We start from the raw sequence: 67,578 nt of genomic DNA, 5'->3' as shown, positions 1-67,578 counted from the left end.
GTCTTGGCTGCTTCCATCCCCAGGGATGCTGAGCACAGGAGTCATCTGTGTGAAGCCTGGACGGGTTGGGGGCTGGGCTGATGTGTGACCGAAGGCTGTGCGCTCTAAACCCTCCTGGATCCGTATGCGGCCAGTCCGACTGCCTGCCCTGCGCAGAGGGAGGAGGCCACACCCCCAGGTAGTGTGGGGACAGCTGGAGGAGCCCGGGCTGGAATCCAAGCCTGGTGGCCCTTGTCATCATCACCGGTCCCTGATGGGCCCTGGACGTGCAACGGGTGCCTGGCTTGGGGCTCAGCACCTGCTAGCCTGGAATTTCACTGGCTCTCCTGTTATCTGAAAACTCGGCCTGTGTTTGGGCACCCAAACAACGGTAATAACACTAGCGGGTAGTGACAGCGCCCACGTCCCATGCATATCTGCTGCTTCCCAAACACGTGGCCCACTCCACCTCCATGGCACCTGACAGAGCAGGCGTGGTGACCACCTCTCCATCCCCGGGGTCGAAGGCCTGTGAGCTGCCAAGTGTCCACAAGCGGAGGCCGGCCTTTCACCTGCAGAGGTGGTGGCAGGGCCCACTGTGGCCACTTCTAGAGGAAGGGGTGGGCAGTGCTGCAGCGGAGGCGGCTCCTCACTGATTAAGCACGTGCTGTGTACCAGGCCCTCTGTGGGCCTCACTTAATTGACTGCTATGGCTGTGGGCGGTGTGTGTGTGTGTGGTTAGCGCTATATTTCGGTGAGGAAACCAAGGCCAGATGAAGATGATTGTCCAGCCCGATGGCTGGAAGATGGGGAGAGGCTTTGAAGGTCGCCTGGTGGCTACAGCCCTGTCAGCAGCAGCTCTTCTGAAGGAGAGACGAAGAGTGAGTCTACCCTCGGGCCAGGCGCCAGGTGGGGCTCCTCCAGGTCCTGTTGGAGCAGATACTGTTCCTCTCCCTGCGAGGGGGCCTGAGGATTTGACAAAGCCCGGGCGCGGATCCAGAGGGCCCGGCCAGGCCCCCTGCCCTCAGCCCTGCCCCCCCGCCATCTGTAGCCTCCCTGCCCGGGACCCCTGCCTTCGTGAAGGCTGTCGTCCCCTCAGGCCCAGCTCCGGCCCTCTGCCTGGGGAGTGGAGGGGGCTGTGTCCCCAGGGACAGCCCATCCTGCGCTCCCTGTCTCCATCAGCTCTCGGCTGTCACCGGCTCTAATTACCCAGGCTCCATCTGCCTGGGCCTCTGCACAGCTGGGGAAGCTCTCAGAAGCTGCACCCCACGCCCGGGCATGTCACATTCCTGTATACCTCCCCACCGCCCCGCTGTCCTGCCCAACTGCAGGGCAGCCACGGGTGCAGGGAGCCTGGGGCGGGGGGTGGGGGCTGCCGCTGCTGGATGGGGGAGCCTGAATGCGGCCCAACTGTGCCCCAGGTCTCCCAGCTGTGTCTCCCTCACCCCCCACCCCACCATCCTAGTCCTGTCCCCCGACCTAGCAAAGAGAAGTCAGAAATTTATCACTCTGGGTCTGTTGGGGCCACCTGGCGGAGCTCAGTGTTCTAATGGCGAGGGCGAGGGCAGGACTTCCCCACATGAAGGGGACCGTCTGACCTTCCAGGTTTGCCTCCCACCCTGTGGGTCACAGCCTTCCCTGGAGCCGAGCAGGGCCCATGGACCCTGTGGTGCCTGGGCAAGCCGTGTTTGGGGCACACCTTTTAGGAGAGATAAGTGACACCTTTGATCCCAGGGACGCTGCCCTGGAAGGGGGTCCATCCTGGGGAGATCTCCCCGCTTCTGTGGCCTGGGAGGACCAGATGCAGAAGGGGCTGAAGAAGGCGGGCATTTGCCGGGCTCCGGCCATCATTGCTGGCTCCTCCCTTCTGGAGCATGAAATGACAGTTTCCTGCCGGCTCACAAAACCTTCGAGGCATCTCACCCTGGCAAGCCTGGGGCGCGCACATCTGTAGCCAGAACACCCCACCCTTGTCCCCACTCCTCAGATGTAGCCTGGGGAGCAGGCGTGAGGCCTCATGCCTCTTGCTGGCCTGCTCCACAGAGGGTCCATGGGGCAGGGAGGAGGGTGAGCTGAGTGCATGCTGGGGTCTCAGCCCGGCTCTGCCCCAATCTGCCAGGCTGAGGCTGAGCGGAAGGTGGCCATGGTACAGCCTGGCATCCTGGCTTAAGGAGGATGGAATCCCAGAGCAGGCGGGGTGAGCACATGGCCTGCTGGTTAGGGGTTGGCCGCTGCTGGGGTCAAGTACCAGCTCTTAATCTGCTTGGTGCGCCAGGAGAATGAGCTCAGACATGGCCCTGACTTTCCCGCACCCCCAGATCTGCCTCCAGCCCCAACAGGAAGGGAAACACCTTGTGAATTTCCCAGGGACCTAGGTAGGGAACCCACCCGCCCATGCAGGGCCTGCAGGGATGGTGCCTGGGGGTCCCTGTGTCCAGACATGCGACTCTGCACCTTATATGCCCAGGCAGCTCTCGCCTCGTGTCTGGAATTTTTTTAAAAAGAGGGGGAAAAATAAAGTAGATGAAAGCAGTTTTTCCATCTTGTCAAATTCTCAACCACCCCCTCTAATTACAAGATGATAATGAGATTCAGGGGAAGTTTTCTCTTGGTGGCCAAGATTACAATCTGAAGCTTTTGTCTGAGCCCAGGGACATCATAAAGGTCACACTGTCTCTCCAGCTCAGCCTGGCTGCACAGAAGGCTCTCCCTGATGGGCCTGGGGACACACTTCCCATTCCCCGCTGCTGGATAGGACCTGGCCAAGGGCTCCCCCCTCAGACCAGGGAAAGGGGAGGCCCCAGGGTGGACCAGGTCTACAGAGGCCACATGAGGCCCCAAAGCTTAAATGAAGGCGAGCTTGGAGACGGGTCTGGAGTGGTGCAGTAGTGTTCTCTGTGTCCCCTTTCCCCTAACGTGGCCTAAAGCATCCCCAGGAGCCAGTCCCACAGGCACGGTGCTGGACTCCACCACCCGCTAGAAGATGCTGCCTCCCTTGTCTCAGCTCAGGGGGCAGAGGCTAGCAGCCCCTCGTGCAGGGAGCTTGGAGCCACAATGACCTGTGCCCAGGCACTTGGCCTCCTGTTATGTGGCCTTAAGCAAATCGCCTTGCCTCTCTGAGCCTCAGTTTCCCCATCTGTAAAATGGAGAGGGTAACAGTTAGGGACTACCATTGGCTGCCTCTAGTAGGAAGTCGAGAAGTTTGCCCTGGCCAGGCTGCTACCAGGACCTGGGCTCTACTCTGAGTGAGAAGAGTTGGAGCTCTGACTTTCTGCCTGCCATGTGATGAACAGACTGCGAGGAGGCCAGGAAGTGCCAAGTGAGGAGAGCATTGCAGTGGTCCAGGAAAGAGATGATGATGACCGGGACCATGGTGGAAACAGAGGAAGTGGTAAGATTCATGGGTATCTGAACATGGACTCAACAAGATTTCCTGACAGATTGGATTAGGGTTCTGACTGAAAAGGAGAAGTCAAGGATGGGTCCAGGGCAGCTGCAGGAGTTCTAGCCATCACATCTGCATTCCAGGCAACAGGAATGAGGCAGGGAGAGATAAAAAGGACCATTGAAAAGGCTTTCCTGAAGTTCACCCAACACTTCTGCTAACATTGGTCAGGTCTTAGTCACATGACTGTCCTGACTGCAAAGGGGGGATGGGAAGAGTAATCTCTTTGCTGGGTACAATGCCATTGACAAGGACAGAGAGATGTTGTTAATAGGGAGAAGGACAGCATGGACACTGGTCAGGAAGCCACTTGGAGATGTTGATCACTATACACTTAGCCCAGGGTCAGTTCCCAGTGGGCACAGGCGATGCCCTGAGCGCTGACAACCTGGGCCAGGTGGCATGTCCCACGGACCCTCTCCACCTGCAGGAATTAGGCGGGAGTTTCTGTGGTTCTCCAGATGAGCACTGCAAATTAGGTGGTGTTGTGAACTTGGCCCCATAGGAGGACATGGTTGGCTTGGGCAGCGAGGGGTGGCCAGGAAAAAGGAAGAGACAGGGCCAAGGCAGGGTTGCGGGGTGGCTGAGAAGGGCACCAGGGAACCATTGGCCAAGGAGGGGAAGGATGAACCTGTCAGACGGAGCAGGTGAGGCCGTGGCAGGGGCTATGTCTGCGGGAGGCCTGCTGTGTGGACACCGAGGGGCCTGAAACCCGGGAGTGTCCAGAATGGGCAGCATGGTAATGTTCGTGTCCTAGGGCTGCTGTAACAAAGTTCCAGAAACTGGGGTACTTAACAAATTTATTCTCTCCCAGTTCTGGGACCAGAAGTCTGATATCAGGGTGTCAGCACAGTCAGTTCTTTCTGAGGGAGAATCTGTTCCACGTCTCTCTTCCAGCTCCTGCTACTGCCGGCCATCCTTGGCATTCCTTGGCTGGCAGGTGAATCACGCCAATCTCTGCCTCTGTGTTCACAGGTGTTCTCTCTGTGTGGGTGCCTGTGTCCAAATTCCCCCTTTTTGTAAGGACACCGGTCATATTGGATTAGCCCCCTCCCCCCATATGCTGAGGGACTGGGGTTAGGAATGCACACATGAATTTGGGTGGGTGGGGTCACATCCACCTTAAACCTGCAGGGTAGGAAGGTGAGGGTGGAGATTGCAGCAATGGCCCCAGGCTTGGGAGGTCACAGGCCCTCATTAGCGGATGTGTGGGGTCCTGGGACATTGGGAGGCAGCTCTGCTGATGGCAGCTTTCTCAATTTCTTGTAGAAAACACCCCTTGGCCCTCTCCCTCCCCCACCAGGCATCCTGGGATGGGTCTGTCCAGTGAGGTCCCTGGGGAGGGCTGTGGGAGGGCATCTGGGCCAGGCTGTTGGCTGGGAGAAAATGTAGGTGCCTCTCCCCCGTACCCCATTCTGGCTTCCTGCCTTCCAGGAAAGGGAAGAGGGGGGCCTCCCTGGGTGCCCCCTTGGGTCCCAGAGCCACCTGAGGAGGGGAGACCTGGTCTACCCTTGGCCCAGCTGGCTAATGGTCTCCCTCAGGTCTGGGTCAGCTGGCCTGGCCCCTGGTGTGGACAGGGTCTGCTTGCCTCCTGGGCTTCTGGCCTTCCCAGTCTCCAGAGATTTGGGACCTGCATGGGGGGCCCTGGAGGACTGGATGGTTAGTCTGTGGTTTTTCCAACAGAGGGTCTCATGGCTGCCCCTGCTCCAGACAGAGGCCCCTGGAGGCAGAGGGAACCAGTGTCAAGACCCCTGGAAGACCCTGCCGGCCCCCAAGGCTCTCCCAGGCCCACTCAGCCCAGGTGCCCATGAGCAGCTCCTCTCCTGTCTTCCTCTCCCGGGCTGCTGGCCCCTAGCCCTCCTCCCAGAGCCCGAGCCAGCACTGGTCACCAACAGCTTGAGATCTGGGAAAAACCCTTGGTCCATGGCTTTAGGGGCTGGGGCCAAGGATGGACTCTCAAAACTGGGCCCACTCAGTGGGGGGCTAAGGGTGGCCCACCCAGCTCCCCCTTGTCAGCCCCAGCGAAGCTCCCTTGCACCTGGGCAGCTCCCCAGGCATCTCCAACTTGGGCAGCCCCTGACAGAGGAGGAGGGGACATAATCATTATCCTCTAGGCCACAGTGGAGCCAGCCCCTGCCTCCCCACCTCACATGCTCCCCTCTCCCAACACAAAGGGGCCTATGAAATGAACTGAGCAAACGTACTTTGGAAAACACCAGGGCCTCCCCTCTCCTCTCACACCTCATTAAGACCTGACCACCCCCACCCAGAAAACCAAGGTCACGGCCAAGTGTGTGTGGGGGGCCAGGGGGCGGGGCGGGGGGGGCGGCAGTCACGAGGTTCCCTGTGAATACAGTCACTCCACGTGGTTCCAGCACTGCCCCTTCCTCTGAGGAGGAGGCCTGGCGGTAGGACGGGGTTGGTGGATTCCCCCAAGCATGTGATCTAATTGCACCCCGCCCAGCGGATGCTAAATGAAATCCATTCCTGTCTGCTGGACCTGTTGTCAGTTTTATGGCTCTGGGGTTATATAAACAGCGGGAGGAGAGTACAGGGAGTCAGGGCCAGGGGCCTAACAGGCCTGGGCTCCCTCTTCTTTCCCTCGGCCACCTCCCTGGGCTCAGGGCAGCCTCCAGGCTCTGCTCGGACACAGCCTGAAAGAGGGAGAACCCAACCAGAGAGGGGGATGGGAACTTGGATATCTGGATAGTTCAGCCACTGGGCTGGCATGAACATTTAACTCCTGCTTGCTGGGGTGATGAAAGCCCAGACCCCATGCCAGGGTCCCTGATGCTCAAGCCCCCCCAGGGCCCCTAGTATTCATTTCCAAGGGACCTTCCTGGCCCCCCATCATGCCTCTGGTTTAGAAGCTAGAGACACAGATGAAAAAGCAGAGGATTGCCGAAAAACAATGATGCTCTCCGGGAGAGAAGGGACCAGCCCTCACTGGGGCTGATACCTGTGACCTCACAGAGAATCGCAGAGCAGGGTCATCAGCCCCATTTCACACCTGAAAACACTGAGGATTGATCCAGTGTTCTGGTAGCCAGGGCACAGCCAGCTCCATGGCCCTGGCTCTGCTTACCACCAGCTCCTGGGGCCCAGGCCACCTTCTCCAAGAGCCCTTCTCTGAAGCAGCCACAACTCTCATGTGGATTTAACCCAGGCTGGGTCCCTGCATTTCTCTGGTGAGGACTGAGGTGGGGGAGAGGGAGGGGAAGGGGAAGGAGGCGGTAGAGGGGCTCACCCTTGGTAAAGCAGGCACCACCTCCAGCCCCCCACCCCAGCGTGGGAGAAACTACAGACGTGCCAGGTGGGGTCAGCATGCCCCTCTGTTTGACGACCTAAGTCGCCAGCCTCCAGAGATGGGACCCTCATCCAGCCCCCTTCCCCTCCTTCCCCCGCTGGTGCCCATGGCTGTCACCTCCAGCGACCAAATGGAAAGTTGCTGCCACTTCAGTGATGGGTGCCCCAGGTGCCCCAGAACAGGCTCAGAGCGGTTCATTAACATGCCAGGTCACAAAGCCTTGGTGCTCCAGAAAGCTCCCATGGAACAGTGGTGTCCTGTCAGCTCTGCTGATTGAACTCATGTGTCGCTATCGAGAATGGAGGGGGTGTAGGTGCAGAAATAGCTACAGCCCTGCCCTTTCCTGCTTTACCCTTCAGTCCCTAAACCTTTAGGTGGTGCAGGGTGAGGTGAGTGACTGTGTCAGTGGGAATTGCAGGTGGGAGGCCACTCAGAACCAGAGTGGGAAAGAGAGGGAGTCCGGGATGGGGGTGGGGCAGCCCAGGGGAGGGTATTGGAGCCCAAGTGAGGTGGGGGAGCATCAACTCGGGCGTTACAAGTATGGAAAGGGAGAATACCAAGATGAACGCTGTGGACCTGGACCCTCAGGGTTATTTGGCGATGTTGCTGTGAAAGTGTGGCTTTCAATACACTTAGATGGACGTTGGAAGAAACCTGTATGTGAGTGTGGTACACACATGTGTCTTCTAATTCTGTCCATCGAGGGACCAGGAGCAGTGGCATCCCAATGGCTGAGCACACACCCAGGGCCCAGATCTTGGTCTCTATGACTAGTCTCCCACTGGAAGGACCCAGGGCTCCTTGGAGAAATGATTGATTCTGGAAAAGTACAGGATGAGCTAGGAACATCTAATTGTGCAGGAAAGCAAGGAAGTGCTCAGAGAATGATGGGGACGCAGCACAGGACACAGGAGCCAGCTGAAGGGGCTCTCACCGTCCAAGTCTGGGAAATTTGAGCATCAGAATAACTAGTGATAGTAATGGATGATAACCCATTGAATACAATACGAAACCACAGTGATATCGATACATTAGTACGTTGCAAGTTTGACAAGGAGAAGGACAGTTAGTTTCAAAGTACCTCCCCACAAACCACTCATTTTTTATAAAGGAGAAAGATGTAACTTTAATGTAACTATCTAATCAAGCAATCAGAGAGAACATCACCAGTAATGGGACAAATCAAAATCATCCGGCACCTGATAGGATTCAGTGGAAACGCAGCAGCACATCCATGATATTCCTGCCAAAGAAACGTAACTTGAATTTCATCATGGGTGTGGGTAGGCAGAATACTGGCTCCCCACAAAGATGTGCACCCCTTAATCCAGGGAACCTGTGAATATGTTACCTTACATGGCAAAAGGGACTTTGCAGCTGTGATTAAGGTTACAGACCTTGCGATGGGGAGATTATCCTGGATTATCCGGATGGACTCAATCTAATCACTTGAATACTTAAAATTGGAAAACTTTTCCTGGCTGGGTCAGAGATGTGAAGCGAGAGGGAGCTGACCCCCTCACCCTGTTGCCAGATTTGAGGTTGGAGGAAGGGGGCCATGAGCCAGGGAATGCAGCCTCTAGAAACTGGGAACGGGCCTCAGTTTTCAGCTGGCAAGAAAACGGGGGCCGTGCTCCTACCACCCGAAGGAACTGAATACTGCCAGCCACCCAATGAGTAGGAAATGGAGTCTGAACGAGAGTTTCCAGAAAGGGGGCGACCTGCTCGCATCTTGATTTCAGTCCGGTGAGATCCATTCTGGACTTCTGACCCCCAGAACGGTAAGAGCAGATTTGTGTTGGTTAAGCTGCTAAATTTGTGGTGATTTGTTACGACAGCAATGAAAAACTAGTATAATGAGGAGAAATCAGACAAACTCCAATTGAGGGACACAGGGCTACTTACTAAGCACATTGAAAGAACGCAAAATTCGTAAGATCAACAGCTAATTAGAAAAATGGGCAAAAATGAATAAGCATTTCAAGAAGAAATGTGAATGGACACTAAAAATATGAGTAGATGATTAACCTCATTTGTAATTAGGCAGAACAAATTAAAAACCACAGTGAGATTCCATTTTATTCACCATATTGGCCAAACTGATGATACCATATGTATGTGACAATGGAACTCTCAGGGTCGAGTTCCTTGTGCTCCAGGCCCGGAAAGACACGGCTCAGGATCCCAGGTCCACAGGAGGATTAGCGGGGCGCTGGGACAGGTGAGCGGCCGCCCGGCCCCGCCCCGCATGCCCTACCCTGCAGACCCAGCCCCCACCTCTCATTGGTTTGCGCCTCGTCAAGCCCCGCCCCCAGGCCTCTCCCTCCCGCCTTCCCCAGGCCCCGCCTCCGCAGGCTCCACCCAGGCCCGCCTCTCGTCTTGAGCGCCTTGCCCGAGCCCCGCCTCCTTGTCGTCACTTCCGGGAAGAGGAGCCCGCGGAAGGCGGAAGTGTGTGTGCCAGGGGGGCTGCGAAGCCGGGCTGAGGTGTTCCTGGCTGGCACCCCGCGGCTGCTCTGGGTCTGGGCGTGGGGACACGCGGGTGGTCAGCGAGAGCCAGCGGGGAACGAAGCCATGAGGCGGCCGCGGGGTCTGGCGGGGTCTGGAGGTTGACTGCTCCCGCCGCCTTCCCGCGAGGCCGCCTCCTCCAGGCAGCCACCCGTTCCCCTCAGGATCTCGCGCCCCGCCGTCGTCCCGGCGCCTTGGACTGGGGCTCCCGGGCCCCCAGCCCCCACGCTATGACTGCGGCCGCCGCCTCCAACTGGGGGCTGATCACGAACATAGTGAACAGCATAGTAGGTGTCAGTGTCCTCACCATGCCCTTCTGCTTCAAACAGGTGAGTCCAGTGGGCAGTGGTCGCCGCCCTCGCCGCCCCGGGCTCATCCCCTCACGGGAACTAGGGCTGGGGGAGGCGGCCCTGCAGCTCTTCCGCCTCGGGACTGCAAGAGAAACCGAAGGAATTTCCTCAGTGAAAAACTTAAGCACAATTAATAACAGACCGAAGTGCAAGTGTAGCAAAAGAAAATGATCCTTCAAAAATGGAAAGTGACCACAGGATTCAGTGTTCTTTTTCTTTACTATTATTTTTTAAAACTGTGACCTGACTGCACTTGTATTCAGAAGCACACAAGTCAAACCCCCAGGCCCTGGAACTAGATTGGGGTGTTGGTTACAAGGTGATTACTAAATTCTCCAGAGTGTACGCTTAATATCTCTGCGTTTCACTGTATGCCAATGTTACCTTGATTGAAAAAATCTGAAATGTTAAAAAATTGGTGTCATCCCAACATTAAATACTGCATGAAAGAAAGTCACCGTTTTTTTTTTTTTGAAACTCACCATTTTTGAGGTGTGAATTCATTTGGCTTCTGTTTAATTCACAAATAGACAGGCATTTGGTACGTTAGAAAAGGGAGATTGATGGAATTATCAAATTGGGTAACCTCTTTCCTAAAAATGAACTTCTTAGCTTCCTCTGTGCCACGGTGGAGGTGCCGCTCCACCTGCCTCCTAGGACAGGAGCTGTCCACTACCTGGGTTGCTTAAGACTGGGGGAGGAGGAGTGGGACACCAGAGAAGAACAGGTGGCCAGCAAGGCTTCAAAGACCAGTCTTATATGATGAAACCAAATAGGTGGAAAAAAGTGAAAATAAGATGGACATTTTGGAACTGAAAATGGGCACCAGTCGTTTAATTTTAGATTAAGACTTTGCATTTTTCATATTTAGCATCTTTTGGATAAAACTAGCAAAAAGAAAGAAAATGAGTTTATGGTTCCCATGTGAGTGGTTGATCTGACTTGGTTGGTGAGCATGTTGGCAGGAGGACAGAGACTGCAGGCCTATGTGGAAGGCCATGCTGGCGGCTTCTAGAAGCCCTGGGGCAACATCTGTGTCTCGGTATGTGAATCCCAGTGTGAGCCGGACACCTCTGTTTCTGGAAGGACTACATGTCCCAGCGTGCGTTGCGACTTGCCTGGCGCAGAACTGCATCCTGGGATGTGTAGTTGGCTGGTCCTGCGTCTGTAAATGCAGTGCTGTCATCCTTGATGCCTGTCTGCCAAGTGCCACCATGGTAGGGCTCTGGTGATTCAGATTTGAGTATCTGCCATGTGCTGGGCACGAGGCCCCTGCCAGAGCATTTAAACATGGGCCAGGCTGACTTGCCTGGGGTAGAGCTTAGAGGTGGGGGTCTGCATGCAAGCCAAGACCTGGAAGTGGTTTGCCCTGCCCCGAGGGCCTGGCTGAGTTAGGACACTCTCACCCATCTCTCAGCATCTTCTCCGCAAGAAGCCGTCAGCCAGAATACAATGTGAGGCCAATGGGCAATTTGGAGATGTGTGTTTTGATCTGGCAGCCAGGTCATTTAAAAAAAGTTTTGGTTTGCATTTTTTGTTTGTTTGGTTTTAGTAATTTGGGTACTTTTCCAAAAGAATTAACATTTTATTGAAGTGTAACATGCATAGAGAAAAGTGGACACATTTTAGGTGTACTCTTGATGGATTTTCCTAACGTTAACAAACACATGTAGCCAGTTCCCAGCTTAAGGAGCACAGCATTGCCAGCACCCTCCAGCCCTGCCTTCTTACTGAGGGTCCCCCTCCTACCCCCAGTACCACAGGTCAGTGTTGCCAGATTTTAACTTTACGTGAATGGGTCATGTTGGTACATTTCGATGTCTGGCTACCATTCCTCAATTTATCTGTTTTTTAACCTTTACTAGGCAGGCGTGGTGTTTCCTATTTGGAGTGCTTTGGAACTTGTGCACAGGCTTTGACCCCGTGGACGCATTCTGTGGGGTGGTGACCTGCGTGCAGGAGAACTGGGTCGTGGGCTGTGTGTGCGTTCTGCTCTGCTAGATGCTACTAGGACAGTTGGTTGTTTCTTCAGTTTTTGGATTACAGATAAACCTGCTGTAAACATTGGCATGCAGGTTTGTGCATGAACACATGTTTTCATTTCTTTTGGGTAAATACCTAGGAGTGCAATTGCTGGTCAGATGGTGAGTGTCTGTTTAACTTATAAGAAAGGCGTAAATGTCATTTTTAATCTCTTCCTTCCAGAATGTGTTTATCACTCGTAGCTGTTGATCCAAGTGGCTGGAAGGTGGTTTGCTGTAGGGTGTCTGCAGGGAACTGGGGAGACTGGCAACCCCTTGCTGTTCCTTGAGACTCTGGGAGGGGCTGGGAAGGAACCAGTGTCCCTGGTGCTCTTTTGGGGTCATGCACAGGCTTTATGTCTTTGGACAGAGCCTGTGGCCACCACATCCAGGAAATTGTCCTTTTAATGCTAGGAACCGCTGCCCATAGGCACGGGAACTAAATAGAGCTGGGGCCTCGTGTCTAGGGGGCGGGGGCCGTGGGGAGGGCTGTTGGTCGTAGCACATGCTGTTCAGTGTGAGAGGTAAAGATGCTGGGTAGCTTTATTTTGTTAACATCTCTTTCTCTCCCAACCCTACAGTGTGGCATCGTCCTGGGGGCCCTGCTCTTGGTCTTCTGTTCTTGGATGACGCACCAGTCGTGCATGTTCCTGGTGAAAGCTGCCAGCTTGAGCAAGCGGAGGACCTACGCTGGCCTGGGTGAGTGCATCGCCTCCCCAGGGAGCGCTGGACCTTTCTCAGTACCTTCTTAAGAAGTGCAGTGGTTTGGGCCTTATTCTTTTTTTGTTGTTGTTCGTACATGCGGCACGTGGGATCTTAGTTCCCCGACCAAGGATTGAACCTGTGACCCTTGCATTGGAAGCATGGAGTCTTAAACACTGGACCGCCAGGGAAGTCCCTGGGCCTTATTCTTTTAATTACTTTTCTTCCACTTTATTCTTTATTCCTTTGAACAGCAGTTTCTTATTTTAAAATTTAATGCAATTTAAAAAAAACTGTTAACATCAACACACATTTTAAAATTGAGGTGATACTCATTCTCCTGTCTCCCCTTTATGCAAATCCACACAGAGAGCCCTCTCTCAGTTCAGGCAGCCTCAGCAGCCTCCGCTCCTGTGCCCAAGAGTCCCCAGAACCTTCCTTCCAAGCTGCCTGACTGGGATCTTGCTGCACATCCCCACTTTGAATGCCATGGGCACACTGTCCTTGGGCTCGGGTTTGTAGCTGGGAGCAAGTCACCATCTCCTCAGTGCTGTCCTCTGTTTCCTGTTGTTGTTGGTTGCAATTTCGTTTCCTCTAGATCTTTCTTGCTTTGATTTCAGCTGAGGCAGAGAAGGCTGTGCTTTCCACCTCCTTTCAGTTTGACTATTTCCTGGGAAACTTGGCTCTGAGGGCAGGGTCCCTCACTCTCCTGCCCACCTCAGGGTGATGTGTGCAGGCTGCATTCTCTCCACTGCCTCGGAACTTTCAGCTCTGCACTCCATTCTGGGGATACGTGGTGTGGGTGTTGAAATACCAATGCACGTGGTCTCAGGAGCCGGCCCTGAGCACTTCTAGGGAAAATTCCTGTCCTCTGGCTGGAAGTCCCTGACCCTCCAGCTAGTGTGTGGCCAGGATGCTGCGTCCGCTCGTGGAGGGCCTGGTTGGGCCCTCAGCTCACAGCTCTCACGGCAGAGAGGAGGCAGCAAGAGGAAATGGTGTGCAGAGTTCCAGGGGCCAAACAAAATAAAAACATCTGCAGGCCCCACATGTGGGCTTTTGGCAGCGTGACCTCTGGTTTCCTTCCAGTCTGCCTACTTTGCATTGGCATGGAGGTACTTACATTTGTTCTGACCTCAAAACTGAAGGGCTGCTTCCTTCTCTCTCCGTTCTGATGAGAATGGTGATGTCAGACCTTTTTTATTCTTTAAGTTTTTTTTTTTTAAGTAATCAATTTATTCATTTATTTTTGGCCGTATTGGGTCTTTGTTGTTGTGTGCAGGCTTTTCTCTAGTTGCAGCGAACAGGGGCTACTCTTCATTGCAGTGCGTGGGCTTCTCACCGCGGTGGCTTCTCTTGTTGCAGAGCACAGGCTCTAGGCGCGCGGGCTTCAGTAGTTGTGGCATGTGGGCTCAGTAGTTGTGGCTCATGGACCCTAGAGCGCAGGCTCAGTAGTTGTGGCGCATGGGCTTAGTTGTTCCGTGGCATGTGGAATCTTCCCGGACCAGGGCTCGAACCCGTATCCCCTGCATTGGCAGGCACATTCTTAACCACTGCGCCACCAGGGAAGTCCCTGTCAGACTCTTATATTGCTATTGGAGTCATTTGGGGAAGTGAAATTTATCAGCTAAATTTGCGCCCCGCCCCACCCCACACATGAGACCAAATTCTACTTGGGATTAAATGTGCTCCTGGGCAGGTTCCTTCCTCCGTCTGTGGGGCCATGGCCTTTAGGGTGACTCTTTCTCCCCACTGAGGGTTCCTGTAGCAGACATCCCACGAAGTGGTTGGCTGTGCCCTGAAAGAGGATGGGTGACCCTGGCCTGGGGAGGCCGTGGTTTTTGACAGCTGCCTGTCTGAGTATTCTTAGAAAGTCCCTGAGAAGGCAAACTGGTTTGGCTAGTTGTGAAAGATTGAAGAAAACTACCCATGGACACCCTTCTGCATGGCTGGCTGGGGCTCCTACCTTTAACTGCTTGTGGTGACTGCAGCCCAATTCTAACTGCTAGAAGCAAAAAGGATCAGAAACCACCAGTGGTCTCTGGTTATGTCTTTGGTACCAAACAAGATGGCTCAGTTGTGTGAACTCCCACAGTCCCCCAGGCCCAGCCTGCAGCATGAGCTGCCCTTCATCTTGGCTCTGTCTTGGCATAGTCTCAGAAATGGACAGGCCCCACCGCTTGGAAAGGAGCCCTAGACAGGAAGAGATGGGAATCTCTCGGACCCTGTGGGCCAGCAACCCTCCCACACTTCCTGAGCCACCTCCTACTACCTGCAGGCCTTTCTCTTGGCCTCTGCCTTCTCCTGGCCCAGAGCTTGCGCTGCAGCCAGAGAAGGTGGCCCAGGAGGAGAGTGCTCACTGCATCCTCGTGCCGCAGGTCCGGGGAAATACAGTCTCTGTCAACAGAGCCCGCAACACATGTTGTCTGCTGGGCCCATGGGCATCAGGCAGGTGGGGGTCAAGGAGATGGACAGACCTGGAGACAGTGCAGGACATGGTGCGGAAATTCCTAGAAAGGCTGTCGCAGCTTGAACAAATAACCTTTTTAAACTGTCCGCGCTCCGAGGAACGGGTCGGTGGTTTTCTAGCGTTTGAGTTTGCGATATTTCTGTTTGGACCCTCCCTGGAAATAACCATAGCTCTGCTCACTCCGCTCTGGCCAGTGCGTAGGCATCGCTGGAGAATAAACTTTGCCAGTTTGGGGAAATAAACACTGGTGGATTTTTTATTGGTGTTTTGTGTGTGTTTTTGTGGTGTCTTGTTTGCTGCTTATGGGCTGGTCCACTTCTTACCTGCTCCTCCTTTGCACTGCATGGCCTACTTTTGAGTGGACTTTTCAAACCCCATTTTCAGAAGATATACAGCTATGTCAGATAGTCAACTGCCCCTAGAAGTCATGGCCCCCTCAAGGCCACTCTGACCCGGGCCCTGCCCGAGGAGGGTGGCCGGGCCTCGCCGCCACCTCGGAGTGCTCAGTTGTGCGCAGCAGATGCTCTGGCACCATGTCTGTGGTTCTGTCAACCGCCCGCCTGGGTTTCTGTGGCCCTGGTCAGCCTGCTGCCCGCTCATGGGTTGGGTGGGGCCTGCAGAGGACCTGTCCCTCCCTGCCTGTCTGCGGTTGCGTGACCTGTACCTGTGGATACTTGGCTTGGGAAATGAGGGTCGTAAAACCAACCTTTCTAACACCCAGGATTCTCTGCACCCCCTACCCCTCATTTATCCAGCAAATGCTCATCACCCCCTGGCGGATGGCCTGGCTCTGGGGAGGGCTGGGTTGAGGTCATCACCCTCAGCTTGAACAGCACGATTTGCTGCGTGCTTCCCCGCTCTGCCTGCCGGGCAGGAGGCTTTGGACTGTGGGTGGTGAGTATGGGAGTGAGGCTGGGGTCCCACACTCAACGAGGCGGGCTAAGAGTCAGTTCTGTGTGCACAGCGGCCATGGAGCCGTGAGCGAGGCCATGGCCCCAGGAGGACGAGCTGAGCCAGCGTCTCCGGGGAGACTGGAGAGCCCCTCCTGACACCAGTCCTGGCTGCGCACCTGGTGGGAGTGCCGGCTCCTGGCCCCCGTGAGGCCTGGCCCGTGAGCCGCAGCGAGCCTATCACAGATGGAGAGGGAAGGCCCGTCCCAGGAGCGTGGGGAAGGGACGCACCTTCTCAGTGACCACCCCACACACTCCTCCCAGCCTCTCGGGGCAGGTCTGGTTCCGGCCCAGAGGGGCAGGAGGGCAGTCCCCGGCTTGCCAGGCAAGAGGCTGAGGGCCGGGGGGCTGCCAGGTATTTGTATCTGTGACTCGGGATTAGAGGTTACTGAGGGATGGACACTTGAAATGGTGGGTGGAATGTGTGTGGGGCTGGCCCAGGTGAGGAAAGGGTGAGAACGGGGCTGGAACCACAGGCCGTCTCAGCACAAGCAGCAACTTGGGGGCAGCCCTGTGAGGGTGTCGTTCTAGGAACCAGTCGAGTCTTTCTGGGTGACGAGGTGCCACCTCCCGACTTGACCTCTGGCTTCCTGGAGCAACATTAGCTTCCTCTGTCCAGAATGCAGGTGTGTTCTGGAACTTTCTGTGGCAGGGTGCTCTGAGCATTTGGAATACGCTGAGATGCTCAGCTTCTTTTTGGAGAAGGAACAGGAATGGGATGGCTGGGCCCCAGGCACCTTCACGTTTGGGGCACCGGGCTCTGTGTCTTAGATGACCCTGAGGTGCGAGTGTCTGTGCAGTAGTCAGACAAGCTGGGAGGCTGGAGTGACCTCCCCAGCAGAGTGACCCCCTTTGCTTCTCAAGGCCACCTGCCCTGTGGCTGTGTAGCCCGGGTCAGGTGCCACGCTCACTTGCTTTTGGCAGTGTCATGCCTTTTCCTAAGTAATTTGAAAGTAACAAGCATCTTTGGACTCATTCATATCAGTTGGCCTTCATGTTCCCTACTTTCCCAGTCTCCTGGGCGGCCCTGGCGCTGTGTGAGGGAGGGACAGGGGCAGGAAGCTGGGGCTGTGCTGTCACACGCACCCCCTTCTGCTTGCTCCTGGGAGACCAGAGCTTCTCTCTGCCCTCGTCCTGCTGGACTGTGGGGATGGGACACAGGGGTTCCCGGCCACTGTTAGGTCCTGGCAGGGACCTGCTGAGTCAGCTCTTAATCTCGCCTCTGCTAGAAGCAGCTCCACTGTCAGGAAGGAAGGGCAGAGGGGCTCCTCTCCGCTGTAGGATGCACTGTTCACCAGCAGGGCAAGTGGGGGCAGGCCCGAATGCACTTGTCCCGTCCTGTCCCAAAGTACCACATCTGAGATTTTCTTCTGAAATCACAGAGGAGACATAGCGGCCCTTAGCCAGGTCCCCTTGGTGTGGCTGTGAAAACCAGATGTACTGGGGCTAGGCTGAAAGCCCTCCTGGGCACCCCCTACCCCTGTGCAGCTTCTGCCCCAGGCAGGCCTCTTTCAGCTTCCTTCACAGCTGCCCGGCTTGCCCAGAGATAAACTGTTACTTCGCTGGGATGGTTTTTCTTGTCTTTTTTTCTTTCCTTTTCTTTTCTCTCCTTTTTTTTTGTGTGTGAGAAAACCAACCCACACTGGCTTTGTTCTTATTTGCTGTGATTCTTGTTTGTTGAAGGTAGATCTGAAAAAGAGCATGGGACCAAGATTTTAAAATACCCCTTTTAGGGCTTCCCTGGTGGCGCAGTGGTTGAGAGTCTGCCTGCCGATGCAGGGGACACGGGTTTGTGCCCCGGTCTGGGAAGATCCCACATGCCGTGGAGCGGCTGGGCCCGTGAGCCATGGCCGCTGAGCCTGCGCGTCCGGAGCCTGTGCTCCGCAATGGGAGAGGCCACAACAGTGAGAGGCCCGCGTACCGCAAAAAAAAAAAAAAAAAAAATAAATAAAATAAAATATCCCCTTTACATCCATGGAACTCCAGACCTGCAGGTTTTTGTCAAATTGCCTTTCACAGCTTTTATTAGTAACATTTTTACTGATGTGCTTCTCCCACTGTTGGACTGAGCTGTTCATTTTCTCCCCCACCCTCCGCCCACTAGCGTTGCATGCCTACGGAAAAGCAGGGAAGATGCTTGTGGAGACCAGGTAGGTGGTGCCATTCTGTTGGGGTAATTCTCTCTGTTCTTCACCTGTGGCCAAAGAGAAACTGGAGGATTGTTGCACAATGAGCCGTATGTTTTAGATGCGGATTGGTTCATAGCTTAAAATATTTCTCTGAAGTGTTACTTACTAAACAGCTGAAAGTTCAGTTTATTGTACTCTTAAAATGATTAGTGTCAAGGCTGAAAGCCTTATTTAAGTCTAAGAAAAATATAAAAATGGAAAACCCAGGGAACATAGCGAGGGGGCGCTCCCACGGCTGCACTTCATCTCTTGGTTCTGTTCCTGAAGCTCGTACGCACCCCCCACCCCGCCCCCTGCCCCGGACACTGTTGCATAAAGGTGGCATTAAACTCATATTCTCCCTTTGGAGTAAAATTTTATGAGATGAAAAAATGGCTGGGAAATTGCACTTTTAGGCTTCTAAATTAGGGAATTGCAAACTGAAAAGGATAACCTTTTCTAAAGCAATCGATTGTTCTTTTAACTTGTCTAACATCACAGTGCATTTTTGTAGCACCTGAAAGAACTTTTAGAACCTCCTGTGGAGAGAAAAATGTAATGCCACATAAAGAAGAGTTCAGTGTTACTCAATATTCATTCTGAGTAAAATAGCAAACTCCACAGCCAAACCCTGTAAACCGCTGAATGTTGATACCACGTCTCCCACTCAGCCCCTCCCTTGGGTTGTTGCGTGTCAGCGGCCACCCAGCAGGGATGGGGGCACGTCTGGGGCTCCCTGGGACCCTGGTGCTCAGCTCTCAAGCCCGTGCCTGCCTTCCTTGCAGCATGATTGGGCTGATGCTGGGAACCTGCATCGCCTTCTACGTTGTGATTGGCGACTTGGGGTCCAACTTCTTTGCTCGGCTGTTTGGGTTTCAGGTAAGGACATCTGCAGGTGCGTTGGAAGGCTTGTGGCTGCTTGTGTGGCAGCCCAGGGACACTGTTTAAGTCCACATCTCAGACGGGTAGTGGGAGGGGGGCCGAGGCCAGCATGCTGTGTGGTGAAGGGCCTTGGGTCAGTTCCGGGGCTCTGGGTGGGAAACCCAGGGATTAACTGGGGCAACGCCTGGTGCTCCCTGCAGGTCACGGGCACCTTCCGCATGCTCCTGCTCTTCGCAGTGTCCCTGTGCATCGTGCTGCCACTCAGCCTGCAGAGGAACATGATGGCCTCCATCCAGTCCTTCAGCGCCATGGCCCTCATCTTCTACACCGTGTTCATGTTCGTGGTGAGTGTTGGGCTGCCAGCTGCCTTCCAAGGATGACAGGAAGGTGATGCAGAATCGTCCACAGGGGCGCGGTGGATAGACAGGGCCGGCAGGGGAGGGGAGGCCTCCAGGGCAGGGAGTGAAAGTGCGATGCTCCTCAGTTCACGAAAGACCTTTCATATGGGGTTTGTGGCCAGGAGTCAGGAGGCCAGCCTTTTGTCACAAGGGGGCGAGCAGCTGTTTTCCAGTGAGTGTTTATCACAGGCTGGGGGTGGGATACAGCGTGGAGTTGACACTCAGGGTGCCCCTTTCCTCCCAAGCCTGGGAGGCCCTCAGTGGGAGCCCCTGGGCCTGAGCCCCTGATCAGTCCTGCGGGAGCAGAACGTGAGATCTGTGCAGTGGGCTTTCCTTAGAAGACCAAGCACCCGGCGGTGTTCCCAGCGTCCCTTGGCTGTGAGGGCCAGCCCAGTGACCATTCCCCTCCTTTCCAGACAGCCCTGTCCTTGATGGGTTTGTCTTTTTTTTTTTTTTTTTTTTGATGGGTTTGTCTTTTAAATCATGTCCGTGCAGGACTGTCAAGGACCTGCCAGGTTGGGGGACTGTCCTGTCCCGGAGGCGACTGGGGCCCATCAAGTGGGCCTCGTTGCTTACCGTCTGCGCTAAGCAGCCCTGGACAGGCAGCTGCCCCCGATGTCAGGAGGCCCTGCAGCATGCGCTTCTCTGGGCAGCACCCGGCCAGCTTGCAGCACAGCAGAGGGCAGCGGCCCCGGGACCGTGCACCACCCCCGGCCCCTCCAGCTGGTGGCACCAGGCGGCACTGTGCCAGAGGCTGCAGGCTGTCTCTTTCCCACTGTGGTGCAGGCAGCATCCATTCTTTGCCTGGCTCTGGCCCGAGTCCCACCTGTGTCTGCTGTCTGGTGCCAAGCTCCGCTTTCTTCTCCTCACAGATCATGCTCTCCTCCCTCAAGCACGGCCTCTTTGGTGGGCAGTGGCTGCGGCGAGTCAGCTACATCCGCTGGGAGGGTGTCTTCCGCTGCATCCCCATCTTTGGCATGTCCTTTGCCTGCCAGTCGTAAGTACTGCCTGCTCCCAGGGCCCCGGGTGTGAGTGTGTTATGAGGTGGGGCTATGATCCTGGGAGAGGGAAGCACTGTTTTGTTCAGTGGTTGATCCAGGCCACGAGGAGTAATGTGTTCTTCACCGTGGCCTTCCTGCTTTGGGTTCAGGGTGGGAGTTAGATGTTTAGTGAGGGAGAAATCGACTTTATTCCCAAGATGTGTTGCCGGCACGTTGGTGAGAGCGCCGAGTTTGCCAAATCCCCCACAAGTAGAGTTGGCTGTGGGGAACACAGAACAGCCCCAAACCATCTGACTCACAGAGTCCCGAGCATTTTGCCAGAATTTAGCTGTTCGTGTGAGAATATTTAAGAGAAAATTGCACAAACATTGACTTCAGACTGCCGCTGGGATGCTTTCGGAGGCCTGTGTGTGTATGTGCGCGTGCACGTGAGCAGGCGTGCGCTCTCTGGCACGCAGGGCTTTGTAAATGCAGAGCAGCTATTTCCTTAATTCCAGCAGCCTTATCTTCTCTACCAAATGACAGGAGCCTGTGATTCATGCCCAGTCAGGTGGTAACCCGCTCAAAAGAGAGGCATAAATCCGGCGGGGATAGGAAGGGACCATCGGTGGCGGGGGGCTGGCAGAGCAGCCCCCCACAACTCTACGGGCATCAACTGTGCCAGTCGTAAACTAATGTGACAGATGAGACTGTTCAGACTGCTGTGTTTACACCCACACGCGAGATCCAAATCGTGGTTTCCCACTTCTCGTCTCTCTTGGCAGCTTGGTTTCCACCAGAACACTCTCCACTCTTGCTGTTTAATGTCCCCGTTACAATCAGTGACAGAAGTTACATCCTTTTGCCATGTACCTAGTTACCGGTTGTCCTTTTTGTCTGAGTTTGCTTCTTTGAAAATAAACCCTGGTCGGGCTTTTGGTGGTGGCTGCTCTGTAGTCAGGCACGTCTGCTGGGTTTGGTTCTCAGGTGGAATTATGGGTTCCGGAGGGGTTGTGAGCACATGTCCCGTCTGCTGCTCATGGAGGGCACGGGGCCTGCAGAGGCACTCACGTTCCCTAGGGAGCGGTGCTGAGGGGTCCAGAGCTGGGGGCATCCAAGGGCAGAGACGGCTCTTCCCTCCCCTGCAAGTCTGCCCCAGAGCACGTGTGGGGCGGGGACCTTGCTGCTCTTGCCGAGTGACCACGGGCCCGGCTGTGTGGCTGGTCTCCCCGTCCTGGACAGGCCGTGCCTCCACTGTGCCATCACTGTGTGGCCCTTTCTGGTCTGACTTCGCAGTAAATGAGTACGTGTTGGTGCAGGACCACTTGGCCCTGCGGCCCAGAGAAGCTCGGAGAGAGCACTGAGCACATGGAGGCCCAGGCTGTGCAGGGAGACAGGCGGACTCCTCTGACTCAGGTAAACTGAGTCACAGGGCTGCTCAGCGAGGTGGGCAAGTGCTCTGTGGGTGCTGGGTTGGCCCACCACGGGGGTCTGGCTGCCCCCAGGGGTCCTTGGGGCCCAGGCAGGTTGGGAGCAAGGCGGGGACCGTGGTCGTTCCACACGCATCCATCCCCACTTTCAGGGCACAGCCGCCTCCCCTCAGTGTCAGCGGCTCTTGGGCAGGGACTTCTCCCTGTGTGCTGGGGGCTGGGGCTCCCTGGCATGGACCCCACTCTGGTGCAAGGAGCTGGTCAGCACCCAGATGATGGTGCCAGTTCCCCTGCAGGTCCTCTGCCGCCTCCCTGGGCTGCATGGGCGTGTGGCCACCCGCTGCCCTCTGCCGGGCTGAGGTGAGGACAGCTGTCTGCTGTGACCCCTGCCCACTGGGGGTAGCTGATGGGATGGTGTGCAGGGCCGGGGGATGGTGCCAGCTTCTGCCGGCCAGGCCTCCCCCATCCTCATCCTTGTCGTTTGCTGTTAATAACGTTAGCGGGTCCTCTTTGTTCTCCTTTCACTTTTTTAAAGGCGGTTTTGGGATTTGGCTCCACTGACTATTGTGGTTTCATTTATGTTCTGACGCGCCCCCTCCCGGCCTCCCGCGTGGCGTGACCGCTGGCCCCGTCTCCCTTGGTGCTGAGCCTGAGCCTTCAGCATAGCGTCACCCTGCTTTCTCCTCTCAGGGCTGCACAGGAGACCCCCGTCCCCCCCTCCGCCCCTTCCTGTTTGCCTCCGTGGGGCCCACGTCTCGCAGGTGCAGGGTCCCTGCCTGCTGTTTGCAGAGAGCCTGCATGGACGCATCCCTCCCAGGCCTGGCGGCACTGCCCTGCTGGCTGTGGGCCGTGGGACTGAAGCCACTCTTCCCGTCACAGAGCTGGGTCCACGCCGGCTCTGAGCCCCTCGCTGAGGCGCTGAGATGGGCAGGCAGCCCGGCTTGTTTGTTTAACTTTCCATTCTTTTGACAGCGATGCTCTGAACCGCTTCCTGCTTCCCCTGTAAACACGGGGTGCTTCAGCCCAGCCCGGAGCGGTCACGCTCCTGCTGCAGTGGAACAAACGGCCTTTCATCCTGTGGCACTTCTGAAATGTTTACAGAGATCACGTTCAGGGAGGGCTCTGAGTACTGTCTGTAGTATTGTGAGAGCTCGGCCTCGGCTCCAGTGGTGGCCAGCGTGGTGGGAAGGCAGGTGTTGGAGACTCGGCTGGGGCTCCGGGGGAGGTGTGTCTGTCTCTGGAATCGGCTCCGTGAAGTCGCTCATTTTTATACAGCCAGGTCCTGCCCACCTATGACAGCCTGGATGAGCCATCAGTGAAAGCCATGAGCTCCATCTTCGCCTCCTCCCTCAATGTGGTCACCACCTTCTATGTCATGGTAGGAACCCTTTCACACCCCACCCCCTTGCACAGTTCCTCCAGTCCCCCAGTGCAGGCCTGCCCTCTCTCCTTCCCATCCCAGTGCCCGCTCAGCTCCAGGGCCACCTGTGAGCCCGCTCCCCAGGTGGTGGTGTTGTCCCCATCCCGGGAGGAGTGTGGGTGCCTCAGCGCAGGGCCTGGAGCCTCCCCAAGAGCTCTGCTGATGTGCTGTAGAAAGGTGGTCCATCAGTGAGAAGTGGGAGACAGTGAAATAGCAGAGAAAGGATATCACAGGTTCCAGCCCACAGATGCAGATACAGTTCATGTTTTGGGAGATTTTCCCTCCAGTCTTCTTAATTCTCCTCTTTGTTGTTGTTGTTTTTTTTTCCCCCCGGTACGCGGGCCTCCCACTGCTGTGGCCTCTCCCGTTGCGGAGCACAGGCTCCGGACGCGCAGGCTCAGCGGCCATGGCTCACGGGCCCAGCCGCTCCGCGGCATGTGGGATCCTCCCGGACCGGGGCACGAACCCATGTCCCCTGCATCGGCAGGCGGACTCTCAACCACTGCGCCACCAGGGAAGCCCCTTCGTTGTTTTTTTACATGGCAAATAGAGATATAAATTCACTGAGAGTCTGGCTTGTTTCCCTGAACTTTGTGGTTCCACCATTCTTGTTGGTTTTTACAAATGGTCCGTCAGATTGTTGTCCACGCTGAGCCTGAGCTCGTGGGGACCTTGATTTACCCCATGGTTTGGGTTTTGAGCCAGATTAAGTCCAGCCCCTCTGCGGGGCTCATGGGGCATTCCGATGCTCCCTTTCCATGCAGGCAGCTCCCTTCTCTTGGTGCCCTGTTGTCCAAGTGGGGAGAAGCCACATCGGACTCTCACCTTTAGACCTTCAGCCTCTGCTTGTCAAGGAGGTTGTTTACGAGCCAGGAGCTGGGGGGCCTTGGTCTTGCTGCAGCTGCTCGTGATGAGGCTCGCGGCTGTTCCGGGGAGGGTGCGCCCCTCTCACCACATGCCCCCTCCATCCCTCTGTCGTCCCCCTGCAGGTGGGCTTCTTCGGCTATGTGAGCTTCACCGAGGCCACCGCGGGCAACGTGCTCATGCATTTCCCTTCCAACCTGGTGACCGAGATGATCCGTGTGGGCTTCATGATGTCCGTGGCCGTAGGCTTCCCCATGATGATCCTGCCCTGCAGACAGGCCTTGAACACGCTGCTTTTCGAGCAGCAGGTAAGGTGCTCAGGGCCCCTCGGACGGCGTTCTGCCCGAAATTGTCTCTGCCCTGGTCTCAGTTATGTTGTCCTCAAGTGGCTTTTGCTAGTTCTTTATTTTCCTGGGCGGTAGTAGGAAGAGTTTTTCCTAGTTAAAAATTAAAAACTCCAATTAAAATGAAATCTTTTAATAGGGATCTTTTTTTTAACCAACTTTGGAGAACAGAGCCTCAGATCAATCGGGTCGATTCCAGCAGGAGATGTGGAGTCAGGCCCAGTGTCCAAGCAGGTTAGGCTCGTGTCCTGTGACTTCCCTGCTGTCCCCCACATCGGAGAAGTAGCAGGAAATCAGGGGCTTGCTTCAGCACAACCCTGTGGGAGAGGAGTGGTTGGGAACTCAGAAGAGCTTTTTTAACTGACAGGAGCTGATAATGGCTGGCCGGGTGGGCAGATGAACGCTGGGCTCAGGCCACCATTCTCTTTACATTTGTGTAAGGGAAAGTTTTGATAATTTGACAAAGGACATCTGAACCTTGAGAGAGGCTGAGTTTTGTTTGCTGTCGTGTGTGTAGGCCCAGCGCCATGTAGTCCTGTGTAAGCAGTTTTCCAAATGTACAGTGGGAACCCACATTCCCCTGGCTCTCTAACTCCTGCCCGGTTGACAACAAGAGGTGCAAGTGTGGTAGCTCGTGCCCAAGGGCGAGGGCATGGGGTTGGCCCTGTCTCTCTGCGGTGGTTCTTGTGTTCCTGCCCGAGTCCTTGAGCCTGGTCTGTGGCGTCAGCCAGGACTCCTGGTGGCCACTTGAACTGCTTAGGCCATGGTGGCGGGGAGGGGAGAGTCTGGTAGGCAGACGGGGTGGGTGGCTGCCTAGGCCTCAAGGACAGCTGGAACTGGGCTCGTCCATGTGGCTTGGCGCATGGTTGAGGCAGCCTCCAACAGATTCTGCCACCAGGGATAACACCTTGAGGCAGAGCTCCAGTCCTCAAGAACTGGCTGCCTGCCCCACCCCTGTTAGCTGTTCAGGCACCTGGGCACCAAGCAAGGCTCTGTCCCCTGGGGGGCGCGGCAGGCTAGCTTATGCGGCCATGGGGTCCTCTGATGCAAACATGTACTTCATATCTGAACAGCATTTGTGTTTCTGTAAATAACATGTTTTTGTGATTTTTTAAATTAGAAAATCAGTAGCGGTATTAAAGGAAACGTTAATTCAAGTGGAAAACTTACCTGCATGCCTCCATCCTCATTCGAATGACCCGTTCTGCTCCCCTTGGCGTTTGTGTGCATCTCTTTGCAGATTTCCTCTCGCTGTGTTTTCTCCCGTCTTTAGTCCATGTGTATCCATAGAAACCCCCAGCATCACTAAGCCCTTGCTCTCACTTCCTGTTCATTGCTGGTCTTTCACCCTTGACCTATCACGGGTGACTCTCGTGACACCCTTCCTGCATGTAGCTGCCCATTTCTTCTTCTCCTCTTGGAGTGTTTCTTGGGTAAATTTCTGTAGGTTTCTGAGTCAGAGGGTGTAGACCTAACAACCTCCCTCACTAGTCTGTCCTAAGAAAGCTGCCTGTGCAAGTCAATTGTGGATATTGGGTGCCTCCAAACCGTAGTTCTGGAAGGGTCTGAAGCTTCACTTGAGTGCTGTTTTCCTAGCCCAGCAATAGTAATCATGGCTAGCCCCTCCTGTGTGCACAGCACTGTTCTAGAAGCTTCACTCCCATCACCTCCTTTGGTCCTCACCACAGCCTGATGAGGTGCTTCCGGTGCCCCTGTGCCTATGGATGTGGAGGTGAGGCCAGAGGTGGTCTCTTTGGCTTGATTACAGCATGTAATGACTTGACTTGTCCCCTTGTCTTCTTCCTGGACGCGCCTGCTGGAGACGAGGATGGCGCAGCCGAGCCTGTCTGCGTGCATGGGGGGCCCACTGCACCCTGAAACCCACTGCGTGTCACTGTGAACTGGGGATGTGTTCTGTTTCCCGTGCTATGCAGTATTTTTAAAAATCTCTCTCACAGCATTGCTCTAAAAGGAGAACAGAAGGATTTGTTCTTCGTATCTCAGAACGAAGTTGTTATTTACCACCGTAGCTGCTGTGAGGAGCAGCCTGGACCTTCCTGGGGTCCGCAGTTCTGGTTGCAGGTTCACGTTCAGGCACATCTGCCTGTGCCCAGAGTACTCGCCTGCCACCTCCCGGGCAGACCTACCTGGGGTGCTGGCAGAGCCCTTTAAGGACTTGCTCACTGCAGGGTGGAGAGGAAATCGGTCACTTCAGAACCTTGTTTTTATTTTCCTTCATGTAGCAAAAAGATGGGACCTTTGCCGCTGGAGGCTACATGCCGCCCCTGCGGTTTAAAGCCCTCACCCTCTCGGTTGTGTTTGGAACCATGGTCGGTGGAATCATGATCCCAAATGGTAAGTGGGGCTGCTGCAGCGGCTGGCCTCCTGCTGGCCTGTTCTGCCCCGTGCCCCCTTCCTGCTGTTGTGCGCCCCTCCCTCAAGTCTCGTGTTCAACCAAGATGCTCAGAATCTCACCACCGTCCTCTCTGGTCAAAAAAAAGTCTAGAGACTCTTGGGCGCTTTTTTCTTTGGCCTGAGAAAGGCTTGGGAGAAAAGGCCGCAGCTTGATGTGACCACAAACACGTGGGTGGAAGCTGCGATGCGGGGTCCCCGCCTGATGTGTGAAGTTAGTGGTTATAAAGAAGCTCCTGACTGCTGACTCCTGATTTCGTTGACACGTCACCCAGGGAAAAGGGAAGGGCCCTGGGCAAGATTTCTGTTGTCCGATGTCCTGCTGCAGCACAGACAGAGCTCACTGTCCTCAGACATCGAGTGGGCCCTGCATGCCCTCCAGGGAGCGACCCCCAGGCCCCACACTCCAGGCTCCCAGCTTCCCCACGCAACCAGGACAGGCCCTGCTCAGTCACTTGCTGGGCAGCAGGTGGGGTGATGTAAGATGATCCGGCCCAGAAGCCCCCGCTGGCCGCCCAGATGCTCCGCGAGGAGCCATAACAGCGTTGTGGACCCAGCATGGGGCGGGCAGTGCTGTTAGCCTCACCTGACTGGCGAGGAAGCTGAGGTACAGAGTGGAGGGGACTTGCCTGAGGCGCCTGGCCCGACACTGTCAGATCGGACACCCTAAGGGTCCTTGCAGGCACAGAAGGCTGTGCCCCGCTCCTCGCTGCTGTCCGGCGGCACGCGTAGATGCGCCTTAGTGGCAAGGCTCCTCACCCTGCTCGCTGGAAGCTCACCCCTCCCTGTCACTCTTGTTCCCAGTGGAGACAATCCTGGGCCTCACGGGCGCCACAATGGGAAGCCTCATCTGCTTCATCTGCCCGGCGCTGATCTACAAGAAGATCCACAAGAACTCCCTCTCTTCCCAGGTGCGTGCTGCACGGCGCTCTCAGCCCTACTCAGGGCGGGTCTGGGTCGGGGAGAGCAGGAGGCGGTGTTCTCTGAAGTTCCTGTGAACTCGTGTTTCTTAGCACAAAAGGATCGTGGTCCTGTGGGCCTGAGAAACGTGGGGTTAAGGCAAGGTGAGCAGCCTTGCGCCGCAGGGCCGCCGAGCCGAGCTGCCGACCACGCTTATCGGAGCATTGAGTGCTGAACCGCTTTCCCCTTCCTCTGCACAGTGACCGGATTACCGGTGTGTGCCACACGCTCACGTCCCCGCCTCCATCCCCTACTGAGGACATCCACACTGTCTCGCTGGGGACTGTCTTGTTGGTGTCACCTCTGCAGTCTTTCACTGTTACAGACAATGCCAGGGTGACTGTCTGTGCCCACGAGCATTTCTGTATATTTGAGAAAGTACCTATAGGAAGCTCTCTGGGCCCCGGGATCCCTACGTCAGGAGTGGGAGCTTTCCCCCAAGGACCCGTGTGCAGGTTAGCAGCCAAGCTCTGCCTCTCCCCTCCGTCAGCCCGAGGATGGTGGCAGGTCTCGGCTGCTCTGGAGTGAAGGTGAGCATTTCTCTTTCCATGAACTGTCCGTGCTTTTTGCTCACCTTTAATGGAGTTGTTGAGCTTTTTCTTATCGGTTGATTTTGGTAAATTTTTTAGGAGCGTAGTATACATATGGCAAAACACATAATTCTCAGGTACAACTTGATACATGTCGGCTAAGTTCCACACCTGGAACCACCTCCAGGCCAGATACAGAACATTCCAGCACTTGAAGCTTCCCTGGGGCGCCCCACAGTCTTTCCTCCACTAAGGTTACTGCCTGTCTGTCTTCTAACATTTTGGAATAATTTTACCTGCCTTTCAAGTTAGTACAAATGGAGTCTCACAGGAAGTGTCGGCGTGTGTCTAGCCTCCTTACTCAGCATCATGCCTGAGTTCCTCCGCGTTACTGCCAGGGTGGCCAGGGGTGGTTTGCCCGTCTTCCCTGCCATGTGATTCTCCACTGTAGGAATCTATAGTCACCCAGAGCAGGGTGTCCTGGACGGGCTGTTCTGCACGTCTCTCCTGGTGCAGCGTGTGTGCACTTTTGTTCGTTATTCACCTAGGTGCGGAATTGTTGGGTCCTGAGGTTATGTCTGTCCAATTTTAGTAGATTTTGCCAGACTTTTTCCAGCTTTCCAAAGTGGTCCTCAGGCACCATATTGGAATTTTAGTTGCTTTAACATCTACTGTCCCTTTGTTAGATTCTAGCCCTTCCGATGGACGTGTAGCAGTACCTCATTTGGGTTTTAATTTGCAATTTCCAGATGACTGTTGAGCACCTTTTCATACTCTTGTTAGCCGTGTGGGTGTCTTCTTTGTGAACGCCTTTCAAGTCTTGCCCATTTTTTAACTATTGGGTTATTTTTTTCTTATTGATTTGTAGAGGTTTGTAAAAGATTCTAGATATAAGACTTTTTTCAGAAGTATATATTACAAATGTTTTGTCTCATTCTTGGCTGCCTTTTCACTTTCTAAATGACACCTTCTGATCAACAGATGTTCGTAATTTCAGTGTAGTTCAGTTTTTTGAGTTTTTCTTTTGCTGTGTGCTTTTTATGTACTACTTAGGAAATTTGCTTATCCCCAGGTCCTGAAGACAGTCTACTCTGTCATACTGTAGAAGCCTTGTATTTTCTCTTTCACATTTAGATCTACTTCCCATCTGGAACTCTTGGTGTGTGGCAGGGGTCAGGGGTTGTGTTCTGTGTGACTCTCCAGTTGAGCAGCAACCCCTTGCCCCAGCGTTACTGGGCACCGTTGTCATCAGTCACCTGTGTACGTGTGAGGCTGGGAACTCCCATTCACTGGTCTGTCGGTCTCTCCCACACTAGCGCTACACTGTGTTGGTTGCTAAGGTTTTGTAGGGAGTTTTGATGCTGGCTGCTTTAAAGATGGCCTTTCCTATTGTTGGCTGTTTGCATTTCCAACTCAATTTTATTTTTTTTAATTTTAAAAATTTTTTGACTGCACCACGCAGCATGTGCGATCTTAGTTCCCCGACCAGGGATGGAGCCCGTGCCCTCTGCAGTGAAAGTGCAGAGTCTTAACCGCTGGACCGCCAGGGACGTCCCCCAAGTCAGTTTTAGAAGTGGCTTCTCAGCTGTTGGCATTTGATTGGGATTGCATCAAACTATAGATTGAAGACTTGACATCATCATTTTGCAGTTTTTCCTAATTTCCATCCTTATTTCTTTTTTTTTTTTTTTTTTGTGATACGCGGGCCTCTCACTGTTGTGGCCTCTCCCGTTGCGGAGCACAGGCTCCGGACGCGCAGGCTCCGCGGCCATGGCTCACGGGCCTAGCCGCTCGGCGGCATGTGGGATCTTCCCGGACCGGGGCACGAACCCGTGCCCCCTGCATCGGCAGGTGGACTCTCAACCACTGCGCCACCAGGGAAGCCCCATCCTTATGTCTTATTTCACCACTGGCTTCTTTATTTATTTATGTATTTTTAATGCTAATAATATAAAATTTTAACTTTTTCTCTAACAGCAAAATCGCAAACAGAAAAAACACTGTAACGAGTTATGAGAGAGACCACAGAAAAAAGGGAGAACATTCTAGTACTTTTAATGGTACTGTTTACCTGATTTTTGGATAAAAGGCCACACATCTTCATTTTGCACTGGGTCCTACATATTAGGTTATATTAGCTCTGCTCTTGACTGCTGTGCTCCTCCTGAGGCAGATCTCAAACCTTTCCTTATCGGAACCCCCTTCTGTCTACAGCCCTTTGGGGACTCTAGCTGATTGTCACCAGTAGCTTCTTTAGATTTCCAAACTTTGGGGGATTTTCCAGGACTCTCTTTTATTTCGAGCACAGTCCCAGTGTGATTCGAGAACACAAGCTGAAGAACTTCAGTCCTCTGACATTTCTTGGGGCCCAGCAGATGGTCTATTCTGATGGCTGTTTAGCTGTCTGTAGAGTCTGCAGTTGTTGGATGCAGTATGCATCCAACATGTGGTTGAGTTGAGTTTAGTAACTGTGATTTTTAGATTTTACATATTCTTACTGATTTTTTAATCTTCTTGTGTATCACTTATGAAAAAGGTATGACAGTTCCCACTTTAATTATAGGCTTATTTGTCTTGTTATATCAATTTTTGCTTTTGTTTTGAAGCTATGTTATTAGGAGCATACAGTTTTAAAATGGCTATATCTTATTAAACTGACCCTTTTGGTTGTGAAATGTCCCTTTTTATCTTTGGAAATGCTTCTCTCCTTATAGGCAGCCCTGTCTGAACAGTGTAGCTAATCCAGCTTTATTTGGGGTTTATATTTGCACAACATTGTTTTTATTGTCCTTTCTCTTTTGGTCTCTCTATGCCTTTATATTTAAGGTATGTCTCGGGTAAGAGCATTTAGTTGGCTTTTGTTTTGTTTTGTTTTGATCCATCCTGATAATAGGAGTATTTAAGACTATTTACAGTTAATAAAATTACTGATTTGGGGGGATTAAAGCTTCCGTCTTACTCTTTGTTTTCTGTTTGTCCCATATGTTCTTTTTTCTGTTTCTTTTTTGCTTGCTGCCTTTTGGATAAATCAAGCATTTTAGGTATTTATTGTCTGTTCTTCCATTAGCTGCTGTACGTTTCTGTTCTACTAGTGGTTATACGAGGCAGTTTAATGTGAATCCTCGGCTTATTAGAGTTGACCATAAGTTAGTTTTTTTTGACTGTTTCCCAGATGAGGCAACTATCCAATGATATTTTAACTCCATTTACCTTCCTCTGGCCTTCGGTGCTGTTGTTTTTATGTATTTTAATTTTACATATATTTTAAACACCACAAGACATCATTATTATTGTTCAAATAGTCAGTTTGTTTATATTGATCCTTTGTACCCTCTTGGTTTTCTGGGGCCTGGTCCTGTCCCCTGACATGCTTGATACTTTGTGTAGGTGTATGTGAGAAATCGTGGAGGCTCTGGATGATGTTGTCCTCTGTCCAGCAGATGGAGAGGATGGGCAGAAGGCCTGTGTCCACTTGAGGCCAATCTGTTTCAGGTTTGCCCTCACCCCTAGAGTGGAGCCCTTCCTGAGTCTCAATGCAGTCACCCGCAGATTGCTAACTTATCTGCTTAGCTTTCATCCTCTTGGCAACTGCTCTCTGCACGACTCTGCCCAGCTGGTGGCTGGCACGTGCCTCAGGGGAGAACTGAACACAGAATGTGGGTGCATCCTTGGAGGGTTCCTCTTCTCCAGGATTGTAGCCGCTCCGGTTCTGGCTGCCGGGGAGCCCTCACTTCTAATGCCTGGGACCCAGTCTGTGTGCCTGCAGGCTCCAGGGCTGTTCAGCACTGCTGACTGGGAAAAGCCTGGCCTGGTGGCCCCTCGGTGCTTATCTGTTCTCTGGAGTCTCTCACCCTTCAAGTCTTAGCTGCTGAGGTTGTTCACCAGTCTTCAATTGGGGATTTTGGTGAGCTTTAGGAACTCCTTATAATATGAGGAAATTGGCCCATTGCCTGCCAAATTGCAAATGTTTTTCCCAGTTTGTGAAGTACCAGTGTTTTAGTCTATCAGACTCTTTGTAGGAGAGAAAAAAGTCATTGTTAAAATGACCCTTCCACTTCAGTATTATTTTAAGGAATTCTTCCCTCAGTTCTTTCAGTAATTCCATGATTTCATTTTTCCATTTAAATCTTTGACCCATCGGCATTCTATTTTGGTGTAAGAAACAAAGTAGGTATCCTCAGTTTTTCTAGATGGCTTTCTAGTTGTCAGAACACTGTTCGTCCATCAGTGATATGAAATGTTACTGCTCCTGTATATTAAGTTCTTGTATGTATTTGGGCTCATTTGGGACTTGTATTTTAATTTCCTGGATGTCCCGTCCAGTGACGTGGCTGTCCACGCTGTTTTAATTACCTGGCCTTGTGATGGTGCTCCCTTGTTGTGTGGCTCTGAAAACGTTTGAATTCTAATCTCTTTTCTTTCATTAATGACGTTTCTGGATGTTCTTGCTTGCTTACTTTTTTTTTTTTTGGCTGCGCCATGTGGCTTGCGGGATCTTAGTTCCCCAAACAGGGATTGAACCCAGGTCACGGCAGTGAAAGCCCGGAATCCTAACCACTAGGCCACCAGGGAACTCCCTGTTTACTTTCTGTGTGAATGTTCCAGTCAGCTGATCTGACTCTTAACAAAAATAAATCCACCTTTTTGGTTTTGGTCTAATTGGAATTCGTTGAAGCTGTAGATAACTTTGGAGAGAATCATTCCCTTGATGCTCTGGCTAATCTGCAGAGTGTATTTGTGAGCCTCCCAGTGTGATAATGGGGTGTGGCGTTCAGTCGTCACAGCTGCACTCAGCCCCCCTTCCCCGTCTCCGTCTGCTGCACCAGCATCCCTCTGCTACATGTGCCTGTGATACTGGGACCTCTCCTTCCTCTGGCTTTCCTGATTGTTTGTACGTAGGGAGGCTATAGATTCTCATATATTAACTTTTTTTACCTTCTGACCTTACAGCATCTTTTGTTAATTTCACCTCCCCCTTTCCAGTTGTTTCTCTCTCATCTGTGTCATCCTACACCTCTCGCCGTGGTGCTGGCGGGGGCGCGAGGGGGGCAGCTAGTCGTCTTCCCAACTCAGCTGGGACAGCTTCCAGTGTTGAACTGTCGAGCGTAATGCTGGTTTTGGCTTCATGTACAGAAATGAACATGCGCATTCAAACATCCCCACGTGTCTGTAGACGTGAACACATGCAGAATCGCGTTAAAGAGACGTCTATCTGTGCCTGTGTTACTATGGATTTTTAAAACTGGAAAGCATATTAAATTATATTAACTACTTTCGGACTACGTGCACAGAAGATGGAAAGTTTCCCCTTTGGACTTAGTGTCTTGGTGAGGTACATCGCAGATCAGTCGTAGAATCGACCATCTGACTGTGGCATACCGTTTATATGCCCTGCTGTTTTATTTCCCACGGAGTTTTCATGTTTTGAGGAAAATGAACCTTGCAAGGGGCATGCTCAGAAATGTGGCTGGTTGAGAGACCGCCTGCCGATGCAGGGGATACGGGTTCATGCCCCGGTCCGGGAAGATCCCACATGCCGCCGAGCGGCTGGGCCCGTGAGCCATGGCCGCTGAGCCTGCGCGTCCGGAGCCTGTGCTCCGCAACGGGAGAGGCCACAACAGTGAGAGGCCCGCGTACTGCAAAAAAAAAAAAAGAAATGTGGCTGGAGTCCGGTGTGCAGACCTAGGGCCCGGAGGGTACCTGCTTGGAGTGTGTCCCTCCTGTCCTGGGGGCCCCGGCTGCTGCTCCCTAGGATGGCACAGACCTGGCGTTAGCCCGAGTCTACTTGCCCCAGATGCCTGAGCGCTGCTGGCACAGAGGTGCTTGTTACTGGCCCCGGACCTTGGGAAGAGCCAGGGAAGGTAGGGGGCACGGGTGATGGGCCCATCATAGCTGTGCCGGAGAAAAGCATAAAAGAGTATTCTGAGAAACGTCCTCAGAAGAATAAGCAGGGACCGCGAAAACACAGTTGGCTCCTAGCAAATCGAAAAGAACCTTATCTGTCATCACTAGTTCATCCTTTATCTTGAAAATTCGAGAACTCAGAGGGTCTCTCCAGTGGGGCTGAGGCGGAAGGGGTGGGTTTCACCGTCCGGAGTTGATGCTGCGGCCGGGAGCCGGCAGGGGTAGCAGGGCCACCTGGGACTCACGAGAGGCAGTGGAGCCCTGAGCCAGAGCGGCACCAGCCTCCATAGCTGTCCTTGTGTGGAGCACTGGGGAGCATCCGCAGGGAGGGCCAGAAGGCGCCACTGTGCTCCTGAGACAGGGACACAAACGCGCACCAGGACCTGTTGGACCCCACCCAGGCTGTGACGCCCTGGCCTCTGGGCTAGGATGCCTGCCATGCCCTGATCACACTGCCCTGAAGACCCAAATTGGGGTGCACGGGGCGGGCTCCGGAGCCCCTGCCTCGAGGTGGTTTCGTTTGAACGTGTACATCTTCAGTCTCATATGTGAGCAGTGAAAGGGGACACCTTCTTCCCAGCCAGGGCTTGTCTCTGCTTCTGAGTCGGGGACCCCAGCAGATTGGGAGCCTTGGGGTGTCGCATCGCACATGGTCCCCAGGCCAAGCCCCTGGTTTTGCCGTATGTACCTGGGCTGAGACGTCAGGATGTGTTTGTGTTTCTCCTGGCGGTTCTGCAACTGGTTAAGAAGAACAGAAGTCAGGGCTGCGTGATCAGACGTCTGGTGCACCCGGCTCGCTCACCAACCTTGTCCCGTTTCAAAGCAGCTCTGGATTTGCAGGAAGTTGTACCTGGAAGACGGGTTCTGCAGGCACAGGTGCCCTCCTGTCCCCGTCTTGAGGCCATGACAGCCCTGTACCCCAGCTGGCTCCCCCGTGTTCCCCATCATTCCATCACTGCTGGCTGGTGCGGTACAGACCTCAGCTGTGGCCCCTTCTTCTGGGAGCAGCATCTCTTCCTTATCAGGACTTTGGGGGAACTGATGACTGTCCCTGTTCACACATGTGCGGCATCAGCCTCCCAAACTTCATGGCAGAGCGGCAACCTGGGAGCTCTGGCCTCTTGTGACCCTGGGGCCTCATGGACGCCTCAGGCCTTTGGTGGGGTAGTGGTGGGGGTCTGTGGTCAGTGCATACTTGTCATGGCTGCCCCAGGGAGTTGGCCAACACCTGTGCCCTTTCCAAAGTCTGGCCCACCTGGAGCTCCTGACACTGCCCTGGGGGCCTTGTGCCCACCGTGGCTCTGGCTGACTCTTGCCTCCCCACACATGCCTGCTTGCAGACTGTGATCTGGTCACTGCATCAGCATCACCCGTGGACCTAGATTCCCTTGGTGTGAGGCATGGCCCTCCCACGTCCTCACTGACGCCAGCCTGCCATTAATCCTCTGCTCCCCTCAAGCTGGGGTGGCTTTGGCTTCCCTGCCTGGAGGTTTCTGCGGACTTGTGGCATTTCTTCAAGGCAAAGGGTGAGAGTGGAGAGCTGGGACTGTGACCAGTTACAAAGGCTCTGGCAGGGCCAGCAGGCTGCTCATGCTCAGACAGTGGTCAGCTGGCAAGTACCCCACAAAGCCCAGGGCAGCTTGAGAGCCAGGTGTGTCAGGGGACGAGGGGGGGTCTCGGCGAAGGGTGGGGTGGAGACTGCCGCCGGGTGGGGGAGCGTGGGTGGGGTATCTTCTTGGACAGGGTGGAGCCAAGGAACACACTTGGCTAGTGGGCTCGTGGGATGTCTGGGCCGGGGGCAGTGGCAGGTGTGTGTGTGACACCAGGCGGAGCTTCCTGGCTCTGTGCAGGCTCTTCTTCGTAAATTGAATTTAAGTTGATGCTTTCTTGGTCTTTTTTTGGGAAGCTTGCTGTCTCCCAGCATTGATGGAGCTAACGTTTTTTATTTTGTGCGCAATTTGTTTCTTTAAGGCCAGAAAGCCAAGGGTTGAAATAAATCATTCAAAGCCAGGGATGAAATGTTGCCTTTGGCTTGTCCGTCTCCCGTGGAATGTTCAGTGATGTCCCTGTAAAAAAACCCAACAAAAAACAACCAAGCAGATGTCTTCATCTCTGTGTCAAAACCATTTTAGGGGCTGTCCAGATCAGGGCCTGGAGGGGAATGGGGTTCTGCTGGTGAAGCCCAGACTCATTGGGATCCCCACCTGGCGCTGTCCTGGGGGCCCTTCTGGAGCTGTCATCCCCCCTCTGGCCGGCCACGCAGGCAGAACCACTTTGGCCGTTTGAGTATTTCAGGACTCTCACTCGGTCTTGTCCTCATCCTGTCAGTGCTACGGGGTCCAAGTCGGGACGTGAAGTTCTTTTTGTTGTTTCTCTGGAGAAATACGAGATGCAAGGGATTTAAAGTTTCTTTTAAATTTTTTAAAACTACTTTGGTCGCCTCTGGATACCATTGCTCTTTGAATCTTCCCTTCATGGCGAGTGGGTATAACACGCTACTCTTTGAGCACACAGCTGAAGCTGGGAATCCACACATTTTTAAGAAAATAACTTGGGGTGGGGGCGAGAGTCAGGAGCTCTTGACCCCAAGCTGCGTACAGTCTTCTGATGCTGCTCAGACCCCAGGGGCTCAAATCCAACAATGTCCCCATGCGCACCTGACTAAGGCCGGCTGGTGGTCAGTGCCGGAGGGGCCTCTCAAGTCCGTGGTACTGACCAGGCCACCCTGAACCATGGCTGATCCCGGAGCACGGCCAGCATTTTGCTTCCATGAGCCCTGAACCAGCTCAGTGTTTTCAGAGTGGCAGCGGTTGAAACAGACTTTCTCCCCAAGGTTCTCCTCATTTGCTGGACCCACCTTCAGGAGCACAGGTCCTTTCTTCCTGCACAAAATCTTTCTTCTCTAATTGTGTTGGGCCTGGGAAAGTCTCAGCGGTTCTTTTGAACAGATATATTTCAAAGAGTCAATGTGCCTTTCGGAAAAGGTTTGAGTTCTGACTCTGAGAGCACGTGGAGGTGGGTGGTGGGGCCCCCTGGCTCTTCAGGCAGGCCGCCTTGTGGTCCTCTCTGCGGCACCAGGAGTTACGGCTCCTTGGGCAGAGCTGCATGGGCGGGGCCTGGCTGGGAAGGGCAGAACAAGCAGTGTCCACTGCTGTGGCAGCAGAAGTAACATGGAGAGTGTCGGCCCAACGTGTACAGGAGCTGCAGGGGAGACAGAGTTACACAACGTGGGGTTCGTGTACTGAGTCACCGAGGGCAGCACTTATGATCAGCCTGGGGGCCACAACAGGAGGGACCGGGTGGGGATGAGGCCCCTCGGCGAGCAGTAGTGCCTTCAGCTCAGCTCGCTGGGCAGCACCGATGGGCACCGACGGCCAGAGGGGGCGAGGAGCCACCTCCTTCCCAGCCGTCTCCCCGGCTGTGCCCTGCAGCTGCAGGTGTGTCTGGCTTGCTGGGTGATGTTGGGGATAGGTCATTTGTAGCCGGGCACCCAGTGGTCTGGGCCCTCTACTGGGTGAGGGGGTGGGACAAGCAAGGGCCCCCTTCAGGTTAGGCAGATGCCCCAAGATTCTTGCTCTCCTGGCCAGAACCATCAAGGGACCCAATCTCTGCAGCATTAGGCGTGGGGAGGCGTGGCTGCTGGGTTCTCCAGGGTGCCTGGCCGGTGGGCTTGGGTCTCTCCAGCCAGCAGGCCCCTCCATGTCATACTTGCTGCCCCTGCTGTCTTCAGGCTCCCTCACGGCAGCCCTGCCACCCCACCGGCCCCATCACCAGTGTGGCTCCTGCAGATGTGGCCCATGATTCGGTCACGCTGATCAGTTAGCGACCATCGTCTAGTGGTCAGTGTGGTTGGGGCCTCTGTGGGCTGTGCCCCGCCCCCCAAGAAGGGCAGGGGCATAGGGACTGCATGACCCCTTTAGCTCTTGGGGTCTTTGTCTCGTCCAGGTGGTGCTCTGGGTCGGCCTGGGCATCCTGGTGGTCAGCACACACACCACCCTGTCCGTGAGCCAGGAGGCCCCTGTGGACTTGGCAAAGGAAGCCCCAGGCAGCAGACTTGGAGAGGCTGAGGGCGCGATGAAGGCAGAGGCAGCCCAGCTCCCAGGTACGCGGCTCCCAGGTACGCGGCTCTCAGGTATGCACACAGGCCTGCAGCCTTCTTGGGGACACCCCAGCAGCGTCATCTTGGGGTCACGGGGACCCAGGTGGCACTTCCCAGGCTGTCTCACCTGCCCAGTTGCCTCCATCCTGTTTGGGTGATGGAGGGGGTGGGGGGCCTCCAGGGGGCTGGCGGGTGCGGCCACCTGCGTGCAGGGGACAGACAGATGGCAGGCAGCCGGGCCAAGATCTGAGCACCCCGTTCAGAGCGCTAACAGGTGAGTAAACTTGGGGGTGTCGTTCACGTTTGCCTGTTTTGTTTTGAGGGTGTCAATTTTAAACTAGGTTTTCCTGGACAAAGTCAGTTATGCCCCTCAGCTTTGTTTCGTGTTTCACTTTATGTATTACTTGTTGACCTGCCCGTTGATAGAGGGATGAGCCACACTCCCTCATGAGCTGCAGGCCTGCCTTGGAAGGCCCCCCAGTGCAGTGGCCCCATTGCCCATATGTGGCAGGGCCCATGGGGTGCAGGGTGGTTTCTAAGTGCGGCTTTCTGGGGTACAGCAGGAGCTCCGTTGCATCTGGGGGGATTGGGAGAGAAGAGGTGTCTTGGAGCCTGTGGCCTTCCCAGGCCTTAGATGGGAGGGGTGCGGGGAGGGCTCCCTCCATCTGGCCTCTCGCCTTCTAGGACCTCCGAGCGGCATCAGGTTCGGGTACTGGTCGGTGGTGCTGTCTATGATGACGTTCATTCCAGGGGCTTCTGCCCTGACAAGGGCTGGGTTTTGTGTATTCATACTAATGGTGTGTGCGTGTCTGCTTACCTTCCCTGCAAAGAAACCCCTGGCTTGGATTGAGATTCCCCAGGCTGCCTGCCTGGCATTCCCCTCTGGGGGAGCAGTGCTGGTTGCTGGTGGATTCCAGGTCCCTTTGAGTGGTGATGGCTAAGAAGCCCAGAGGAGCCCTGGTCTCCTCAGCTACTGTGATTGACAAAAGGAAAGGTCCCAAGGGCTGTCCAGGGAGGCAAGTGTGCTGGGTGCTTGCAGGGCTGGGCTACCCGCAGTTGGAGGTATGGGGCTCTTGGATGTGTTGCTGTCTCTGTTCCAGCCTTACCTCCCTGTGCTCAGAAAGGCCCTGCAGTGCCAGCACCCCACACCAACTTCCTGAAGAACAGTCTATCCTGGGGCTCTTTTGGGGGAGCTCTGAGCCCAGAGTAGCTGGGCATGCTCTCCTCTGCCTTCCTGGGATGGCGAGAGCCGGCTAGAAGACTCTCCCTTTGGGGGTCCCCTGCAGAGGGGACCCCTGGGAATAGCGGGGCTCAGCAGAGAAGTTAATCAGAGTGGTCAGAAGCTGCCTGGGGGACTTGCCTGGTGGTCCAGTGGTTAAGACTCCTCGCTCCCAATGCAGGGGACCCAGGTTCGATCCCTGGTCAGGGAACTAGATCCCTCATGCTGCAACTAAAAGACCCTACATGCCACAACTAAAGATCCCACATGCCACAACTAAAAGATCCCTCATGCCGCAACGAAGATCCCGCATGCGGCAACAAAGATCCCGCATGCCACAACTAAGACCTGGCGCAGCCAAATAAATAAATAAATATTCAAAAATAAAGAAGAGGGCTTCCCTGGTGGCACAGTGGTTAAGAATCCGCCTGCCAATGCAGGGGACACGAGCTTGCGCCCTGATCCGGGAAGATCCCACATGCTGCGGAGCAACTAAGCCCGTGTGCCACAACTACTGAGCCTGCGCTCTAGAGCCTGTGCTTCAGAACAAGAGAAGCCACCCCAATGAGAAGCCCGCGCACCGCAGCAAAGAGTAGCCCCTGCTTGCCACAACTAGAGAAAGCCCACATGCAGCAACGAAGACCCAATTCCGCCAAAAATAAATAAATAAAATAAATAAATTTATAAAAATTAAAATAATAAGCTGCCTGGGCATCCCACAGCAAGTTGCATGGATTCAGTACTTTGGATGGGAAAAAAGCCTCCTTGAAGAGGGAGATAGGTGTTGCTCCTCCACCCCTGTTGACAGCCCCACTGGGTCCCTCACTCTCGGGTGTCCTGGCCCTGTGTGCTTTAAGGGCACCTCCAGCAGAACTAGTCTCGGACACCAGTTTCGCATCTCAGCTGGCTGTGGGCCCGCCCAGTAGGGCTTCTCGGCATCAGTTGACATAGTCGGCACTGGGCTACCTGTCCCCACGGCGCTGTGCAGCCTCCAGCCCACGGCCTGCACGAGCAGCTGCATCCTGTCGTGGAGGCAGGCCCCCGGCTTACCTGGAGCTGCCGCGGCCACATCTGGTTTCCATTTCTTCCACGAGTCTGTAACAAACACATGGCCTCTCTTGGAACCACATGCCGTTTGTTTAACTCAGTCTCCGTGTTTCTTGCCCCCGGCCTCCCCGTCATTGATGGGTTGCCTCGTTGAAGCAGAGCTGGGCCCGTGGGGCCTTGGCCACGTGCCCTGCAGACGTCTGCCCATCAGCGTGTGAGGTGGGTTTACTGGCCTCTTAGATGTCGAAGAGGCCAAAATGGTATGAACTTTCCTTAGAGCCCGAGCTGGCCTTAGGACTGGGGGAATCCTGCTCTCCTGGGGACATGCGGGACTGGCCACCCCCAGCCTGTCACTCTTAGCAAGTGCAGAGCCCAGGACGCACCTGGTGTGGACTGAAGAGGTGGCCGAGCCCTTTAGGAAAGGCTACGAGGCTGCTCACCTGAGGCTCATGGCCTGCTCAAGGGTCTGGCGGGTGGGTTCAGAGTTGGTGATACTCTCAGCTCCTCCTTTGAATGTGGCCTTGTCCCCTTTCTTCCTCTCCCGCCCAGCCTGCAGCTTCTCTTGGTGTTTGGGGGCCGCCTTGGCCACACCCATTACACAACTCATCCCTTTCCCCATCAGGGACACGGCCCGGCTTCTGCTGGATGGGGAAGAAGAGGAAGGGCCAGGACGGGGCCTGTGGGCAGCAATCCGTTCGTGTGGGGACACAGGTGACCTGAGCGGGAGCTTGCCCCCCACAAGCTCCTACCTAATTGTTCTTCCGAGGATGCGTCCCTTGTGCTGCTGCGCCAGCTGCCGGTGCACGCAGACAGGAAAGCGTCCAAACTCCTGCGACAGATGCCGGCATGCCCACGGGGAGGCCCGGCTCCACGCCTGCCTTCTCTCCTTGGTCCCCCACAGCTCTCCCTGTGCCCTGCAGAGAAGGGGCTATTAACACCGCTCTGCCGAGTGACTTCAGTTTTTCTGCCCGTTTGTCAGGACAAGGCTGTGAGCTTATTTCACCGGTGCTAAGATAACCACGCCAGCCGCGGCTGAACCCAGAAGGACTCCTTGGGGGCGGGAGGGGTGCTGCCTCCCATGTCCAGCCCCGAGTGACCGGCCCATGCCCCCTCCACCTGCTGCCCGCGGGCAGACGTGCCTGTCTGCAGGAGAGCTGTGACGGTGAGCCAGATGGGGCCACCGGGCCACCCGGCTAGGACTTTGGGTCAGGGGCCCATTGGGATTCCTGCACATTCAAAAGGGTGTCATAGTCAGCGTTTCTCTTGCTGCCTGCTGAGAAGAGTTGGGGGTAACAAGTAAAACCTTCTCAGGGCAGCAGCGAGGCGGGCACTTCGAAGGCTGTCAGGAAAGTTACTCAGGAGCAGCGTCTGGCCTTTTAAAGGAGCGTTGGTGGCTGCTCCTGCTCTCCGCATGGCCCTGGGGTCCCGTGTGTCTCCTGAACTTGGGGTTCCCCTCCAGTCAACAGGGACTCCATCTGTGGGACTCAGGTGTGATTTTGAAAGTCACTTCATTTTTGTGCTTGGCAGTCAGAGAGGACTGCTTCCATCTTTACTGATCACAAGATACAGAAAGAGACGCCCCTGGACTCAGAATGGGGTCCTGCAGGGGAGAGTCGACAAAGAGGAGCCCCCAGCCCAGACCCTGTCTTCCAAGGTGGAACCAGCCTTGAAGGCAGATTCTCGTTGCCGTGGACAGGCCTACTCAGGACGTCGCACCTGCAACCTGACACACATACCCAGATTTTAGAACTGCAGGTGTCTATGGCCTTTGGTCCCCTGTCTCCCTAAGCCAGTTACAGAACCACCTGGCGCCTGCACTGGACATGGGAAGGAGAGTCTGATGGGTGACCGTCCATCGGCCTGTGTGTCTTGGGAGCTCCTGGCCAGAAGCACCATCAGGAGGGTCTGAGTGTGGGATGAGGCCGTGCATGTCGGGATACTCTACCGCCTGGCAGAATGAGGCAGGCATGGCGTATGTCTGTGTGGTTTCCACTTTGGGGAGCGGAGGCCATGACCTTGAGAATGAGAGGAGGCCCTTCCAGGCCGAGGCGCCCTCTGCTGGCCACCCGCCGCTGACCCACTGCCGCCTCCAGGAGGAGAAACGGTCCAGGGTCGGCCCGGCAGCCTTCGTCCTTCCCTGGGGTGATGACCGATGACCGCACGGGCGATTTCCTGTCTGTGCCACCGCGGGCGCCTCATTCCAGAGCCTAGCTGCAGGGCAGACGGAGTGTGGGCTGGTTTTCAGTTACTAATTAGGAAGTTCTGTGTTAGTTTTACTGTGGCCCAGAGGCATTGCTGGCAAACCGTCCTCATGAGGAGCTCCGTTCCTTTTAGGAAGCGCCATGTCCATTGCCAAGGACAGCTGTGAAGTGTCGGAGGCCCGGCCGCTGCAGGCAGGGTGGCTGCGCTGTGCACTCTGTGCCCCTTGCGCACCTGAGTCTCCAGGTCGTTCCTCTGCCTGACGGCCAACGGGTTTTGTTGCCTGCTGAGAACATGACTTGTTCCTATGGCGTGATGGAGTGGTTGTCTGTTTGTCGTGTTCTTCCTTCCCTTCCCGGCCCCCTTTCTCGCTTTGTGATCCGCTGGATAGACACCTCTTGATTCGAGCACAGTGCTCTCTGCGGGCTGGGGATGGGGGTGTTAACTGTGGTGTGGCGAAGAGCCGCATGCGTATTAGAATCAGCTGCTTGATTGAACTGTGGGTCCCGAGTCTGGCTCCTGCCCAGCACGATCCCCCTACAGTTTGGACACTAAACCTCAGCTGCTGAAGGTGCCCCCGGCCAGCATGGCAGGTCAGCCTGGTCCCTTCTCCTCCTTTGGGGGAGGGAGCAGGCCCACCTGAACAGGACTGTTGTGAATCCCCCCAGAGGCCCTTTCGGGATTCCGCCTCCCCTTTTGCATGCAGCTTGTGCCCTGAAGGGGGAAACCAGTTGCTTCAGGCCTCTGGGATGAAATGATTCTTATTTATTTATTTATTTATTTTTATTTTTGGCTGCGTTGGGTCTTCGTTGCTGTGTGCGGGCTTTCTTTAGCTGCCATGAGCGGGGACCACTTCGTTGCGGTGCGTGGGCTTCTCATTACAGTGGCTTCTCGTTGCGGAGCACAGGTTCTAGGTGCACAGGCTTCAGTAATTGTGGCTCGCGGGCTCTAGAGCGCAGGCTCAGTAGTTGTGGTGCACGAACTTAGTTGCTTCGCGGCATGTGGGATCTTCCCGGACCAGGGCTCAAACCCGTGCCCCTGCATTGGCAGGCGGATTCTTAACCACTGCGCCACCACGGAAGCCCCGAAATGATTCTTTTTACACGTGTTTTTTCCCCAGATAGTTTTTTAGTTTCTGCCACGTTTGCCTAACAGGTAGAAAGTGGTTTTGTTAATGGAGAGAGTTTCCTAATAGGCTCCATTTTGGCCCAGTTCGGCGGGCCATCCTCGTGCACCTCTCCCCGAGGACCCGCGGTGACTGTGCAGGTGAGCTGTTGGACCTGCTGGAGGATGAGATGGCTTGTGGGATGCAGGCATGCGTGGGAGGCAAGAGGGTCCAGCTTTGTGGGCTACACCTCTTTCTCACCTTCCTTTTGATAGGAATTTTCACTTCTGCAGCAAGAAGTTGACAGAATTGCAAATCAACCTCCCTCAGGCATTTTCCTTAAGCATCCCTCGTCCTCCCCTTCCCCCTTGGCCTACAGCAAGGGGTTGGTTGCGCTTGTGCAGGATGGCTGTCCCCAGGCCTCAAACGGTGGGTTCGTGCTGCCACCTGGTGGTGATGGCCAGGCTTATGCAGGATGTCGCTCTTCTGCACCCAGTTAGGTGTAAATTGCATTTTGACGTATTTTTGTTACGAACACACATGAAAAATGACAGGTTTCTATACTACTTAACTGCTAATGATTGAACAGGAAAAAATATAATTGCTTAGGCTCTGCCATTCGACTGGGAAATGTGATTACAATCCAGGGAAAACTGCCCAGTTGCCGTGCTGATTGGCGGTGTGGCCATGTGGAAACACCGCTCAATTATCTGTGCCGTGCTTACAGGCCAGAATCCAATTGTGGACGTGGCCGAGGACAGCCGAGATAAGCCGAAGCTACCAAATGAGAAAGATGAGATGGAGCAGGCCCAGATTAAGGGCCCCGTGAATGTGCCCCCAAGGGAAGACGCCAAGGAGAAGCAGGAGGAGGCACAGCTGGATCGCCCTGGTCAAGGTGCTGTGACGGCCCGGGCGGGGGTTGGGGGGTGGTGTCCACGGGGGAGGGACCTAAGCTGGACATCAGCCACGTGGTTGGTCGGGAACGAACTCAGTTCACAGGCCTGGAGAGGGAAGGCCACCCTGGGAGGGAAGGCCAGGCCACCCCACCCACCCCACCCCCACCCACTCCCCCACCTCGGCCGTCTCCTTCCAGGAGTTGCGGTACCTCTGGGCGAGGCCCACCGCCATGAACCCCCAGTCCCTCACGACAAGGTGGTGGTGGACGAAGGTCAAGACCCAGAAGGACTGGAGAAGGAGCATCCGTCCAAACGTGTGGATGAAAGGGCCCTGGGGGGCAAGGGTCAGATGGTGCTACCACTGCTGGATTCAGAACGAGAGAGACCCAGACAGGACCAGGCTTTGGAGGCAGCGGGTGGTCTTCCTAAAGATCCCCAGAAGGTTCCAGAAGAAAATGGTCAGCCAGCCGTTGAGCCCCTGAAGGAGGACCTGGGGCTGGTCGACAGGGGTGCGCATCCAGGGCCCCAGGCAGTGCTCCCTGAGGGGCAGGACGTCCTGGTGGCAGGTGCAGGGGCCATAGCAGACGGTGCCCTGCTGCCCGGCCATGCCGTGGGGGCCATGGGCAAGCTGGTGGAGAAGAACAAGCACGGTGGGTGTGGGCTCCTTCCATGTGGGGCCTGGGAGAAGCTGCGGAGGGGGCAGAAGCTGACCGTCCTCACTTCTGTCCTACTGCCTGTCTTTTCTCGCAAGATTGGCACGTGCGTGCAGCAGCCCTTCTGCAGCTGTCGGGGGCTTGGCAGCTCTCCTGATCAATCTGTCACATGCTTGTTTGCCAGACCCGTAAACGTCAGATGCTGAGCCAGTCCTGTGTGTCTGGGCACACACGGGGTGCCTGGGCACACACACGGGGGCGTGGCACAGGCCTGACCGGGTGGGTGGTGCATGGTTAAGTGCCGTCTCAGAGCTGCTGAGGACGGTCCCTGCATGTTAATTGGCGAAGGTAGTTAACACTGGCTCCCTGCCGCCAGCCTGTGACATGTTAAATATCTTTTATTACCTCCCTGGTACTCATCGGGTTGAGTACACACTGCCACAGGGGAGGGAGGGGCGACGTGGAGGGTGATTTTAGGAAACCTCTGCCTCCTTCTCTTGTCCCTTCTCTACGTTCTTCTGAGTCTCCTGCCAGCCTCCTGAGTTTTTGCCGTGTGTGCAGGTGGGAAGGCTCCCCTCCCGGAGGAGAAGCCAGGCCCAGGGGCAGTGCCGCAGGCAGAGCCTCGAGAGCAGAGGACCTTGGAGGGACAGGGCGGGGACCACGCCGGGGACCACGCGGGCAGCAAGCTGGAGGGTAAGGCCTTCACTTTCTCTCTGCATCCTCTGGGGGCCTGGAGACACCTGCCCCTTCCTTCCAGAAGCGGAGTGATGTAGGGAAGGAGCCACAGGTGCCCGTTGTCTTGGGGGCCTTTCCAGGGCCTCAGCCTCTACACTTGCCAGTTTCCTGCTGAGGAAAGATCTTAAATAGCTCCCGTGCCCACTAACAACCTTTTGTGCTCCTTTTTCACCTTCCTAGGAACGTTTTCTATCTCCTTTTCTCTCCCTTTTTAAAATAACCTCTCACTGTCACGTGACTTTCTGTTACCATTTGGATCTCATTTCAAAATAGATATGTTAATATTTCCAACAAGTCGGCCCAGTGTGGGGGCATTAGTGAGGGTGGGAGGGCTGGTGACTCACTGCTGTCTTAGCTCTCCCCCCAACCCTGTGGCAGCGGCTCCCACCCCTTTGTCTTAGCTGGGGCAGGGGTGGGGGAGGGGGGACATTTGTGTCCACCTGCAGTGAAGACCTAGCACCTGTCCCAAAGCAAAAGCTCGTCTTTTCTCTCCAGTGAACAAAACTTGCTCTGCATCCTCCTCCATACCTTCATGCCCATTTTGGGGTGCTCCCAGCTCTTGGCTTTTGACTACCCTCCTCGTGGGCCCACCTGGTTGGGCACTGCCCCTGCGCTAGAGGTGGTGGCGGCCGTCCCAGCGAATGATCACCCATCCTGGTTTCTTTGGTCCCCGCCCAATCTGAGTCGCTGCGGTGTCACCATATTTTGTAGCAGTGTCCACAGAACGGCCCCTGGGTGTTTCATTCTGTGCTCTGGGAGTCTTGATCTGTGCGTGGGGATGGCGGTACAGCAGACTTGGGTGGGTTCATGGGATGCTCATGCCTTGCTGCCCCATGAGCTGCTTCCCAGCGGATCCTGCAGCCTCGGGATAGCTGGCCCAGAATACTGCGCAGGGATGCCAGCTGAGCCTCTGCACACCAAGGCTAGGAAGGCAGAACCAAGGGTCCCGGGGTTTCCTGCAGCTCGGGAGCCGTGGGAATTCCGCATGTTACTTGGTTTCAGTCTGTTTACTGGTCCCGGTCCTTATAATCTGTTATGTAAGCCTGTTTGATTCTTTGGCTTTTTCTTTTCTGAAAAGAACTTTCATGGTTTCCTATTCTGCCTTTCTCCAAACGCCTCTCAATGGGACACGCACAGCTGAAATCAGAAAGATGGTGGCAGGTAGGAGTCGGGAGGAGCATCACAGTGAATGCGTCTGTGGGGGGTTTAAAGACGCGAGAGCAGATGGTGTGGGCCCCGCATCCAGTAGCGCCTCGCATGGGGCGCATGGGGCAGAGACCGGGAGCCACACACGGTCTGCCCCCCACCCTGGCTCAGCCACAGCCCCTCAGGTGGGGTCCCCCCAATGCCCCAGCCCACTCCCTTCTTGTACAGACACCCTGGTCCCTCTTAGCCCCGCTGGGACTCCACTGCCACCGTAGGACAGCCAGGTGCAGCCTGTGAGCGCCTGGACTCCCCCAGAGACGGGGCGGGGCCTGTGTGTGACTTCCACCGTGTGCATGGCCTGGTATTAATGTGCTCTGCACGTATGTTAATATCCGTGCAGCTCTCATCCCATCCACGAGCCTGGTCCCTGTGGTCCTGGTGGGCCGGGCAGGAACCCAGAGCCACATGCGGGGCTCTGGCTGGGAGCTCACTTTGTCACCTCCACTCTGCTTCACGTCTGTCCCATGTTGCTTCTGGCTGGACATGGCGCACTTCCCCCCTCCTCCAGCCTCAGTCCAGGGCTGGTCCTCCGAGGAGCCAGTGAGGCAGGGGGCCTGCTCCTCAGGAACCCTCCCTGGGGGCAGGCGGTATTGGCAGCACGTGGGACCATTAGGTGGTCATGAGCCACGGGCACCCAGGGTGACAGCATGGCCATGGCCAAGGGAGCTGGTCTAGAACCCTGTGGGATGGCACTGTGCACATCCCTTGTCTAAAGGGGGTGTGCGGAGCCACGAGCCAATCTACGGAACATGGGCTTTCTCAGGCAGGCATCTTGGTCACCTTAGGGTGTCTGGATGTGTGCCTGGTGGGGAGCAGGGGGCTGGAGCGCCTGGGCTGGCTGAGGGGGCCTGTCCTCCCTGTGGTCGGCCTCAGCATGTTCTTCATGGGCCTGCCCGCCTGTACGTCCTGGCACCGGCCTCTGCAGGGGAGAAGCCATGGCAGTCCCTGACAGAAGGCCAAGCCCACTCTATTCTGGTGGGTCACAGATTGCCGTTGGGGAGGACAAGTCAGCACATCTGCGTGTGCCCGGCACTCAGGGCCCTCGCTGGGTGTTAGCTCTCACCACTCACAAAATGCTCTTCTTTCTTTGGATTTGAGCTTCTACATCTGACAACCTGTACAGTTACATCATCTTTCAAAGCTTCCTGTCTAAAGACAGGAAGCTGTGTTGTAAAAGTTACTTAAACCCAGATTGCTGGCTGTAAAGAACTGACCCAGCGCTGAGGTGTTTGTAGTGCAGTGGGAGCTCTCCGCACCCAAGGTGTCCAGCCTTGGGGCCTCCTCTTGGTCCACAGTCTGTGGGGGGCCCTCCTACACACACCTGCTGCAGCCGGCCTGCCCCTAGCTCACCTGGCGCTCCTCCCGTGCCAGCTGCAGCCATCTTCCTGGGGGAGGTGGGGCCGGTGGGAGCACTGTCACAGCCCCCATCTCACTGAGGTCCCAGCTCTTGTCTCTGCTGAAGAGGAAGATAGTTCTGTTTGTTTTTAAAATACACACCTTGGAGGAAATTTTCTTAAAGCACCGATGTTCTTTCTTAGAGTAGTTCATAGTTCACGTCACCCAGCCCAGATCACCATCATTGTGGTTATGGCGTGTGACCTCTCTCTTGGCTCTCATAACCCCTGAGCCACTGTGGGAGTGAAGCAGTAGGAAGGGTGTCTGGTCGCTGGAGAGAGGCGATGGCTGTGCCCCAGGGTGGCCTGGGCGCCAGCTCAGCCGGGTGGAGAGGAACGCCCGGGGATGGTGTCCCGGGGGTGGTGTCCCGGGGAGGGGCCCACAGGCCGCCTTGGCATTGCTGCATGCATCATGTCACCCTCGGCCCAGCAGAGCGCCTTTGCAGCCTTCAGGCTCTGACTGCGTGTGTTTTCCGAACTCCAGAAGCTGGCCGGGCGGAGATGCTGGACCATGCCGTTCTGTTGCAAGTGATTAAGGAACAGCAGGTGCAGCAGAAGCGCCTCCTGGACCAGCAGGAGAAGCTGCTTGCAGTGATCGAAGAGCAGCATAAGGAGATCCACCAGCAGAGGCAGGATGGCCAGGACGGCGAGGACGGCAAGTCCGGGGGAGGCGGCAGGGGGAGGGGGCCGGGCCTGCAGGGCAGGGGACAGTTGCTGCATCTGCTCGGGGAAGAGGGGTTGTCCCTTAGTGCACGAACGCCAGAGTCTCCGGGGGTCCCTGCGCGGTTGGGTCTGTGGCTCCATGCCTAGAGTCCTGCTGGGCAAATTTAAGCTGTGGTTTGTATTTCTTGATTGCTGGCAAGCTGGGTTCTTTAGTCCCTGCATTGGTAGCTTCTGTTCATTTCTGTGGCTAAACCGGTGACTGACTTCATTTGCAGCGGACGTGCAGCCTGAGCTGGGGGTGGCCGGGCCCAGAGGTAAGGAGCAGGAGGCCCACGCCGTGGGGATGGCAGAGCGTCCCCCACCACAGCCTTTGGGAGCTGTGCTCGGTGCTCCTGGGCGTCCCCCCGCTCCTCCCCAGGGGCACAGCCAACACTCTGTGGAGAAGCCCGAGGGGGCCTTGGGTAGAGCCCCAGCTGCGCCTCCTGGCGGCGCTGACCTGCAGCCCCGGGCAGCCCAGGCTGAGCCGAGGGAAGGCCGGCGGGGCGCTGTGCCCGAGGGCGTGGACGCTGGCCTGCAGGAGCGGGTCCCTGTGCTGGACCCTGCCAGGGCACCCGGGAGCCCCGAGCAGCACGGCGCTGGAGGCGTCGCCCGGCAGAGTCGGAATGTTTTTGGTGGAGGCTCCCACGAAAGGAAGAAGTCTGGAAAGGACGAGGCAGCCGCTGGCACAGACGCTCAGGAGGCAGTTGTGCTGGGGGCGGGGGCAGCAGTTGGGGCCCCTCAGGCAAAGTCCCAGCAAGCAAGCCAAGACCGGGCACCCGGAGGCCTGTCCAGCAGGTCGGGGGGAGCAGCCCCTCGGGCCCAAGCCGTGTTACATCAGCCGGAACAACAGGCTGTCTCTGCCGGAGGGCAGGGCGGGCAGCAGGGCGGTCATGAGGAGGCGAGGAAGGAGCACGTGCCCGCTCCCAGGGAGGACGCCGCCATCCAAGAGCCCGAGCAGAGGCTGGACCCTGAGCTCGGGCCCAAACCAGCCATGCTGGGGGATCAGAAGCCAGACAATGCCAAACCCAACCGGGACCTGAAAGTCCAGGCCGGCTCTGACCTTCGGAGGAGACGGCGGGACGTGGCTCCTCGTGCAGAGGCGGGGCCAGCCCCAAAGGACAGGGTCATCATCAGCTTCAACCCCCTGCCTGACGTGCAGGTCAATGACCTCCGCAGCGCCCTGGAGACCCAGCTGCACCAGGCCGCGGGGGGCGCCCTGCGAGTGGTCCCAGGCCGACAGATCAAACAGCTGCTCGGGGCCCTGGAGGAGCCCTGAGCCCCGTTAAGGCCACAGTGCTCCCTGTCAGCCGGCGAACCTGGACCACGGTGGGCGCGAAGTCCTGGAAGTCAGGCAGGAGTGGAGTGGAGTGTGGCAGCTCTCCAGCTGCACCCTGCTTCCAAACCAGCTTTGCCATCCCTCTCTCCTCTTACACTTCCCGGTGACTCAGCTCCCTGAGGCCACCGGGAGAAAAAGTGGCCTCAAGAAGAAATAGCCGCTTGCTGAGACCCAGGAAACGTGACTGGCCACCAGCCACACGGCTATTGTTACCCTGAACTTTCTTTATTGATGTCCTCTGTGAGTGTCATACAAAACCTAAGGAAATGCTTCTGCCTTCACCCTTCTTCACAGCAAATGCTGCTTCAAATCTCAGAGGCTGGGCAGGCCTGTGAGTCCAACTGCTTCTGCCCTAGAGCTCTGCTCTGCATACTCTGGTCTCCCAGTCGAGTGGTTGTGAGATTTAAAAAGTAAAACACACCGCTGACGTCTGGTTAGTGCGGTTGGTGTGGAGGTGAATCACCCAGAGGGCCCCGTACCACAGACATAAGCCATGGCCGGCAAACCCCACAGTGACACGTGCTCGGAGCCGCAGCTGGGTGCCAGACCCGCAGGTGTCGGGGGTGGGAGTACACAGCCAGCAGAGGCAGCTTCTCCCGAGTCTGCACCTCTGGCACCTGCTCATCTGTTGAGAGGGTTGTGGTTTCGTGCTGTACTTTGTTCTCAAGGGGCAGAAAGGCCGATGGTCACGCCCGACCCCTGAGGCTGGTCAGCAGGTGACCCGGCAAGTATGCCAGGCTGTCCTGCTGCAAGCCCGGGGCCTTCACCTGCTTTGTGCTGTGTGTGCCTCGCTGCCCTCTGGGGCTAGGGGCAGCTCCAGACCCTGCCCCGAGGGGTCCATGAGTGGGCCACTTGCTGACCACTGGCCAGGGGTGCCCAGGGCATGTGGCAGCTCCAGCCTCGGCCTCAGGTCACACTCTTCCCCTGCGCCTTCTGAAATTTCTGTGTCATCTTGAAGACTAGAAATGAGTAATAAAAGGAGTGGAATCTTCTGGAGGCCAAGCTGATTCCCCATGAACCCCGGGCACTGCTCACATAGAGGGAAGCTCTGTGAAAGGGGGCCGGGTCTCAGTGCTTCCCACCCTCCATTCTTAACTAAAAGCAATTCCAAACAAACTGTGCTCAGTGGAAGTTTCCCTCAGGTTGGAACTCCATTTGTTAAGGTCTTGTAGTGGGACTTTGTTTCCAGCTGTCTCTACCTGAATGTCTTACCTTGACCCAGTGTTCGTGTCCTCTGGAGGTCACACCACCCTCCTGCTCTTTCTGCCAAGATAACTTTCTTAGAGCAGGGCGGCCCGAGCCTAGGGTGAGAGCAGCAGTGCAGGGCCTCCTGCTGCGGCCTGCCATCCCCACACACCCTGACACTCGGGGTCCTCTGTCCCAGTTAACGCTTGTTCTCTCCTCCTGGCTTTCAGCTCCACTTCCCTCCCCAGTTGGCAGCCCCTTGGGAAAGGAACCCGAATCTTCCCCAGAATCTGGGCAGACCTCTGGGTGGGGTCACCATTACCAGTAATGCAGGGAGCTAGGAAGGGCCCCGGGACAGTGCTTTGCTTTCTGACCACAGACCACTCCTCCATCTGGGTCCCATGGCTGGCACATATGGCCAGGGGTCCCAGCCAGAGCAGCACACTGGGCCACCAGTGGGCGACCTTCTGTGCTGGCAGCTACACTTGGCAGACATGGGGCCATGCTGGCCTGGGTGACTGGGACAGCACCCTGTCCATGCTCCTGTTCGAGAGCAGGGCCACTGAGTCCAGACCAGGGTAGGAATAAGCCAAGGCCGAGGCTGTATACTGCCTCCACTGGTGCAGCTGAGCTCTCGGTCTAAGGTCAAGACAGGCGGAGAGTACAGAGCCGCATGGGGTGACTTCTTCATGGTGACGCAGCTACAGAAGCAGCAGAGACCATCTTTCCTGCATCCTGACACAACTTGGTTGAATTCCCTTCAATAAGTAGTCTTGAAGACAGGGTGAGTTTGGGGAGGCGAGCCGGGGAGACCTGCAAGGTGACTTTAGTGTGTGGTGAGCGGCCTGGCCCCGTCAGTGGACCACATCCGCAGCCCTAGGCTTGAGACATGAGGTGGCGGCTTCATGTGCCTCCAAGAACTGGAGTCTGAAGGGATGGCAGGAGAGAGCACTTGGCGGCACAGTTCTGGAAGGGGCCAGAGCACCTGTGCCCAGCAGAGATGCCGGAAGCCCTAGCCAGCAGGCTGTCAAAGGGCATGAAGGATCAGGAAGAGAAGGCCATCCTCAGGCCAGAAGCACGTGCTGGGCAGACGCTAGGTCCGGGTGGACGCCAAAGTGGGGAGGCCCACTCCTCCCCACAGCCTTCAGCCTATCTGTGGGTTCGTCACCCCTGGCAGGGATGGGGGTCGTGTCATCAGTGTCTAGTCCTGAATTCCAGTGTTGACTGTGACATGTGACCGCCCAGCGGGACAGTTTCTAACAGCCCTGAAGCCCTTGAACGGTGTGTGGCTCCCCTCCGAGGCCGCCCTGGGAACTGCATTTCACTGGGATGATGTCTCAAGAGATGAGGGGTTTCACCACCTGGGGGAAAGTCGGGCTGATTCTGGAGGAGCGTTTACAAGAGGAAACAGCTCCAGGACTCAGGGCGAGGGTGCCCTGGCACGAGGCTCTGGGACGCCATGGCCTGGATGGAGCCAGAGGACAGTGTGACCTCCACACCCCGGGGAGGGGGCTCTGGGAGCACAGTCCCCACGCGCCCAGCAGGCGGTGCTCAGGACCTTGGAATCTTCAGGCCGTGGCACCAGGGTCCTGTCAGGTCTCCCTGGACTGCGCATGTGCATGTTGGGAGGGGCGCTGCTGCGGCCTAACCTTAATCTCAGGATGACAGGTGGAACCAGAGCCAGCAGGAGGCTGGCAGGGATGGGCTTGGGCTTGGACTCCAGAGGCTGCAGAAGGGTGGGTAGGAGACCCCACGGGGAGGGTCTCACTAAACCGGACCCTCCCTCGACTCATGCCTTAGTCTGGAAGAGCAACCCCTGCCTTTTTTCCTCTCCAAGTCTGAAAAAACCATCAGTATCAGATTCCTACAGCGGTTACCTTTCCCTCGTGGTGTCGCTCTTCTCTCTTTGGTCCGTGCTGTAAATTGGTAGTTACTTCTAGAGGCCTCGCTAGACTCAGACGACACGCCTTTGGTGAGAATTCTTTAAAAAATGAGACTCGGGCTTCCCTGGTGGTGCAGTGGTTGAGAGTCCACCTGCCGATGCAGGGGACGCGGGTTCGTGCCCCAGTCTGGGAGGATCCCATATGCCGCGGAGCGGCTGGGCCCGTGAGCCATGGCCGCTGGGCCTGCGCGTCCGGAGCCTGAGCTCCGCAACGGGAGAGGCCACAACAGTGAGAGGCCCGCGTACCGCCAAAAAAAAAAAAAAAAAAAAAAAGAGAGACTCGAGAGGCAGGGTGTTCTATGGCCCACGCGCTCACCCTGCAGACAAAATAGCTCTTATAGCATCTGATCTGGTCTTTATTGTGGGTTCACTTCATCTTACTCTCCCCTGAATCCTTAAGTGAGCAAAGCTGGAAAACCCATTCCCCTCTGCCCGCACTCGCCTAAAGTGTTTCCGGTCCTTTTAGCCTCAAGAGCTTTTGAGGTTTTAGACAGTTGCCCCTCGGGGCCATCAGTACCACACACCCGGGGACGTGGAGTGGAGCTCGCAGTCCTTCCTAATGGCTTCCTGTCAGGGTCTTCTTGGCCTGGAAGAGAAAGTTCTTTGTCTGAATGAGTTGTTTTCAAGTTAGACGTGGCTCTAAAGTAAGAAAACTGCCACACCAAATGCCATCTTCTGGCAAATAACTTACAAAGAGCCTGGCCATGGATTGCAGCAGGGGACCCCTGGGGCTGGGTCTCTGCTCCCACCTCCACAGGCCACAGAGCTCAACCTGCTCTGTGGCCTCAAAGCCACGCCCACCTGTGCCAGGCACTGTGCACCAACGAGTTACGTTTAGTTTTCCCCCTGTAGCGGAAACTCTGAGGTCAGAGATGCTGAAACACTTGCCCAGGGACAGGGCTCCCAGGGACGGAGCTGGAAGTGGCGCCCAGAGCCCTCTGCCTCCTCGTTCAGCCCCGTGGAGTCTCAGGGTCCAGGCAGAGTGGGCAAAAATGCGTTCACCGGCTTGTGTTCTTAGGTGAGAAACCCCCAAGTTCCCTGTTCTGAGCTTCCAGTGCCCAGGGCCTGCAGTTAGGTTACCCTCAGTGGAAAATGGCACGAGAGGCAGCGACATGCTCCCGGGGGCAGGATGACGTGACAGAGGCAAAGGAGCGTAAGGAATCACAGATGACCAGATACCTGTAATGGGTGATTCCTGACTAACCACAGGCGGTAGAGAAAAGCCTAGCGTGGCCAGAAGTGTGTGATCTTTATCTCACGTGTGAATCCTTCCAACCAGTGACCACAGAATGAAGGTTTGTCCCCTCCCCGAGGGAACACTCTAAGTAAAGTAGGGAAGCTGCCAAGAGGCAGGAAGCAAGTTCAAGGGACACATGCAGCTTGGGTGAAGGGCACATGTCAGATCAGAGGTTGGTGACAAGGGCTGAGGCCACACGTCCCAGCCACAACGATGGCAAGGAAGGTGCAAGGAGTTCTCTGAGCCCTCCAGGAAATGAGGGATAGCCCACGCATTCTCAACCATCCTGGAACATCAGGAAACTGCCTTGGATTCCCTGAATTCTGCTAGGCTGACCCAACTGCCCCTTCTTGGGTCCAGTTCTCGAGATCAGCAGTTCTGGCAAACAGAGCTGACCACTGGCATCGTGGCCCACCCCAGACCCACTGGGCCAGGGGCACCCAAGGCCATGACACCAGCTCAAAACCCTGTGTTAAAGCCTCATTACAGGCGGTCTCCACACCCTCCTCTTGAGAGACTGGAACTCCCATCTCGGTTCCCCAGAGAGCTCCTCTCCCTCAGTCAGTGTGGGTCTCTTCCAACCCTACTTCCTCCCCATCCTTTATAATAAATGCATCAACACAACACCATAAATCTTTACTTGTGCACGGTGTCTATTTTCACTGGCATAGCATTTGATCAGATGAGGATCAGAAAACGCCACAGCGCAGAAACAGAAACCACCTGTTACAGAAGGGTTAGAGGCAGAACTGAGTCCAGAGCCAAGGAACACACTGTTGTCACCACAGCCCGCTTCTGCGCCAGTGAGAACCAACCAGCGCGGCTGGGTGGGGGACTTCTCAGCCTCTGTAACCTTGGTCATGACAACAAACCTAAAATACACTCGTTTTTTCTCCTTTCACCCTCTGTGAAATGGGGTAGTCGAAAGGAAGGGGGGGGTCGGGGTGCCCGGTTGCAACTGCCCACGCACAGCACACACGTGGGGTCCTAAACACCAGAGAAACTAGGACAGCAGGGACCGGGACCCCCCACCAGCAACAGTCCCGCAAAGGGTTACAAGGCACTGGCAGGTACACGTTGAAAGCGGTGCTCCCCCAACCTGACGGACACTGGCACGCGCGCTCCATGGCGGCGGGGGTCGCGCCGGCTGATGGAGGGTGTGCCGCGTCTGAAGCACTTGCTGGCGCCCAGCACCGCACCCAGAAGGAAAGGAAGCCGGAGGGCCCGCGCAAGCACGTGGGTGCCAGCCTCCCAGGGTCCGTTCCCCGGGCGGGGCCGGCGCCCACCTACCGCGGCAACGAAGCAGCTCCGTAAGGCCTCGAACTCCTGCGCACACAGATCCTTCCTCAAGCGGCCGCCCGGGGCCATGGACGCCTGCACGCACCTGCCGTAGGCCGTGGCCTGGGGGCGGGACGGGGACGGGCGAGGGTCGCGGCGGCCCCCACGGCCGCCGGTCACCCGGGCAGACCCCGTCGCCGCTCCCCAGTCACCACCACCCCGCCAGCCCGCACCCCGCCCCGCGCGGCCCTTCCTGCCCCGCCTGACGACTCCGCACCTCGGCCCCACAGGCCGCCAGGCGATCGGGGAAGGCACGGAGGCGGCTTCGCACGCGACCCCACACTGCTCCGTTCCCCGACATGAGCACCTCTTCCTGGCACCCGTGGGCGCCGCCATCTTAGGTCCAGCCTCTTCCGGCACCCAACAGCTTAATAGGTCGGAGCTTCCGCCCACAACCTTTCTTGCGCTTTGTCATTGGCCAGGCTTCAGCCCTCGCCTCCGCCTCTCCTCCGGAACCGCTCCTGGTGTTCCAGAGCCTTGCAATTGGCTCGCGGTTTTGTCTGTCTTTGTCCTTGGACTTTGGATTGGTTCATGTGCAAATTGTTTCCCGAAGTCGGCCGCAGGGCCCGCCTCACGCGAGTGATTGGCCAGCGGGGTCAGACCCGCGCAGTTATTGGAAGGGGCTCGGGCCTGGCGGGAGCTGGGCGGGGCCGGAAGCTGACCGGCACCATGGCGGCCACGGTGCCGCTGCGGGACCGCCTGAGCTTCCTGCACCGGGTGAGTGCGGGGGGCCCCGGCCCCGCCGCGCGCCGCCTCCTGGCCTCGCCCCCGGCCCGAACCGGCCGCCTCCCTGGCTCCGCTCGACCCTCGCGGCGTCCCCGCGCCGGGCTCTCCGGCTGCTCCTGAGCTCGGCGTCCCCTCCGTCGTCCCCCGGCCCCTCCCACTTATTCTCTCTACTCTTTTTCACCCCCTTCCGTCCCCTCCTACACCCCAGACCCCTCCTCCTCTCCCCTCCTACTCTTCGGCCCCTCCCAAAGCTGGGGGATCCCACAGCACGTACGTCGAGGGGGCAGGTCAGGCTACCCGTGTGTCAGGTCCACTGGGGACAGTGAGACCCCCCTTGAACAAAATCCAAGTTGGAGAAGAGAGCTGTGGGACCCCAGCTTTTGTTTTCTTACCCAACTTGAAGTATCAATAACCTTACAGAAAAGGAAACATAGTGACCCCAAATTCTGTCTAAGATAAACACAACCAGACACTGGTCCGGGAAACAGGGGAAAACCTTTTATTCAGTGGCTCAGGCGGTGGGGGAAGCCCTGAGCTCCACTCCAAATTGTGCAGAGAGGACTGAGAGTTTTCAGGACAGAAGGAGGGACGGGTGGAGCTCAAGTGAAAAATTATAGGCAGTTGGGCAGTGTCCACGGGATACCGGCTGCTGTGCTGATAGCTGGTGGTTACAGAAGCTAGGATCCCATCGTCCAGTAGCGATTGGGAGACAGCCCCTGTCCTTCCTGATGGTTACATTTAGAGGAGTGGCCTTCAGGTCCTTGAGAAAGATACTCCCGAGTTGTAGGAGTTCCGTGTTCACAATTGTAGGTCCTTCTTAGAAAATGCTTCTGAAATGACCCAGTAAATTCTCCTGGCACCTCGAGCTTCCTCAGGCAGGCAGTGGGGATGGGGGTGGGGGGATTCCCGGTCACCCTCGTGCTGCCAGAAGCACAGTCAGTTCTCTTTGAGCAGAGATTTCGCTATGTGCCAAGCATTCTACGGTTCTGCAGACCTTGCCAGCTCCCCTCTGGGTCTTGGTGGACAAATAGCTAAAGAGTGTGTACACACACAGCCTCGTGCGACATTCAGGCAGACCGTGTCTGTGGCCAGCACCTCCCGGAGTGCACCTGAAGTCTGTCTACACTGAGGCTTGTGCCCCCCAGATGTTCAGTGATGTGGAACGGGTGTTTCTGGGTTTTATCCCTATAAGCTGTAGGTCTTTGTGCTGAGTCAGCTCTTAATTTCTGCCAACAGGTAAACGTGAGACACACAACTAAGTTGGTTATTTTTGCTTTGGGTTGTTTCATAGTGGAGTCCTTTCATAGAAGTGGAGCTGTAGGTCGGTCAGGCTGAATGGTTATGTCACTTTGCTGATTTGTGTTCCGGAAAAATGTAATCTTCCCAGTGCCCTGCGTGGGAAGTGGGAAGGGGGCTGACCCCAAGGGCTTTTTTTTTTTTTTGCCAGTCAGTAAGTAGGTAAACTAAAGGTGGTTTTAAGTTGTGCGGCTGTAAGCATAGGGGTCTGGGGGCCATGCCGAATCCTGACGCAGAGGGCCCATCACCATGGAGACCACCACCCATTTCCTCTTCCAGGCGTTCATGCTGACCTCCACAAGGGAGGCTCCTGCAGGCTTCCTGTGGCCAGTAGGACCATAACTGCCCTCTCTGGGTCCCCTCACCCTGTGGCATGCCAACAACGAGATGTGTGGAGACTGGTGCCCCGAGAACGAGGGCTCCTGTGGCCCATCTCAGGAATGGGTGGCCCCTTTGGTGTCCGGGGGCCCCCTGTGTGCATGGCCACTCACTGTGGGCAGGGCTCTCCCTCCCTTTCAGCTCCCGATTCTCCTGAAGGGAACGTCGGATGATGACGTCCCGTGTCCAGGCTACCTGTTTGAGGAGATCGCCAGTATCCTTCCTTGTGGACACATGTGGGGGCCCTGGAGCAGGGTTCCTGGGCTTCTACCCTGAGCGGGCCACGGCTCCTTTTCCATAGTAGCCAGGTGTGAGCGGGCTCTGAAAGCCGCACTACTGATGAGATGAGGCTCAGGAAACCCTCGAAGCCTGATGCTCCTGAAACCAGGGCCTGGGTGGGCGCCTGCTGGGGGGACACGCTGAGGAGCGTGTGGCAGGAAGGCCTGGCTTCTCGCCCAGGCCAGCGGCCGTGTGCGGCCCAGGGTCAGCTCGCCCCTTCCCTAACCAAGCGCCTCCCAGAGATCACCCACGAGTCCCTGGGCAGCAGCCAGTGCCTCCTGGAGTACCTGCTGAGCCGTCTGCAGAGCGGCTCTGGCCGCGTGAAGCTCAAGGTGAGTCCGTGAGCGGCTCCGCAGACTTTCCTGGGGGTGAGTTTAGGGCCCAGTCCTGCCCCCGGTGGTGAGGCTGGAGGGGAGGGGTGAGCCGGGGGCGCGGTGGCTGTGTCGGGAGGGGTGCCATTCTTTGGGCCCAGCTCTGCCCCACGTGCCTGCTCCCCCAGGTACTGAAGATCATGCTGCACCTGTGCGGTCATGGCTCCTCGTCCTTCCTGCTCATCCTTAAGCGCAACCCCGCCTTCATCCAGGAAGCCGCAGGTACAGCACCGGCACAACCCAGTGGAGGTGCAGGGAGGAGGGTGGCCAGGGCAGGTCTTGGCCAAATCCCATAACCCGGGCCCCCGCTCCCCCACCCCTTGCTCATGCTCCCACCCTGTGCTCCGTCCACCCTGTCCTCTGCTGCCAGCTCCTCTGTGCCGGACCCTTCCCTCCTCCCCAAAGGGCCAGGCCAGCTCAGCTGGGGGCTCCTCCAAGCCCTCCCTGCGCTTAGCCCCCTGCTCCTCCTCTGTGTTCACCGCACTGTACAGAATGACTGGTGTCTGTCCGTGAGCCCTGCCAGGCCCTTGCGGCCTGGACCTTTCCTGTCCTTGTGCCCTGCACACGGTGGGCGCTCGGCAAGCGTCCGCACTGCCATCCCTGCCACGGGCTCTCTCTTCTCCCCAGGGCTGCTCCTCAGGGCCCTAGTAAGCCTTCCGCTGTTGGAAGGGCTGTGGGAGGACGGGACTGGTGAGGCCGGCAGGAGAGGTGGGGCTCTGGCCTGTCGTGGTCCAGGCGACAGGTGGGTCTGGGGTGGAGCCCCATCACTCACCCACCCCCAGGCCGGAGGTGTCCGTGCGTCTCTCATCTCTTGTTAACAAGGACTTGTGGGGACATGGCCTGAGATCTTCTCCTCGGGTGGGGCAAACTGAACAGGAGGGCCTTGGTGTTCAGGCAAGAACCCACCCTGCCAAGCTGTCCCTGAGGGGCAATGCCACGGAGGGGACTGAGTCCCTCGGCCACTGCTTGCTTGCAGGAGACCCTCAGCAGTTAGCAAGTTAGTCCCACCCGCCAGGTGCTGGGACTTATCCCACCCACACCCCAAATCCACTGTCCCCCCTTTACTGCAGGCAGGACTGAGGCTGGGGTGGGGCTGGGCTGCCCGTGGGCCCTGGGCCATTATGCCAGCGCCTTGGAGACAGGGAATGGCCTTGAAGCGGGCACAGACCATGACTCAGCAGATGCCCAGAGGCATCCAGGGGGCTGGGGGTGCACTTGTCACGGCTTAGCTCCCCGGAGCTTGTGCACTGAAGCAGCACGGCTGGTTCATACTCACCAGCCAGCTGGTCAGAATGGGCCTGTCCCGCTGGGCAGCTCATGTGACCATGGCTGGTGCCAGATGTCACCTCTATCCTGGTCTCCAAAGAGGGCAGATGAAGCAGAACAGGGACAGCAGACCGTGGTTTTCTGTTGGCACCAAAATCGCTTGAGCTCTGAGCACTGCCCCCAGAGGACGGGTGCCCAGATAGGCCTGCATAGGCTGTGAGAAGAGGTGGTGCTGGGAGCAGGAAGGTACACAGAGAGGACGGCCCTACTTTGGGGGCCAGGTGGGGGTCCCCTGCAATTCGAGGCTTGGGCCCCACAGGGAGGGTGGGAGCTGTGGCACGGCAGCAGGGAGGTGCCCGCCCTACCTGGTTGCAGGGCCGTGGTCTGCACACCCCGGGGCTGGCCTGCCAGGGTGGAGACAGCACCAGATGGGTGAAAAGTGCGATGTGTTTGGACAGAGGAAACAGAGAGGCCCTGCTCTTCCTCTCAGCTCTGAAAGGATGAGGTGGAGCCAGGCTTAAGGTGTCCTCCAGCTAGTGCAAGGGCCCTGCGGCAGGGAGAGCCCGCGAGTGGCTTAATGAGATTTAAGCTCGTTTGATTCACCACATCTGAAGTTTTATGAGCAGGAGACTTTTCAGACGTGGTAAGGAACTTGAGTTTTATCATCTTTGAGCCCCTGGAAGCGCTAAGTGTTTTGAATCGGACAAGAGCCCCCTCTGGTTGCCTCTGGGTGGAGAAGGGGTTGAGGGGAGGCAGTTAGGCCGCGGGTGCAGGAGCTCAGGCGGGGGCGGCAGTGGGGTCAGGGAGTGATGCAGCCCATGATGTTCTGGAGGTCGGATTGCAGCCTCGCCGCTGGGGGTGTGGGCCGGGGGAGCTGAGGGGTTGTGAGGGCATAGCCACCTCAGGCCTGGGGACGGTGGTGCATCTGTGCTTTAGGAAGCCCCCAGGGACTCGGGGGGGGTGCTGAGCAGGGGCTTCCTGGGGGGCTGGGCGGGGCCGAGGCTCACCACCTGTGTCGGGGGTGGGCATTGAGGCTGGGCCCCTCGGGGTGGTTGGCATAGCCCAGCTCAGCTCTGCTCCCCTCTGCCTCCGTCCCGCAGTTTTCACGGGACCCCCGGATCCTCTCCACGGGAACAGCTTGTACCAGAAGGTGCGGGCAGCCGCCCAGGTGAGCCCAGGACCCAGGTCTCTCCCTGCTTTTCCCACCCGGGACTCTGGTTCCACTCCTGCTGCGGGACGGGAGCCCCTGTGCGTGGCCCTCAGAGGAGAAGGGGACAGGGGTGCAGAGCAGAGGGGTGGGCGGGAGGACAGCGGCGTGTGGCTGTGCTGAGTGTCCTCTGCCTCTGCCTAGGACTTGGGGGCTGCCTTGTTCTCGGACGCCTTGTCACCTCTGCCTCCTTCCCAGCCACCCAGGGCCCTGCCTCCAGCAGGTATGCAAGTACGTCCAGCCCCATCACCAGGTTCCACTCTGCGGGGGCTCACGGCCTCTCCTCCCCTGAGTATCCGGGACTGAGGGTGGGGGTCCCCGCCGCTGCTGACGTGGGCCTCCCCACAGGCATGGGCTCCCAGTCCAGGCCCCAGAGCTCCCTACAGGGCTTCGGCTACAGCAAGGAACGGGGCCACACAGGTGAGTGCTGTGGGGATGAGGGGCCGGGCGAGGGGTGGGCGGGGCCTGTGCGCCCCCCGACTGACTTCCCTCCCACCCTGGGGTGGCAGGGCAGGTGCAGCCGGCTCTGTTTAACCGACAGGTGAGAAGCCAGGCTGAGGGTCAGCCTTGCACTCGGGCCCCCAGCGCTGGCTCCTTCAAGGAGCCAAGGGCAGAGGGTGGTGGTCCCGGCTGTGGCAGGGGTGATTTAGAGCAGGCCGGGTGCCGGCCCTGCTTGCTGGGAGAGCCTGAGGCCCCAGCAGGCCCACGTGAGCCTCTCGTGGGCTCTGGGCCGTGTCAGGCTGCTGTGCTGACTGTGTGGTCACGGCTCCCAGTTCCCTGGCACTTGTAATTCCCGAAGTGGGTCTGCCTCAGAGGCCCCACCTGTTCCTAATTTGGGGGTGGCCGCCGGATCACCCTCTCTGGGGCACTCGTGGGAAGGCCCTTCAGCCCTGGGCGTGAGCACTCCTTAAGCGGCCACGGAGATTGTGGTTCTCAGGACAAGCACCTCAGGTGGCCCCCTGCTCCGAGGCGGGGACCCAGGGGGCCCAGCGGCACAGCTTTGCTGTGAGCTGCCGAGCGTCCAGGTTCCACGGGGCCAGGATGCACTGAAGTGAATTCACCACGGAAGCTTCCGGAAGGGCCCTGTCCCTCCACACGGTCTCTGCTCTGTGACTGCAGCTTGTGTCCTGCTTCCAAGTCCTGGGTGGGGAGCAGGCAGAGGCACCTCATCCTGGGAAAACGGGGCAGGACTGAGAGGGGCTGCGCCGTCTCCTCTCCGTCTCTGGTGCAGGCTCTGCAGGCGAAGCCTTCCTGTCCACCATCCAGAAGGCCGCAGAGGTGGTGGCCAGCGCCATGCGCCCTGGGCCTGAGAGCCCCAGCTCCCAGAGGTCCCTTCTGCGAGGTGACGCCTACCAGCCGGCTGTGACACCTTCAGCCGGCCTCGGCCCTCCAACCCCTGGGAACCCTCTCCCCACAGCCGGCCCAGGTGCCCGAGGTATCCAGCGAGACTCCTCCCCTGGAGGGGTCTGGCTTCCCCCTCCCAGGGCCCTGGGCTTCCTGTCACCTGTTCGGGCCAGGCCGGAGCTGATGGGGAAGGAGGAAGAAAGCAGCCCACCCATGGTGGGAGGGGGTACGAGCCACACCCTGCCGCTCCCACGACATCTCTCAGAGCCAGCATGCTCCATTGGCCACGTGGGAACCCCCACAGAGCCGGCCGCCCACACGACTCGAGTTCCTCTGCGGTGGCTGCCTTGTCCCTGCACTGTCTGACGTCTCTGTCAGTCTGCTCTGGGTGGGAACTTGGGTGGTAAGGCCCCAAGAGAAGGCGGGGTCCGCCCAGGATCCCAGCTGCTCAGACACAGAAGCAGGACTTGAGCTGGGACGGGAGCCCAGCCCCAGCTCTTGTGCATTCACCCAGCGCGTTCAAGCGGCTGTGCAGCCCATCAGGGCCCAGGGACAACAGGGAGGCCCCCCACAGGGGCCAGGCTCTGTGGCACGTGCGTTCTAGTGGTGAGCTGTAAGAAAGGAAGGAGGGGCATCTGTCTGTGATCTCCGCCTTTCCCAGAAGCTGCTGTCACGTTTGTCTGGCTAGAAGGAAGAATGTCAGGACTCACTGGGATTTGAGAGCTGCTGTGCTGGGCGCCGCCCTACTGCCCCAGCCCGCTGCCCTGCGTGTCCTGCCTCCCGCCTGGCCTGTGGTGCCTGGCACTGCTTCCTGCATCTTCCAGGCTGGGCGTGTCCCGTGCGGGACCCCCCACCCTGGCCCTGAGTCAGAATGTGCCCCATTCTGTCCCGTCTCCTCTCGCCTGGTGTTTCCTGGAGCTGGAGCCCAGGCGGCCACCCTGTCCACATCTCGGGACCCAGCCCCCAGGCCCTTCCCTGGGTCTCCCCATCCAGGGCTCCTGGAAGATGGACATGGGGCCAGTCTGAGGCCCACAAGGGTCTTACCCTTGGTCACTGTTTCTTCCAGCCATGAGACACCAGCCTGGGCAGGCCGGAGGCGGCTGGGAGGAGCTGGACAGCAGCCCAAACTCTCAGGATTCTTCCCAGGAAAATGACGACCTGGGCAAGGCCTCGGACTCAGGTAGTCCGTCGGGCAGTGACAGCCCCTCAGGGGCCAGCCGGGCACCCAGCGACCTGGCAGAAAGGTGAGCCAGCACCCCAGGGCACCCCTCCCTGCCCTGCTCCAGGGTCCTACCCCGATGGGGGAGACTTGACCCGGAAAGGCTTAACCCCTCCTGGCATGGGTGGAGTCCACTCTCTTTCCTGACCTGCGTGCCCCCGACAGGGTCGAGGCCGTGATCCTGAGTGACTGCCAGCAGGAGCTGAGCCTGGTCCGGGCCGTGACACGGGGGCCACATTGCTTCCTGAGCCGAGAGGAGGTGCAGCACTTCGTCAAAGAGTGAGCCCTTGACCCACTGCAGGCCCCCCAGCCCTGCGCCCACCCCCCCGCCCCTCACCCTGGCTCTGCACACCGCCCCCCTCTTGCTCTGCTGGCCCAGCCCCATTGCCCGGTGCCCCCTTCATGCAGGTGTGGACTCCTCAACTGTGAGGCCGTGCTGGAGCTGCTCATCCGCCACCTGGGCGCAACCAGCGAGCGTGTGCAGATGGTGAGGGGGGGAGCGGGGGTGGCGGTGGGTGAGGGGGGAGTGAGCACGGGATTCTGGTGGACCGCCCAGCTCGGCTGAGGGCCGAGAGGAGGGAGGGAGCTGGTCAGACAGCCCTCCCTGGGGGTGGACCCTGCTGACATCAAGCCCGCCCCGCAGAGAGCCCTGGGTGCCATCGCCTCCCTTGGGGGCACCGACCTGCTCTCCCAGGAGCGAGTCCTGCTCCTTGCCCGGCCTCGGCTGCAGGAGCTCAGTGTGGGCAGCCCTGGACCCGTGACCAACAAGGCCACCAAGGTGGGCAGCCTCTGGGACCCAGAGAAGCGGGCACAGGACGCCTCGGCAGCCCCACGCCGTCTCCCCCACCCTCCACTGCCTTCCCTAGACCCGCCCCTCCTGCCCTTGCTGGACAGGAGGGACAGGTCATGCCCTTAGGACAGCGGTCGGGGGCCTGGCCTCTCCCCCGCCCTTCTGCCCAGCAGCTCTGCCCTTCGGGCGACTCGCTCTCCCTCAGGGCTCGTCTCCTGTGGGAAGCTCTCCTCGAATGCTTGGATGCATCTGTCCCTCTGTTCTGCACTCTGGGTCACAGCTCGTGGGTCTGAGCTCTGCTCCCAGATCCCCAGCTCCAGGAGGACAGAAATGGTTCCATTCGTCTGAGTCTTCTTTCCACTGATGAATGTGGGGAGGCCACCCGGGATCTTCGCTGGGGGCCCCTCGGCAGCAGCCAGGCCCCAGCACCTCCGCCCGCTGTTGGCATCCTTCGGCTTCTGGTTTCCTCTGTGGTGGCTGAAGATTCAGATCCTTAGTCACCTGTCCCTAAACTGCCCTTCTTCAAAGCACTAGTGAACCTGCCACACACGAAACACGTTGTGGGCATGTCACGGTGGTGTTTCTAAAACCTGGGAAGGACCCAGGAGTCTGGCAGGTGGGAACGATCAGGGGGTTTAGACATGTCTGTTCTCTCCGCGTGTGTGTCAGGTGCTCGTGTGGCACCTGACCAGGGGGGCTTTTCCTGCTCTGGCAGGTCACACGGCAGCTTGACGCCGGGAAAGTGTCCATTTGTGTGACAGTGGGTGGGGAGCAGCAGCGCTGCAGTTGGGGGAATGACACGAGAATAGTTGTGAGCGGCTAGCGGCCCTGCCCCCTGCTCTGGGCAGCGGCATTGAGGAGGGAACTGGGAGGGCCATGTCCTCTGAGATTCCTGGAGGAGCACAGGAGCCCTCACTGATTCCCCTCTTCTTCCCTCGTTCAGATCCTGAGACACTTTGAAGCCTCCTGCCGACAGTGGCCCCCTGCCCGGAGGCCCCCAGCCGAGCCTGGCCCCGCAGTCGCCCGTGTGGGCCCATCAGACCTGCTGACCGACACCCTGCCTTTCACGGGGGGCCAGGCTTTCCTGCAGCCTCTGAGTTCAGCTCTGTTTTCGCCCAAGGGCACCGCTCCCCCATCGGGGCTGCAGCCCGGCCCTGTGCCCCCGACTTCCCTGGAGGGCTGCCCCCTTCCAGCCCGTGCGGATGCCAGGGAGGCCAAGACCAGACTGGCAGGTTCCAGAGAGCAGGGGGCTGGATCCGAGCGGGGCCCATTCGGCACAGACACTGCAAAGAGAGGGCCAGAGCTTGACCCGGGCCCCGGGGACAGCTGTGACTCCTTGTTTGCTGGCATGGAACTGGTGGCCTGTCCCCGCCTGGTGGGGGCCGGGACTGCTGCAGAAGAACCCCTCCCAGCCTGCCAGGCTCCCTGGACGTCGTCACAGAGGGTGGCAGCAAAGGAGCCTTCTGGCTCTGAGCCATCAGCTTTCGCATTCTTAAACTCATGACCTTGTCAGCCTGGGCCACTTGCAGAGTCTGTGTCCCCCAGCCCCTCACTCCTAGGACTCTGTGACTTTGTGCTGTCCCCATGTGCCCACAGCCTCTGTGTCCCACCAAAGAGTGGCTCCCCTCAGGTGTCTGCAGTCGGCCTCGCCCTCCTCTGGCCTCCTCCCCTCACCCACTGAGGCCTTGGTGAGAGTAGCCACCCAGCCAGGTAAGCTCAGAGTGGACAGCCCACCCAGTGACGAGAATAGCCACCAGTAAAACACAGATAATATTTCAGGAGTCCACGAACCGGCAAGAGCCAGGCCGGCACTGCTGGAAGGGTCATCCTTGCCCGTGGGGGCTACTCCCCAACCTTGTCCCTGAGGTGGGTTCCCCATTTTTCTGCTGGGGGGCAGGATCCCCCCCCAGCCCACCCCTGGGTGTGATGGCCGAGGAGCAGCCCCCCAAGCAGCCCGCAGGACACACAGGGAGGGCGGGACGGGCACAGAATGAGGAGCCGAGTGCTTGCTGAGACTGGCAGCCGGCGGGCCCTGGGCTGCCGGGTCCCCCACCTCACAGCCATCTGGTCTGGCCGGATGAGCACACCACCCGATCTTCCCAGTTGCCAAAGGGATCCTAAGGGAGGACAGTGGGGTGGGTGTATGGCGTGGCCTGCCTGGAGGGTGTGGGCGGGAAGGCCTGCTGACCGAGCTCAGAGACCAGACGCCCCTTGGAACTGTCCTCAGTCCCCAGGGTCCTCACGGGCACACAGAGAGGGGCACCAGGGGGAGACAGACAGGCCCTGTCTGCAGGCTGAGCCCAGGCCCGGCCCCCAGCCAAGCTTCTGCTGTTTCCAGACGACAGGCCTGAGAGGAGGACCGCAGGGCCACCTCAGTCATTCCCCCCTGCC

At 57.0% G+C, this 67,578-nt stretch overlaps 3 protein-coding genes across 5 annotated transcripts; 2 read left to right on the top strand and 1 right to left on the bottom strand.

The window, feature by feature from the left end:
• Positions 1-9,164: 9,164 nt before the first annotated feature.
• On the top strand, positions 9,165-51,201 carry SLC38A10 (solute carrier family 38 member 10). 3 transcript variants are annotated; one of them, XM_082861045.1, is made up of 16 exons: positions 9,165-9,565; positions 12,189-12,306; positions 17,831-17,876; positions 18,680-18,773; positions 18,977-19,120; positions 20,047-20,171; positions 22,860-22,962; positions 23,994-24,176; positions 26,456-26,567; positions 27,429-27,535; positions 37,964-38,120; positions 44,415-44,582; positions 44,781-45,233; positions 45,798-45,929; positions 49,056-49,226; positions 49,510-51,201. In XM_082861045.1, exons 1-16 carry the CDS (start codon positions 9,467-9,469, stop codon positions 50,547-50,549), a joined length of 3,252 nt encoding a protein of 1,083 aa, XP_082717171.1. In that variant the 5' UTR covers positions 9,165-9,466; the 3' UTR covers positions 50,550-51,201. The 3 variants fall into 3 exon arrangements, with proteins under 3 accessions (XP_082717171.1, XP_082717172.1, XP_082717170.1); XM_082861046.1 differs by having other exon boundaries at positions 37,964-38,135; positions 44,781-45,092; XM_082861044.1 differs by having other exon boundaries at positions 37,964-38,135.
• Positions 51,202-54,075: 2,874 nt separating this feature from the next.
• On the bottom strand, positions 54,076-56,632 carry NDUFAF8 (NADH:ubiquinone oxidoreductase complex assembly factor 8). The gene is made up of 3 exons (XM_082860892.1): positions 56,529-56,632; positions 56,264-56,374; positions 54,076-54,322 (listed from the first exon to the last, which is right to left on the bottom strand). The coding sequence occupies exons 1-3, from the start codon at positions 56,610-56,612 to the stop codon at positions 54,293-54,295; spliced, it is 225 nt and encodes a 74-aa protein (XP_082717018.1). The 5' UTR covers positions 56,613-56,632; the 3' UTR covers positions 54,076-54,292.
• Positions 56,633-56,978: 346 nt separating this feature from the next.
• TEPSIN (TEPSIN adaptor related protein complex 4 accessory protein) lies at positions 56,979-66,729 on the top strand. Its single transcript, XM_082860673.1, has 13 exons — positions 56,979-57,028; positions 58,853-58,925; positions 59,231-59,322; positions 59,490-59,583; positions 61,728-61,795; positions 61,979-62,057; positions 62,183-62,254; positions 63,066-63,269; positions 64,245-64,422; positions 64,563-64,676; positions 64,806-64,884; positions 65,041-65,175; positions 66,131-66,729. The coding sequence occupies exons 1-13, from the start codon at positions 56,981-56,983 to the stop codon at positions 66,689-66,691; spliced, it is 1,797 nt and encodes a 598-aa protein (XP_082716799.1). The 5' UTR covers positions 56,979-56,980; the 3' UTR covers positions 66,692-66,729.
• The last annotated feature ends 849 nt before the right edge of the window (positions 66,730-67,578 follow it).

Source organism: Leucopleurus acutus, assembly GCF_964270905.1.
Source record: "Leucopleurus acutus genome assembly, chromosome: 19".
In the NCBI taxonomy this organism is placed as follows: Eukaryota; Metazoa; Chordata; class Mammalia; order Artiodactyla; family Delphinidae; genus Leucopleurus; species Leucopleurus acutus.
Note: the sequence above shows the minus strand (reverse complement) of the source record. Positions and strands in the feature narration are given on the sequence as shown.

What these genes read in the sequence shown, in the direction of transcription:
- SLC38A10 (XM_082861044.1), top strand. Translation starts at nt 9,467, where the DNA reads ATGACTGCGGCCGCCGCCTCCAACTGGGGGCTGATCACGAACATAGTG. An exon ending in CCCAGGTACGCGGCTCCCAG is followed by an intron (nt 38,136 to 44,414) that starts GTACGCGGCTCT and finishes CCGTGCTTACAG; the next exon opens with GCCAGAATCCAATTGTGGAC. An exon ending in TGGCCAGGACGGCGAGGACG is followed by an intron (nt 49,227 to 49,509) that starts GCAAGTCCGGGG and finishes CTTCATTTGCAG; the next exon opens with CGGACGTGCAGCCTGAGCTG.
- NDUFAF8 (XM_082860892.1), bottom strand. Translation starts at nt 56,612, where the DNA reads ATGTCGGGGAACGGAGCAGTGTGGGGTCGCGTGCGAAGCCGCCTCCGT. An exon ending in TGGCGGCCTGTGGGGCCGAG is followed by an intron (nt 56,375 to 56,528) that starts GTGCGGAGTCGT and finishes TCCCGCCCCCAG; the next exon opens with GCCACGGCCTACGGCAGGTG. An exon ending in GGAGCTGCTTCGTTGCCGCG is followed by an intron (nt 54,323 to 56,263) that starts GTAGGTGGGCGC and finishes TTTCTCTTCCAG; the next exon opens with GCCAAGAAGACCCTGACAGG.
- TEPSIN (XM_082860673.1), top strand. Translation starts at nt 56,981, where the DNA reads ATGGCGGCCACGGTGCCGCTGCGGGACCGCCTGAGCTTCCTGCACCGG. An exon ending in CTTCATCCAGGAAGCCGCAG is followed by an intron (nt 59,584 to 61,727) that starts GTACAGCACCGG and finishes TCCGTCCCGCAG; the next exon opens with TTTTCACGGGACCCCCGGAT. An exon ending in CCCAGCGACCTGGCAGAAAG is followed by an intron (nt 64,423 to 64,562) that starts GTGAGCCAGCAC and finishes TGCCCCCGACAG; the next exon opens with GGTCGAGGCCGTGATCCTGA.